Genomic DNA, 72089 nt, shown 5'->3' on the forward strand with positions numbered 1-72089 from the left:
CCACAGTAGCCATTTTATTGTTTGTTTTCATCTAGGGTTCCCATGATCAATTAAGTACTACTAAACAGTCATGTGGTTTGGATTATTCAGTTTACCAGATTGATTTTGCTGTCATTATGGTAACGGGCCATCTTAGCTTTTAATAGTTGGCACTATTAAATTAACTGTTAACTAAACTGCTTCTTGGCCTTTGCCATCCCCTAGGTATTCTCTTTCCGTCAAAATTATGGAGGCCATTTAAATCACAGTACTTCCTACCAGCATTCCCATAGTAGAGAGAGCAGCCACCACCATGCTTCGCAAAGATGCCAGTGATCTCCTCACCTATATACAGTTACTTATCAAGGCTTTGATGGAGAAAATGTTGCAAGGTCAGTCAGTATTGGGCAGGTGGTAAATTCACACCAGCAATTCTTTCTTCTGCAGTATACCAAAGTAGAAGAACAAAATTCTAGATGATGTTAGAAAACTAAACTATTAAAGTCATGTATCAATTTTATTTTCAAAAATAGAAGAATGCACTGTTAGTATGGATAGTACGGTTAATTATAACAAGTCAGGGAGGTCATTTTTAGTGGGTTAATTTTTACAAAGTTGGTGAGCAAATTTAATGTACCCTGAGAGAGAAGTGAAGAAACATAATACTTTACAACAGACATTTTAAGCCAATGTGGTTTTCTATGACAAATAGAAATTATTTATAAATTATTAAGTCAGGTCCTTAGAAAATAACTATTAAAACAAGTATACAAATATTATAGAAAAGTAATTTTGTTTTTCATAGCAAACAAGTATAGAAATTTTGCCTCATGATGACTAGTTAATAAGTGCAGATTAAACTTAGCTTTTATAATGACTGGTTTGTAAATAATCTCTCAATGCCCCCCTTACCTGGAGAAATAGCTTTACATTCATTCAAAAGCACTTGTGCCAGTAACTTTACTATTTTTTATTAAGTACTCTTGAAGTGTGTGGTCAAAGCTTTTAACTGGAATTTTAACCGTGGCTTAATAAAATTATCTGAGAATTTTAATATTTTACAAAAATTGATTTCTCATAACTTCCTTCCATGTGGGACACCATTAAACCCAGTGTTGTGTCAACCAGCAAAGCAAATGGCCCCTTGGAACTAGCTTTTGAATCAGAATTCTGCTATGTGTCTATCCACTGCTAAATTCAATCTGATCTAAAATGCTGTTTCTCTCTTCTTGGATTTCAGAATTCATTCTTACATATTCCTTAGATTTTTGTTTATGTACATTACCAAAATTGTGCAATTCTTTTGCTTTGGTAGTCTTTAACATCTCCCCAGATTTGATTTTACAATTGGCCCTGTGGGTCCTGTTGAGATCTGACTCTACCTATGTGTCTGGTTGTTTGGAAGGAAATAGGAATAAGGAGAACTGGACTCATTTTGCAAGGTAACTCCCATAGACTAGGGAGGTATAATACCTTCAAGCAAGAGAGAATACCCCTCAGCAAACAAGGGGAGAGGTGTGCTTAAGTGATCAATAAAGGCTCAGTGGGGGATAAGAGTCCTTCAATTACTCTAATTGATGCCCATCTAAATTGTTGAGGACTATTCTCACTTAATCAATACCTTGACATTCACGGAAGAGACATGATGAGGCTGTGGAGTCAAAGAACAATGTACTTCAGCAACATTCTGTATCACATTTTTAGGTTGATTTGGTTTAGAAACCTTAGCTGCATAAATACGATGTAAAATTCCTGTGGACAGAGTTCTGGAAATCTGTTTTCTGTGTACCCCTTGGTGACAGTATTTACGGATTGGAGTTTAATTATTTCCTCTTTTAAGTTGTGCAGCGTTATTCAGAGCTATTCTGCATTCCTTGAATTGTACTTGCCTTTTACAGTGTGATATGCCAACAGCAACATAGTCCCTTTAACCATTGTCTTCAATAAGCACTTTACTCAAGATGATTGTTGATAATAATTAAATTTTTTTGGCCACTACTAGCAGTAAACTTTCAGAGTATCATCACTGAATGTTAACGGGATTTTCATGACCTTTACCACATCAGGAGCAGATGAACAATTCCAGATTCTCCATATCCTCATTTTCCTGAAGGACTTTCACCTAAAGCCCCTTCCTTTGTGCCAAAATCTATTCAGCTAGTGTTCTTCATTGCATGAAGGAGAATAAACTCCAGCAAATTTAAATAGAAAATGAACTTGTTATAAGGACTAAGGGTAGGCTATGGGATCAATGGGATATCTGGAAAATACAGGCTTAGATGGCAGACAGTGCCTATGGAGGGCAAGATGGTAGAACACAAACAAAACAACATAACAGAATAATCATAACAATGTCTCTGGCAGAGCCACCACTTAACACACCATCACAGTTGCTGGAACTTTGTGCTTCCTTTAATGACTCCTCAATTTTCCTTGAGTATTTGAATCCCTTAAGAGTCAAAGTCTTAGATGGGAGCATCTAATTAAATAAGCTTATATCCAGGTCTCCCTCTAAAACTCAAAGTGATTATCCTTTAAGTGCAAAGATATATTTGAAAATTGACATGCCATGAAGAGCCAAATTTGGACTAACATTAGCAAAAAGCAGAAATAAAATATACAAAATTTTTATTATGTAGAGAATAAAAAATAAAGTGTTTTGAAATAAACACAACAAAAATATATAGTTTTTTAAAGAAAAACCACAAAATTTTACTGAAGGACATAAAATAAAATCTGAATAAATGAGATATACCATGTTCTTGGAAGAGAAAAAAAAATGGTATTAAAAGTACTTAAACTCATTAAATTTTATCTTTAAATTCAAATAAATCACAATAAAGTATTCACAGTTCTTTCTATTAGCATTAGTAAGTTGATTCTACAATCATACAAGGAAATGTGCAAGAATAGCCAGAATGATCCTGAAAAATAAAATAGTGGCAAGGTACTCACAATTACCAAATACTAAAAATAATTATAAAGCTATGGAAATTAAAGTGGTATGATATTAACCAAAAATATCCAGCCAATCATTATCAAGCAAATAAATGGAACAGAATACAGATTCTGAAATACTTAGGTATTGGAATTTTAGGATTTAATAAGAGTATCACTTCAAGTCAGTGAAAAAGAATAAATATTACATACATGATATTGGGGCAATCATTTAACAATTTGGAAAAATGTTAGATCCCTATTTCACACCACTTACAAAAAAAAATTCTACCTAGATGATACATTTTAAAAATTATATGGGAGAAGAAAATATATTTTTACATGTCTTCTTAAATAAAGAGCACATAGAAAAAATGAAAGGGAAAGACAGATACGTTTGATAACAATATTAAAACTTCAGGCCGGGTGTGGTGGCTCAGACCTATAATCCCAGCACTTTGGGAAGCCAAGACAGGCAGATCATTTGAGGTCAAGAGTTTGAGATCAGCCTGGTCAATATGGTGAAACCCCATCTCTATGAAAAATACAAAAATTAGCCAGGCATGGTGTTGCCCGCCTGTAATCCCAGCTACTTGGGAGGCTGAGGTACAAGAATCGCTTGAACCTGGGAGGTGGAGATTGCAGTGAGCTGAGATGGCCCCACTACATGCCAATCTGGGCAACACAGCAAGACTGTGTCTCAAAAAAAAAAAAAAAATTAAAACTTCAGTTTGATGTAAGACACCACCATTCAAGTTAAGAGAAGTACCAGTTGGCGAAAATATTTTTCATCAAAAATGTTGAAAATATATAATACATAAGAAAAAATTATCCCAATAGAAAAATAGGAAAAAATATATGAGCAGGCATTTCAGAGAAATGAAAAAATTCAAATGATTAATAAAGCATATTATAAAAGATGCTTAACCTTCTTAAAAACAAAATAAAATAGCACCAAGATATTGTTTTCATTTACTACTTTGCAAAAATTAAAATGTCAAAGATATGGGCATGGGGCCCCTCACATCATTCTCACAATAATATAAATAAATATGTTCCACATTTTGAAGGCCAGATCAATAGTGTCTATTAAAATTTAAAATAAGTGCACTTCCTGCAAATCTGCTTTATGGTATCAGCCCTAGTGAAACACTGATTCTTAAGCACAGGGGGATATAAACAAGAATATTAATTACAGAAATGTTTGGAATAGCAAAAACCTGAAAGCAATCTCAATGACTTTTTAAATAGCAAAATTACTAAGTGTATTATTGAACATATATTTGGTAGCATTAAACAACAGGAGATGTACTGTTGCAATAGAAAAAGCAAACTACAAAATACACATATAGTATTATAACATTTATGGTTAAAACATACAACACAAAACATATTTCTAGGCATTCATGTAAAAAGTTGAGAAAGCTATACAAACCTGATAAAATGATTGCTGCTAGAGAGAATAATTGAATTGTATACTGTAGTTAAGGGGTATTTTTAATTTGTCTTTAATGTTAATATTTTTGAAATGATGTATTTATCTATTACCTATATATTTTTAATTATTTAAAACTTATAAACAATTTACCTCTTGATTTAATGTTGAAGGATATAGCAAAATCTATTACTATAATCACACTATAGTCATCAAAAACATGATTTTAGACATATAAAGAAATAGGCCACATATATAAGACTGTTTTTCCCAATGAAGTTGAGTGAACTTTTCCTTGACAACTGAGGGAAAGGTTCTCACATTAATGTTTTAAATAAAGGATGTGATAACATTTATCACGTAACTGATAATGTCAGTAAAGATCATTTCCATTACGTCAAGCAGCTTAGACAAGTAGCACATCGCAATAATCTGTAAGTATCTTTCATGGGCTTAACCTACATTTAAGGGCTAAGAAAGGCATAAGTTTTAATAAGATAAGATGCCAGGATTTTTTTTTTTTAATCAAGACCAAACATGTCTGCAAATGGCTTTATCCCCAAGAGTTTGACTTCTCCCATTTGATTATTTTTTTCACTCACTGGAGAGAGAAATTCATGATGAATTTGGGGCCATATTTTAAACCCACATTCAAATAATGACATGGAGAGTAATGAAATACATCATGGAGTTGAATGCAACCAAAGCTGAGAGTAGGTGTCCACTCAGTGGATCTCCACAAAGAGATACTCAACTTTCCAACTCTTGCCTATGATCCTATGAGACCATCTGAGAGAGCTCCCGAGGTAGTTTCAGAAAGAACACATTCTCATCACTCCTGAGTCCGTGTTTGATCCAAATATTCATAACCATCTGCCATAACCATCGCACACTTGCTATCATCTCAATGGTCTATAAATTAAGGTTTTCTGATTTAGAAATTTAAAAATAAACTAAGCTAAATGTGGAATCTGACCTAAAGCTTATGTCCGCCATCAGTACGGCCCAATAGCCATACTCTGCTAAAAAGTTTAGAAGATATTATCATTCTAAATCAGGGATTGGAAAATTAAAAACCAACTGCTAATGTTTAAAATACAATTAGTTCCATTTATGACTTGTAATAATGATTTTTAATTAATCTAAAATTAGCGGTCCTTGTGTGGGCCAATTCACAAGTGGTTGGTGAAAAATAAAAACAAATGCTGCTTGGATTGTGTGGCCTTGAGTAAGCTTATTTGTAAAATTGGGATATTTTCTGTATTTTCTTCCAGAGATCTATGTGATGAATAATAACTAAGATAAAGCATGAAAAGCTTTTAGGACAGATGCCTGGTATATAATAAGAGTTTGATAAGCAATAGATTATGAATAGCTTTCAAGTCCCTGCTCCCATTGGCAAGCATACCTTTAATGTGAAAACAGACGCTGGTGGCTATAGCCAGCAAATTTCCAATATCCCCAACCCATTGGTCAGACTACCCCAATGGTGAGAAGGATGCAAGTAAACATTCAGTTCACCTAACTCCCCAGATTCTTGTTCTATTCTCATCAGGAAACACTCTAACAATGATTTGGCTGCTCATGTCATCTATTTTCAGATAATCTCAGGCTCAATACAGAGTACAATAATGTACTATTGTGTAATATTCATTTTTGCAACTGATTGTGAGTTCATGAAAGTGCATCCTCAAAGCTGAATCCTCTCGTGGTGTTCCAGAAACAGCTTCTGAAGCCAAAGGCTGAGGGTCAGACCCTGAAATTTGGTCCATTCACCAAGGTAATGAGAGATGCTCATGAAGGCCTCCTCAGAGAGCACCTGCAGCAACCTCCACACCATTACCTTGATATTGGCATTGTTACCTGGGTGCTAGCAAAGCCATTCTAGTTCAACAATTACACTCTGAGTTTTGGTGCTTAGTACATTTCAGATCCTCTGCTGGAGGCTAGAAATTTTTACTTAAGTATCAAAAAAGGGTTAGGTGATTGGGTGACGAGAGTCTTTTAGTAATCAAATCACATTACAAAGCAGCTAAAATAAAATTCTAACTGGAGAGAATGATTTTTTAATGGATTGGTAAAGAAGAAAATAAGTAGGGAGAAGGTGGCATTTTCCTCACATCAACATTATTAATCCTGCTTTTGTCAGAAATACTTATTAAAACATCAGTAAATCCCCTTCTATCTAAGACTTTTAAAAAATGCACATTGTGGCCGGGTACGGTGGCTCACGCCTGTAATCCCAGCACTTTGGGAGGCCGAGGTGGGTGGATCATGAGGTCAGGAGTTTGAGACCAGCCTGGCTAATGTGGTGAAACTCCATTTCTACTAAAAATACAAAAATTACCTGGGCGTGGGGGTGTGCGCCTGTAATCCCAGCTATTCAGGAGGCTGAGGCAGGAGAGTTGGTTGCATCCAGAAGGCGGAGGTTGCAGTGAGCCGAGATGGCACTACTGCACCCCAGCCTGGGTGTCAGAGCGAGACTCCGTCTCAAAAAAAAAAGCATTCTATGCAGACTCAAGCAAGCTGTTGGGCATTCTATGCAGACTCAAGCAAGCTGTTCCAGCATGTTATTGGTTGGTTGTTGTCAATAGGAACCTCAGCTGTCTTTGGGGGATCATTCTAGACTGTGGGAAACTGCATTGTACTGACTAATGAGCAATTTGTGGTAAAAGGTAGAAGACTCTTCCAGACTCAGAAATGTCCATTAATGCTTTAGTATTTCTCCTTCAACCTCATTGCATTTGTTAGCCTTCTACCTAATGTACTTCTGAGTGGGTGGTGGAGAATTTCAGTCAGGTTTACATTATAAATGTGTTTCTGATTTTTTTCTTTTATCACGTATATTTTTTCCTTTTATACACAAGACAAATGCTTTTAGCCTGCAAGTAGAGCTAAGCACTCCCAGAGTAACTGACTCATTTAGCAGTGTTTGGCTTCCTGTGCTTGTCAGCGGCAGGTGACATTTAGCACAGGCTTTATCTCAGTTGTGGTAATTACTGGGCTGACATGAGCTCTCATACACAGCACAGATTGTTTTCAGCAGATGTAACCAAGCAACTCTGCTTTCTCTGGAGCAGTTTATCTGGCTTTCAAATTGTGGCATTCCATATAGACACACACGCACGCACATACAAGCACACAAATAGTTTAATGTCATTTTTATGGAAATAGTCATTCTTTGTTGCTCTGACTATATTGATTTATGCCACGAGGTGATGGAATGAGATATCTTCATTGTATGCAACTTCTGCATTACACGCTGGTAGTGCATCCTATTAAACAGAAAGGTTATTGTTATTGTAATGTATCTTAGCGTGCCCAAATGCTACTTTAATGATGTAATTAATATGCTTGGATTTACCATTTGATGTTCTTAGGCACCAGTTGTGTGACTGATGGGATAGCAATGATCATTTTTTAAAAATTTTGTGAGAGCAGTATTTTTTCTTAGAAGTTGGAATAAGAAAGTGTTTTAATAAAAGAAGTTACTACACTAACAACACTTAATTGTCTGTGTAAGACATATCTTAGTGATGCAGCAACTTTCAAGATAATTTTTCAGTTCAAACAACTTTACATTATTTATACTTAATCAAATTATGTATCCTGATACCTAAATATGAAAATAAAGAAAAAAGAATACCTGTAATACCAGCACTTTGGGAGGCAAAGGCAGGTGGACTGCTTGAGCTCAGGAGTTCGAGACCAGACTGGGCAACATGGTAAAACTCCGTCTCTACCAAAAATACAAAAAAAACTAGCTGGGCATTGTGGCATGCACCTGTGGTCCTAGCTACTTGGGAGGCTGAGGTGGGAACATCACATGAGCCTGGGAGGCAGAGGTTGCAATGAACCAAGATCATGCCACTACACTCAAGCCTGAGCGACAGAGTGAAACACTGTCTCAAAAAAAAAAAAAAATAGCCTGGCACTTTGATATTTTCAGTTTTAATTGACATTCTCATATTTCCTGTGCCAAGATTACTCTAGTCAGTTAGCAATTACCCCACAAAAACACACAATTGTCTAGAGCTGTAATTCAAGACATATTAGTTATGTTATCTTTGCTTTAAACTATAACTAAATACATGTTCAAATTTTCATTTAACTGAATTATGTCACTAGACATGCTATCTAATGTACAGAGACAAGATGTAGCATAATAATAAATTGCTACACTGCGGATTGTGAAATAAATGCAGGCTTCAGCACTAGGGTACTGAGCAAAGCAATGGACTAATAGCAGTAAGTTTGAAAGAGGTTTAGGTCAGGTCAGGGGTGAAGTGAAATGATGAATTAAACCTAGCTAATCAGAGGAGAGCTTCCCGGTGCTCCTATGGCCAGAGAGAGAGAGAAAAACAGAGAATATGTGAACATATCACTTATGAACATTTTTCCATTTGTTAAAAGAAAAAATGAAAAACATTTTAGAGGTATTTCTAAGACCTTTAAATGTTATAAAAGGCCAGGCACGGTGGTTCACACCTATAATCCCAGCACTTTGGGAGGCTGAGGCAGGCAAATCACCTGAGGTCAGGAGTTCAAGACCAGCCTGGCCAACATGGTGAAACCCCGTCTCTACTAAAAATACAAAAATTAGCTGGGCATGGTGGCACGCACCTGTAATCCCAGCTACTCGGGAGGCTGAGGCAAGTGAATCACTTGGACCAGGGAAGTGGAGGTTGCAGTGAGCCAAGATTGTGCCATTGCACTCCAGCCTGGGTGACAGAGCAAGACTTCTTCTCAAAAAAAAAAGTTATAAAAAATGTTGGATGAATTGAGGCTGAGCCAGATTGTAATTATGCAAAATAAAGCTTTTTGTTAAGTAGAATTTCCATAAGAAATTTTAACCTCTGGCATTTACATAGGAAGGCAAGGGATGAGGTGCCACCATGAATAAATGTTAAACCTGAGCAAGATATGGACTTATAAAAAAAATTAAAAAGAACTTGCTAGCCTGCCCTCAAATTCCATCAAGGGAATAAATGTGTTATATGAAAGTCTCTGCCTTTTACTATGCTGAACGAGGATATGAAAGAAAAATACTGACAGTTAACCTCCAAAAGTACTTTTACTTCATTATGAGGGAAGCTGTCATTTGATGGAATTCACCTACATTACATGAGGCACTTTAAGTGGCAGCTATCTTTTAACTCTGCATTTACTCATAATGCCATTCTTTTAAACAACCTAATGTTCGTTGGAATTAAAATTCCATTCACTTGACACAACAGTATCTATGTAACGTAAAATGCCTCCAGTGCCAGGTTATTCAGAATTCTTGTGGCAACTGATAATTAACCTTATGGTTATAACTGATGCTCAGGTTTCTATCGCAATACACGTATTTACAAGCACTCATGCAAACAGAGAGATAACTTTTGTATTTCTTCATTTAGTGTTTCCTTTGTCCAGAGAAACGAAGGAAACCAGATGGTCTAGACAATGAAGGGAGAAAGATTTTGAGTAGTAAGAAAACCTAAATCTAAATGCGAGCTGGCATCTTCCCACCTTCCCAGTCTTGGGCTCCTTCATTATGGAAAGTCATTGATATTTGCCACTTACCTCCCCTGCAGAGTGGATAGCAAATAATCATGCTGATGTGTCTGAAATCTTTACAGGGAAATCTTGATATTACTTTAAAGGGTTATCCATTGAAGTTAAACCTCAGAAAATCTCCCAACAACCATTTTCCATATAAAACATACACCCTCTTTGAAAAGTGAATTTCAGGCTTAACAAAAATCACCATAATAACAGGGCTGAAAACTGAATCCTTCCACTTCTTCCTTATAGACCACAAGAGAGAAGCAAACCATGCTGTAAGTATCCTCCCAATGAGATTAAAGAGAACAGACTGCAACCAGCCCAGCACACAGTCTGCACCAGGCCACCAACAGGTGGGATCAATGCACAGCTGTGGGCTGGCTTTTGAGAGAGACCCTTACAGCCCATCACTTAGAGGTCATAATATTTTAGTGGCTCTTCTCTCTGAACAGAATAAAACCTGCAGATAGTTAAAGAGAATGAAAGTTCTTTTAAAGCAATGGGGTGGAAGTAAGGGTAAAAGGGAGTTGATGAGAACCAAATGTCTCCCATATGGTTCCACACAGAGCTGCTGGAAGGTTGTATAAAAAATTAATTCAACTCATATAATTCTGCTCAAAGCCAAATATGTGCACATAATAAAAATGCAACTCAATTATGACATATCTGGGTTTTTTATAACATTGTGGGATGCAGCATCAATCTGCCTTAATATCTAATTCTTAAACTTGCCATATATGTTTCTTTTCCTTACATTTTAGGACCTGACATGGTTAGGAATCGAAGAGATATCTCTTCCTATCTTAGAAAGTAAAAGGAGTATGAACATTTACCATCCCTCCAACTGGTACCACTTTCATATATATGCTTAGTGATTACTATTTTTCACATGTTAAAGGATAGCTCAATTATTTTAAGAGGTAACAAAGCTTCGTAATCTACTAATAGAACATTTTGTGAAGTTCAAGCTCTGTTTTCTGGCCTCTGTTTTCACCTAAATAGTTGGGATGGCAACATATTCAAGAGATGTTCTTGCAAATAATTTAAATAAAAGCAAATGGCAGAAAGAGTGAGCTTGAAAGAGGTCAGATGTGGAAGTAGGGCCATTCTTAAGTGCACACAGAGCCCAATTTCACTTGTCTTTCTCTAAAAAACATATGCAGAATGAAATGAATCAAGTTGAAGCATGAACCAAGTGATTAATTCAAGGTCTATAGGCCAAACTAGATACTGCATATAAGGCACACACAGACTGATTTATTTAACAGGGAGGTTTATGCCAATTAGTAAGGGGTTCTAAAGATTTATGATAAAATACTACCCTCTTTCAAAGAGGGATTGAGAGCTTTGCAGAGGGTTTAGCATGTAGACAAAAGGCCAAGATTCTATGTTAAATATTGGGCATTCAAGATTACAAGAATTTAAAGGTGTCCCTGGCCCCCTTAGGCAAAATTAATCATTCACTAGTATTTGCTCCCCTAGCCATTTAGTATATCTCTATTAAAGCACTTTCTCCTGTAATTATAACTGTTGACTTGTCTTGTTTCCTTATGAGACTATGGACATTTTTAGGTTACTTATTGTTTTATTCATCTTTATTTCCCCCAAATGCTACACAGTGTTTAAGACACACTGGTACTTAATGCATTAACCCTATATCTCTTGTGCCCACTGTTTTAAATATTGCTCTGGGTACTGGATATTCAGAATTGATGGAACCCAAACCCCACCTTTGGTGAGTTTGCACATCCAAAGGAGAGCATGACTGAGCTAATGGACAACACAAAACACGTGCTCGTCCACTTCTAATATTTGCATATAGTGTAATGAATTTCCAGGCCACAAGAGGCATTTGGGACATCTTCCATTTCCTAAACTCTCAATGGGCTAATTGTAGAGGATGCAATGACCAAGGTCAGTCAAAAATGAGCCTTTCATTTGGCTCTGTGTTTTGATGATGCTAGCTCAAAAGAGAAACAGGATCATAAGAACTCAGGAAACATTTAAACAGCTCTACCTAAGAAATAATTAATAAACAACAAATAAAATGTTTCAGCCTGGAAATGAAAAAAATTAAGAAGCAGTGTTGCCTAGTGATGAGGCCAAGGACACAGTCTCTAAAAGATCTAGGAAGAAAGGCCAGAAAGATACACAGACTTCATGACACAATGATATTATAGATAAGAAAACTGTAAGGCAGCCTCCTACTATAGCTCAAAAGCATGATTACTAGAAAAAGATTTTAAACATTTAAAATGTCTAAGAATAGCTCTAATCAGGCACAGGCTAAGTATTAAAGATGAGAGTAAGCAGTTTCATCCAGTAGCTTTTGAGTTTCCACAGACAGCACCCCATCCATATCTCTGTAGAGGGATGTCCTGCCTGCACCCAGACTTGTAGGCAAAGTTCAGCTGAATTCCATCATCTGTGGTTGGTGATCCCTGGGGGGCATTTATTTACATGTGCTGCAATATATGGGGACTTTTTAAAAAATATTCCATATTTACTTCCTTTTACTTCCTTTCTTTTACTTCCTTTTACTTTCTTTCCACAGCTCTTGACATCTTCATTTATTTTTGGCAGGTGGGTATGTTTCACTCTGGTGGATCTACATATTTTATATGCATTTTTTCAGACATCAACTCACTTTTTTCTTTATAAGACATTTTCATTTCTTGATGTTTTGGAAATTACGAAATGGTTTATTGTAGCAAGTCGAATAATATAAAAATATGTAAAATAATATAAAAGACATAAAAACCAATTCTAGTGACACAGCCCAGGGGGAAGGTTTCCCCCAGAGAAGCCCCACACTAGGGTGGAGACTTGGGAAGTTTGCGCCCTTTGTAGTGGGGCAGAGCCTGACTCCTCCTCTTCCTGTGTGAAACCCGGAATTCAATCTGTGAGGCAAGAAGCATATACTGGAAGGACTCTCACTCTGCTGAGTCCCTGTTTCCCCTTTTTTTCCTTTTTGCCAAATAAATTCCATTATTCTCACCCTTCAACTTATCTGTGAGCCTAACCTTTCATTGCCATCTGACAAGGACCCTATCTTTAGCTGAACTAAGGAAAAGTCCTCCAACGCTAGTCATCTTCCCTTTGCACAAGCTTCAAGCCTCTAATCCCCATTGGGGTGACCAACATTAACATCTGATGTATATTATTCGCCCTTTCCCCTTGCTCATATATAAATATATAACCATATGTAGGTAAATGTAGGTAATTTGTTTGTTCTATCAGAAAATAAAAATATATACATCTCTTGCAACTTGGCTATATCTATACATATATATATGTATATATATATGTGTGTGTATATATATATATATTTTTTTTTTTTTTTTTTTTTGAGATGGGGTGTTGCTCTGTTGCCCAGGCTGGAGTGCAGTGGGGCGATCTCGGCTCACTGCAACCTCCACCTCCCAGGTTCAAGCGATTCTCCCGCCTCAGCCTCCCAAGTAGCTGGAATAACAGGTGCCCGTCACCACTCCCGGCTAATTTTTTTGTATTTTTAGTAGAGATGGGGTTTCACCATATTGGCCAGGGTGGTCTCAAACTCCCGACCTCATGATTCGCCCACCTTGGCCTCCCAAAGTGCTGGGATTACAGGCATGAGCCACCACGCCGGCCTTTTTTTGAGATGAAGTCTCGCTCTTGTCACCCAGGCTGGAGTGCAGTGGTGCGATCTCGACTCACTGAAACTTCCACCTCCCGGGTTCAAGCGATTCTCCTGCCTCAGCCTTCTGCGTAGCTGGGATTACAGGCACCCACTACCTTGCCCAGCTAATTTTTGTATTTTTAGTAGAGACGGGGTTTCACCATGTTGACCATGCTGGTCTTGAACTCCTGACCTCAGGTGATCTGCCCAACTCAGCCTCCCAAAGTGCTGGAATTACAGGCATGTGCCACTGCACCCAGCCCCACTTAGCAATATAATTTGGATAGCCTTACAAACAAATATAGATCTACCTCTATTTTTAAATTTATTCATGCACAATACAGTGCATTTTATACAAATGGGTTTTCCACCATTCATGATAAATTTAGAACTATTCTATTGAATACATATTCAGAAAAGGGCTTACATCATAAATGTACTCAGCTTAATGTTTGTCCCACAGTCAACACATCTATTTAACTTCTACCCAGATTTTAAAGAATGGAAAACAAGCAGCATTCCAGAAGCTCTTTGCTCCCCCATGGTCCCCACCCTCCTTTGCTAATTTTTTACTATCCTGATTTCCAACATCATAAGTTAGTTATGTCTTTAAAAATATTTATATTAAAAAAACACCAGTATGTATGCTACTAGGTCTGCCTTCTTCCATTCAAAAGATGATTATGAGTTTTATCCATATGTTTGCATGTAATTTGTTCATTTTCCTTGCTGTATCATAGTCTAGTAAACAAATATAACATGATAGACTTATCCATTCTACTAAACAGCATTTGGGTTGTTAACAGTTTGAGAATTTACATGAATAATGCTGTTATTGCCTTCAAAATATGGAAGCCTCCCCAAAACTAGTCTCTGTATATTTAAAAGAAAAACAAACAAACCTTCTCTCTCATATATTTTGTTCTTACCACTGGCATCAAAAGTCTGTTTTGTAATTCAAAGTTGAGGCTTAATTTTTCTCTGCATTTCTAAAATACCAAGGACAGTATGGGTAGCTTGTTCTAAAATACCAAGGACAGTATGGGGAGATGTTCTAGCTCCCTGGACTGACAGGTAGAACCTCGTGTTTCAAGAAAGCACAAAGGTAGAGGATTGAAAGACATTGGAAGACACTGGAAAAAACTTCTAGCATTCTACAGCAGCAATATTTCAGCCATGAAGAATGGCAGTAATAACTATAGCTCTGCATATTAGCATCAAAACTAGAGGGCAGGAATCCAATAGAGGTAATAGCTAGGATAAACTAGAAAAAAAATATTAAGAATTTCAGTTTGCCCAATAAAAGATGAAAAAAGGGCAAAGAGAATATGGAATCGGCATGGAGGAGGGAGGCAAACTCTAGGAAGGAAAGTTGGATCAAGAAAGTTGGAAAGAGGAAAAGAAATGATTCATCAAGGAGTGCAGTAGGTAACAGACTTTTAAAATGGGAAAGCATAAATCTAATTATACATGGTTTTCACTGCTTTGATTCTGGCTATTTTCCACATCTCTGAATACAGTTGATCTTCAATATTCATGGATTCTATATTTGTGAAGTCACATAGTTGCTAAAATATATTTTCAACACCAAAATCAATATTAGAGGTATTTTCACAGTCATTTGTAGACATGCACAGAAAACAGTGAAAAAATTGAGTTGCCTGAAGTGCACACTCCCAGCTGAGGTTGCGCAAGGCTCCTGTCTGCCTTCTGGTTTCTGCTCTCATCCTGTAAATAAGTATTTTTTTGTGTGTTCTATTTACTGCTATGTTATTGCCTTTTTGTGCTTTTTGTGGTGATTCTGCAGTTTTAAATGGCCCCCAAGCATAGTGCTAAAGTTCTGTCTAGAGTTCCTAAGCACAAGAAAGCTGTGATGCGCCTTACAGAGAAAATACGTGTGTTACCTAAGCTTCATTTAGGCGTGAGTTATAGATGCTGTTGGCTGTGTGTTCAATGTTAACGAATTAAAGATAAATATTCAACAAGATACCTCTAAACAGAAACAGACACAAAACAAGGTTATGTATTGATCAGTTGGCAAAAATGTGACCAGAGGCTTGCAGGAACCTAACCCTATATTTCCCTTAGAAGCAATAATTCAGTATTTGCTAATTCAGTGTTCACAGTGACTTTATAGAACATAACTACCTTGAATAATAAGAATCCACTGCATTTAATAAAGTTTGCTGCATGCAAAAGTCTTATGCAAGGAACTTTATACATCTTTGAATGGAAGCAAGAGGATAAAATAGAAAAACACAGTTAAGATTACTCATTAGTGGTGTTGCAATGTTGGATAACATCAGTTCTGAATGAACATGAAAGCACCTAGCCCAGAACTTGGTACTGACAATCATTTAAAACACGTTTGTGTGTGCTCAAATAACCTCTTCAGTTGATAACATCTTTACCTGGAAGATGAACAGTGTGTCATCTATCAATTTTGAGGAAATGTTGTCAGCGTAAAAGTCCCTATGTCTTAAAAAGTATTAAGAACATTTGTAAGAAGAATTGTACTGTGATGGACTTCTTAATTATTGTGAAATAGAATACAATAAAAATAATGCTCAATTGAAATTAGTATATAAGATGTTATATGAATTTCATCTTTGAAACCAATTATGTGATTTCTTTTCCTAGGTATATAATTAAGAAATAAAAAGGTTTATCTTTATTCTAAAAATAGATAATTGAGATATACAAATAGTCAAGCACAATAGTAACATTATTTATATTAAGTTCTGCAGGAGCACAGTATCTAGTGATTATGTTGCTAGTTTTACTGCCTTGCCAAATATAAAACGAAGGTCAAAAACGAAATGAAAAGAATATAATGTGAAAATGAAACATCAGTATCTGACCAGTTCTATGCTGAGTATTCATTATGTTAGTATGTTCTTTTATCCCCTTAAATTTGCTTTAAAATCAGACTCTAAAAGAAACCAGCAAAATAATACGCTGTGATACTATTAAAGCAATGGCAATACCCATTGAATACCATTTAGTTTGAATCAGTGGTAGTACTATTAATTTCTCCCTTTTTAATGCACACTTTAGCTGGCACATGACCCATACCGTGGAACATCAGTTACACTCCAGGGACCAGAAGTTAACAACATGTGGTACGAGTGGTTTATTTTACAATTGCTGTGAAATAAAAGCTGATGAAAATGAGCCACTGGTGAATTACTTGCCAGCAAAAACAACAATATTGGTATCGCTACTGAAAACCTCCATCCCAAAAGCGGGGGGGTGTGGGTGGAGATTTACTTGTATTGTTTGCACAGAAACATAGAGACAGGGGAAGTTGGGGAAGTAAACAGTTAAAAGTCTGCAGTTATTTCTTGCAGTTTACTGCAGTTAAACAGAATACATTTTAGCAGCTGAGATCCTGTACCACAGCTAAATTAAAGCACAATTTGGACACACACACAATCACATAAAATAAAATAAAAATTATTTCCAAAGAAACTACAATTCATCGGGTCTTTCCTCTCATAAAAGAAACATTAATATGACTTCAATCTTTTGATGTAGGTGATCTTTCTAGAGCTATATGGATGAAGAAAATTAAAATTTCAGCAGGTTCTTCACAGAACCAATTTATCCCTATTGTTTTTTGTTGTCATTTGTTTAATTTGAGAGCATTGATTCTTCTTGCATATCACTTTTCTACTAAACTCAGTCAATATCAGAAATTTTATGTTCTTATAGAAGACATGCAAATAGATCCAGATATTTTGCTATATTTATAAAAACATATAATTCTAACTCAATATAATCTATACACAAAGACCTTGCCTTCATTAAAAAGATGCACTTGATTTAAATATAATGCTCAAATATGAATTACTTCTAGCTTCTCGTTCTAAACTGGATTTAATAACCTCTCACCTTCTTTGAGAGAGAGTAGGAGTGAGCAATACACATGAAAGAACATTGGGTTTGTAAGAATAAAATGGCACGATGGCGTTCACTGAAAGTGAGTAGACCCATTAATTATCCTGCTTACAGGTTTATACACACACACAATTTTGTCTATGATTAACTGGATTGTACAGCTGTTGTTCCTTTTGCTGAAAGGTTTGACCTTTTGCTTAAGTCTAATCTAACACAAGGAAATCATTATTCATTTCTCTCCTACTCAAAGTCTAGATGCAGATTTGAAAATGTTATTTATTGTCTGGCTGTTAGTCTTTAACGTACAGCAGTTATTACTAAAGGAGACAGCTGGCTGCATCGACCTATCCTTTACTGCCCCCAAGGCCACGCATACCTAATTCAAGGATATCAGATAATGGTACGTGGCATGATTTACATGTAGAGAATTCAGAATTCATTGTGAGCCTATTTATAACTACAGCACCGTCGATAGAGAAGATGATTTAATAGAGGTTGTAAGGGTTTTCTGACAAGAGGCATTAATATTAGAACCTTTTCCCAAGTGCTGCAAACAGTGGTGCGGAGATGTAGCTTGCCTGAGTTATTTTTCACTGGCGACCCTTTTTCTGTTCATTAGCACTTACATTCCTGGGGTTGGGAAGCCACTGTTTTAATGCTAATTTGTTTGTAATGAGCATATTCAGTGCAAGGAGACTCTCCTTGATTAAGGAAGCTGAAAAAAGGCTGGAAACTGATGAAAAAAGGCATCTAATCTCATGGAAATTTAACAAGTCCAGTTTTTGCAGATGGTATTTGGAAAATGAAGAGTCTGCTCTCTAGATGGTCAAGGTGGATGCTAAAGATTCTGTAATGCCTTTTCAAAAGAGTTAGAAACAGACCGATGTCTTAACCAATAAATCTCCCTTCAATAAAACTAACTTTAATGGATGAGGCTGCCTCTGGGTATTACTAAGAACACACAGGCAGGTCTATTTGCTTACACAGACACTGCACTGCCAATTACTTCAGAAGGCGTTTCAGGATGGTTTGGGTTTTTTTAAATGATATATGATACTGTTTATCTAACAGTTATGAGAATTAACCACACATCTGAAAATGCAGTTTAATGGAGCATGGTACCAAAGAAGTCTTCTTGGTTAATAACACTTCTGGTTTACGATAGATGAAACAAATCAGCACCTTTGGTGGTGCATTATGTTTTTAATTTGAAATTGAAAACCAGTGTTCTACTTCAAACAGCAATTTTCATATAAAATACATCTCTAAAGACTGGCACTTGTTGGTATTTATTTTGAAAAGTGTGTATATAATAGCTTTGGGGAGAAGTTTCGTTTGGGGTCGAAACATTTCCTCTAGATTACTATGAGTTCAAGTTTAAGCTTCACAAATCTCTAGATGCCATAGCAAATGGCTAATATGTACCAGGTTGGATTTTGTTATTAGATTTCAAAAAAAAAAAAAAGATTCTGAAGCCTAAGTTTGAACCAACACCTTATTTCTAGTTTGTCAAGTTAATTATTCTTACCTATCTGCAGTTTTATTAAAAATTAATTCAATATTTATATCAAAAAATATCTTAGAAAAATAAGACCAGTCAGTGGAAAATAATGTCCCTAGTACACCCATTATCCCAAATCTAAGAACATCTAGGACTATCTCTATCTACTGTGCTGTTTCCTGTTGCGACTGCACTTACGCATATTTGAGTGTCTGCATTTAATTGCCTGGTTATGGCAGTGAAGAAAAAGCACACAATTTAAGCTATGCAAACTCTATCTTGTATGAACCAAAGGGAACAAGACATTCCTATTTCATTAGGCTCATAACAATTGGTGACAATATGCCTTCTTGAAAACTCAGTGTTGGATCTATTTCATATTGTTTATACATTGTAATTTCAATTGTCTTTTTTAAGAGGCTAAAAGGCAAACATAACAAAGACTATCAAAACTAAGACAGATGGTATGAATCTGTGTGCTTGGACTTTTATCAAAACAAATGAAATCAGAATTAACTTGTTTTGAAGACTACAAATCCTATGGTGCAGATGACCGAATGGTTCCTGTTTCCTCTTATTAACTGGCCATTAATCAATTTAAACTCAATATGTAGGACAGTGCCTTCTCTCTTCAGGTTTTTCCTTGGGGGTGGGGTGAAGAGGAGGAAATAGAGGTTGGCAGTTGACAGCATTCTCAGTGAAATTAAAAGAAAAGTGTTGAAATGCGTGATAAATTTGTGATGACCATGTCACTGAAATGGCTCCATTGTCTGGGGTATATACACTGGTTCTTTGTCATCGTCAAGAAAGAATTCAGGACACAGACACACACGAGGAGTGGGTTTAGGAGCACAAGGCTTAATAGAAAAAGAGAGACCAGGCGTGGTGGCTCATGCCTGTAATCCCAACATTTTGGGAGGCTGAGGCAGGCGAATCACCTGAGGTCAGGAGTTCGAGACCAGCCTAGCCAACACTACTACTAAAAATAACAAAAATTAGCCGGGTGTGGTGGCACACGCCTGTGCTCCCAGCTACTAGGGAGGCTGAGGCAGGAGAATAGCTCAAACTCCGAGACAGCACCACTGCACTCCAGCCTGGGCGACAGAGCAACACTCTGTCTCAAAAAAGAGAAAAGAAAAAGAGAAAAAGTTTCCGCATGCTGAGAAAGTGGGTCACCCAAAAGAGGGTCTCCGGTTTGCAGCTGAATGCATTTATTTTGTACAGAGGCTTGAGGAAGTAGTGAGTGATTTACATCATAGGGTCCAGGGGATTGGTTTGACCAGGTGCCACTTACATATCCCGGGAAAAGACTGGCCCTCCCACCCTAGTCTTTTATTATGCAAATGTGGCCTCCACCTGGCAGTTGCCTGTACAGGTGGGTTTACCTGAAGGCTGCTGTGACAAGGAAAAGAGGGCGGGAGATGCCACATTGAATGTTCCTGACTTCCAGGTACAGCTGCCGTCATTTACATATGAAAGCTCCTAGTTTGCATATCTATCAGGCTGTTCTCTGTTGGAGAAAAGATGGTTTGGGGCTGCTTTTTTTTTAAAAGGAAAATTCCACCCAGAACTTTTACCCTTTCTAGCTGCCTAAAAGTAATTTCTTAACAACTCCTGCATTATCACAAAATTGAAAATAACAACCGATAACAAAAACAAAGATTAGATTACAATTGATAGTTCATGTTCATTAAAGTGGAGAAACTTCTGGTGTTTTCCTTGATGATTTAAATAAGGTAACCTGGATAATTAATGCTTACTGATCAACTATGTTCCACGTACTTCCTAAAATCATTTCAAATTAGTCAGTATATATAAAATCACTTAGAAAGCCACATAATGCTTTGGAAATATAAGATGCTATTATCTATTATGCTATATCCTTTTCCAGAAGTATAGCAATAAACTATAAACAAAGAAATAATTATTAAATTTCTTCCAAACTTAACCAAAAAAAATGTGCACTTACAAATAACTAAACTTGGGGAAATGAAATATGTACATTCTTAGACTTAATTAAGAGTACAAGGAACAACCTTATTAAGAGTCTTAGAAGGTACATGTTTCCAAAGTAAAACAAGAATATGTGTGTTGTACTCTGTGTGAAGCTGTAAAAATAAATTAATTTTTTGATGTTTAGAAAAATGTTTTGGTCTTCATGTTATAAGAGCCATATTTTCAGTTATCCAAGGAGATGACAACTGGCTTTGCTCTTCTCAAAGCCTGACACGCTAGTCTGATATACTCTGTCAATTAAATTGTTTTTAACAACATAGTAGTAAATTTACCCTTAGAAAATTTTATTATTTTTCATTTAAGATATCAAATACCTATTCATCTGTGGACCATCTAGGAAAGTGGCTATTTCTATGAAAAGATAAGCAAAACTCCACTAAGAGTGAAGCTGAGAGGTGAAGCCAGCTGGACTTCCTGGGTCTAGTGGGGACTTGGAGAACTTTTCTGTCTAGCTAAAGGATTGTAAATGCACCAATCAGCACTCTGTAAAAACACACCAATCAGCACTCCGTGTCTAGCTAAAGGGTTGTAAACGCACCAATCAGCACTCTGTAAAATGGACCAATCAGCACTATGTAAAATGGACCAATCAGCGCTCTGTAAAACGGACCAATCAGCAGGACATGGGTGAGGCCAAATAAGGGAGTAAAAGCTGGCCACTGCAGCCAGGAGCCCCAGCCCGCTTCGGTCCCCTTCCACCCTGTGGAAGCTATGTTCTTTTGCTTTTCACAATAAATCTTGCTGCTGCTCACTCTTTGGATCTGCACCACCTTTAAGAGGTGTTAACACTCACCACAAAGGTCCACGGCTTCATTCTTGAAGTCAGCGAGACCACGAACCCACCAGAAGGAAGAAACTCTGGACACATCTGAGGAACAAACTCCGGACACACCATCTTTAAGAGCTGTAACACTCACTGCAAAGGTCTGCGGCTTCATTCTTGAAGTCAGCGAGACCAAGAACCCACTGGAAGGAACCAATTCTGGACAAAAAGCCACCTTACAATGTTTACTGAGGCATAAAAAAAAAAAAAAAACTATGTAGAAACACACAAAGAAAAGCAAGACTTCACATCCGCTAGCTTAGGGCTTTGCATATCTGAGGACCACATAAATGCTGATTGACTATAATTCAGTAGTTCTCAACTGATGGGAGAGGGAGAGGTACAGGGCAGGGAGTTTTGCACCTCAGGCACATTTTCTAGCATCTAGAGGCACTTTGGGTAGTCACAGCTTGGGGGTGGCAAGTTTCAACTAGAACCTAGTGGGTACAGTCTGGGAATTTTGCTAAACATCTTATAAGCACAGGACAGGCTTATAAGCCTTATAACTCTCCAGCCCAAAATCCCAATAGTGCCAAGATTGAAACACTCTCCTGCAATTGTGTGCTATACAGTAATAATTAAAGTTATAACCTTACATTTTTAATTAATTTTTTTTTTTTTTTTTTTTTTTTGAGACGGTGTCTCGCTCTGTCGCCTAGGCTGGAGTGCAGTGGCGCGATCTTGGCTCACTGCAAGCTCCACCTCCTGGATTCACGCCATTCTGCCTCAGCCTCCTGAGTAGCTGGGACTGCAGGACCCGCCACCGTGCCAGGCTGATTTTTTGTATTTTTAATAGAGACGGGGTTTCACCATGTTAGCCAGGATGGTCTTGATCTCCTGATCTCATGATCCACTGGCCTCGGCAATTAATTCTTGTAACATCTGAAAGTATATTCCTTGGTATTCTCTCTTCTTTGGGGAAAAAAAAAAACAGTAAAACAAAAAATATTTACAAGAATACTTAACACTCATATCTTGAGATGTTCCGCTCCTTCAGGAAATTATTAATAGAAGAAAAGCTGGCTAGTGTGTAATAGTACTACAGTTGCTACAATTAGAGAGAGATGCTTGATAAGCTTGAGGCTTAAATAGCAAAGATCCTGGCCATTATTCACATATTTACATTTGAGATTATAATCATTTTTAGAATAGTTCATACATAAAGGATGAAGTTCAAAAATACATGTGGCTATCCAGTAAAAAGGAATTCTCTCTCCCACCCCTGTCCCACTGCCACCATTTATGTCCCCAGAAACAAATTTCTAAGACATCCTCCTGGAGATACTCTGTGATTTGGGTGGGGGGTTTACTTCCAGAGGAATAACTCTTTGCATATAGCTAATGAATATATGTATCTATAAGTAACAGACTATGCACACTGTACTAAATCTTAATCTTCCCTTCTAATAATATGTCTTGAAGATACAGTATATTACAGTACACTCATTATTTTACATTGCTACGTAGTATTTTACAATATGAAAATAACCACTTTTAACAAATTTATTGAATGTAATTGTTTTCAATCATTTGTTATTAACAATGTTACTACAATTATCTTTGTAGGTCATCTCTTGTCTTTATGATTATAACTATATTTCTACACAGAAGTGGCAGTGCTCTGTAAAAGGACATGGGTATTACATATTTTGAAATATATTATCAAATTTCTGACCAGATATATGTGATCCTACATATATAGGCTCTACACCCATGTCAGTACTGTGTGTTGATTAGCTCTTTGCAAATCTGTTGTGTAGAAAATTTGTAGTCTTGACATTTCTCTTACATAAAAGTTGCATATATTTACATAAATTTTAGACACATTTATAATACTATTCCTGATCATAATCTTTGCCCATTTTTGTATTAGTCTATTCATTTTTTCTTTTGGATTTTAAGAGACCTGTCAACATTAACAAAATTCACCCTTGTCTGTAATACAAGTTGTAAATCCCTTTTTTCTCCTTTGACAATGTTTTTGTTTGTTTGCTTTTGATGGAAGATGGTCCTGCAAAAGTCTTTGCAGTTGAACTTACATCAGTCTTTTTTTCTGGCTTCCAGATTTTATATCAAATTTAAAATTATATTTTTAAATTGTGACATATTTTATTATCTTTGTGACTTTTCTTTTTTTTTTTTTTTTTTTTTTTTTTTTGAGATGGAGTTTCGCTGTTGTTGCCCAGGCTGGAGTGGAATGGCACAATCTCGGCGCACTGCAACCTCCACCTCCCAGGTTCAAGTGATTCTCCTGCCTCAACCTTCCAAGTAGCTGGAATTACAGGCATGTGCCACTACACCCAGGTAATTTTGTATTTTTAGTAGAGACAGGGTTTCTCCATGTTGCTCAGGCTAGTCTCGAACTCCTGACCTCAAGTGATGCACCCATCTCGGCCTCCCAAAGTGTGATTTTTTTCTTATTAAACATTGATCAATCTGGAATTTATCTTGGCTTAAGAGTTCACTTTCATTTTTCTTCAGATGGCTACCAAGTTATGCTGATATCATACAAATCTTTCCCCATTGGTTTGAAATTCTGATTATTTTATTACTTGGGTCTTTTGCTGGGTTTTCTATCCTTTTTGATACCTCTTTGTCTATACTTAGGTCAGCAATACAATGTTCAAATTATTGTAGCATAGTTTTAATATCCACTAGGAAGCAAACACATTCCTTGAGTATATTTTTGTCTCTAGATAATGCAAGTAGGAAAGTTAGGCTAATAAATGTATGTGAGCAATGAGTATGACTGCAAACAGCCTTTCTCTCTTAGGTTAATAGATTAGATTATATTTCCTCTGGGACTTCTCACTGAAAAGTGGGCCACAAGCATATTAAATTTATGGTTTTTCACTCTGATGGAATGCCTTTTTTTTTTTTTTTTTTTTTTGAGACAGAATCTTACTCACTCTGTTGCCCAGGATGGAGTACAGTAGCACAATTTCGGCTCTGTAAACTCCACCTCCTGGGTTAAAGCAATTCTCCTGCTTTAGCCTCCCGAGTAGCTGGATCGCCATTGTGCACCACTAGGCCTGGCTAATTTTTGTATTTTTAGTAGAGATGGGTTTCACCATTTTGGCCAGGCTGGTCTCGAACTCCTGACCTCAAGTGATCCACCCACCTTGGCCTCCCAAAGGGCTGGGATTACAGGCATGAGCCACCATGCCCAGCCTCACTTTCTACTCTTTACCTCTTAAGCCAACCTAAAGAATGCATGTGGGTAAAAGAAGTGATGAGAAAACACTTGGCAAAGAATAGAAACCTATTTCCCTGTCCCTTCATGTGAATGGGCTGATTTTTCAAGATCACTCAAAGGATTCATCTGTTTTTCAGGATGGAGGGATTTGCAAGTTGATGGCAGATGGAAGGCATTATTGAGGCAGAAATGGATGAAAATCAAACCTGCTCTTGATATACACAGCTGATCTGGGCACTGAGTGAAGTCTTATTTCCTGTCTATGAAAGCAGACACTTGAACCAATCACTCCTTTCTTCATACAATGTGTGTGCACAGAATCAAATTTGCTGAAATCTGGAATTTGGGACTTAAGTTTTGATTCTTTTTTAATGTAAATGGAATGAAAGCATTTGAAGATTGATGCAAGAATATAGATGTAGGAATAATTGCCTAAGTGGCCACATTTGATTTAACATAGACAAAACCTTCTGCTTTGTATTATATTAAAACATTTACCACACATTGCCTCAAGGATTAAAAATAATATAACTCCTGCCAAGACATTACTTCTCTATGGTCATCATACTATTATCTTTTCAAACACAACTCATAATGTCTGCAAATGTCCCTAATGACCAGACTGCTTAAATTTAATTAAATTTAGGCTCTAACCTGGCTTAGGACCCCCTTTCTACAATTATTCCTTGGAGTTCCACACACAAAGTTATTTCACACATGCTCAAGAGCACCCCCTCCCACTGCTAGTCATACTAGTCTGATAGGCAGAGCAGGGGGCATGCTAGTAGCCACAGCTAGTCCATTGGCTGTGGAAGGCAGTTTTCCAGTTCCATTGTTATTTCCCAGGTCCTTGACTTTATTCTCTATTGCTGCAGTGGGGTTAGAACAGCCTCTGCTCCTGTCTCAGCAATTGCTGTTTTTCCCACAGTTCCTCTGGCCACAGTGTTCTTGCCTGATGATCAGTTTGGGCTGTCCAAATTGCAGAGCTAGGGGAAAGTTTGAGATGACAGTTTTGACATTTTACCATATTAGTAGGTACTCAGAGCAGAGCTGAGCCCTCAATATATATTTCAGAGTTCAGTAAGACACTCTTTACTTTTTACTCTTAGCCTTTTCTCTGCCAAGTACCCGAACATATTTCCATGGAGTAGGGCAGAAGAAAGATTAATGTCAAAGCAACAGTGCTGTGCTTGTGGCCTGTGCTTGCCTTTAATAAAGAAAGGATAAGTTACTGGGCCAAGTTACTGTAGCCAGATTCTTCCCTTAGGATGCTTTCTCACCTGGAAGTCTCTTTAGCTCTAACTTTCAAACAGACTTTTGTGAAATGAGGTCACCCAATAGCTCACCAGGTTTGCCCAGACGGTTCTGAACTCCAGCATTAAGCAAAATATATTATCTTTCCCAGGCAGAAAGAAACTCTCGGATTGTCACAACAATGTCCAAACAAGACCAGATATGCCTGAACCCCCAGATAAAAATAGAAAGCTGTTGAGTTTTCAGTTATAAAGCCTAGAACAAATAAGTGAGAAGTTTAAGGAAACAGGAAAATTTTCCAAAAATGCTGTGAGATTTTTCTGTTTGCAATGGGATTTTGTGTGCAGAGATTGGCATTAGTCCTTGTCAACCAGATATGACAGTTTCAAAGGGGAAAAATGGGAAAGAATAGAGAGATGAGGTGTGTGTTTTTTTTGAGAGCAAATATTAGTGGTACTGTGTCCAGAAATAATAATCTGCCCCAAACAGGTATAAAGACAAATACTTTCTTCAAACAAATAAGCAAAACACTGACAGAAGATGATGAGAGGTACTTGCACAGAAAAAAACTGTAACTATTAATGCAAACCCCCTATGAACATGGCGAGACTGCTCAAGTGGCACAACAGCCAAAGCAGCCAGGAGCATGCAGCAGGATTGGCATGTCAAATGTGACTCTTGAAGCTGTATGGACCCCATGGTTATGTGTTTACAGAAATTGACTAGGGAACATAGTGACACTCTAGAAATGTGGTCAGGGTGAAAGTGGTTCTTTAAAGAAACAGGAAACGTAAATTTGTTAATAAAGTGGTGACCCGCTAAAGCAAACAGAACATGTTACACACAAAAAAATGTGCACAGGGAAAAGAGAGCAAGTACAATATAATGCATTGTACTATGAGCTTCATTTCTCAGCTGAAGTTGCCTTTGTTACTACCACATGGTATTCCTCTTGAAGATGGTCTCCATCAATTAAAAAGCATACTGGTCTATGCTATGGCAACATTCTTGTTGACATTGATCACTGTATTGGAGCTCCTTGCTTAGAGACTCCCAACTTTATAGCTATTCATACTAACATGTTCATTCATTTTTTTTTTTTTTTACCATGTCAAGTCAGATAAACTGAGGGAACTCCCTGCCCCTGCTAAATATCGGGACAGAGTCACCCTTCCTTTCTTATTAATATAGACACTGGCATTAATCCAGAATCATAAACCCAGACAATGCTGGCCCCATAGCACTAGCAAAGAGAGTAACTCTTGAAGAAGGCATAAGTTTAGCAAGTAAAAATGAGGAAAGATAATTAGAGACAGTGAGAAATGCATCCTAAAATCCCTGGAGTAAGAAACCCCATGATCTAACTCTAGTGGCAATACAGAGAAGGACTTGAAGAGGAAGACTTTGGAAAATGGAACACATTTCTAAGAGAGATTATGAGAATCAGGAAATGAATAACAATGAATATGGACAGGAGAGGCTATGTCTCAGAGATGCTTCTATAGCACAAATAACTTGCTGACTAATGAGAAGTGATATGAGAGACAGGACGCAGTTGAGGATAATTCTGTTTTCAACTTAGGTTCCGAGGTGGCTGGTAAGGACATAGCTGAGACCGAGAATTCAGAAATAGACGTAAGTGTGAAAGTAGAAGTAATAAGCTCAATGCAGTAGTCTTAGAAATCTGTGTGACATCCATGTAAAAAGATTTTCTTTCTCCTGAGACACAGAAGTAGGATTGCCAGGTAAAATATAAGATGCCCAGCTAAAACTGAATTTCAGATAAACAACAAATAATTGTTTAGGATAAGTATCCCTCATTTAATACTTAGGACATATGAAACTAAATAAATAATTTCCCAGTTATCTGAAATTCAAACTTAATTCAGCATTCTATATTTGTAAAATCTAGCCACTCCACTCAAAAGCAAAAGTAGGATTAAAAATGTGTTAGTCAGGGGTGGAGCAAGATGGCAGAATAGAATCCTACACTGTTCATTCCCCCAACAGGAACACCAAATTTTAACAACTATAGTCATGCAGAAAAGCACCATCACAAGAACCAAAAATCAGATGAGCAATCACAGTACCTGGTTTTAACTTCATATCATGGCAAGAGGTATTGAGGAGGGCAGGAGAGATAGTCTTGAATTACTGATGCCACCCTTCCTCCATCCCCCCAAAGCAGCCATGCAGCATGGAGCTAAGTCTGTGCAGTTGTGGAAGGGAGAGCACAGTGACTTGAGAGACTTTACATTGAACTTAGTGCTACACTGTCACAACGTAGAGCAAAGTCATACTGGACTCAGCTAGCACCAGCACACAGAAGGAACATTTGGACCAGATCTAGACAGAGGGGAATTGCCCATCCCAGTGTTTGGAACTTGAGTTTCTTAGCAAACCTTGCCCCATGGGCCAATAGTGCTCTGGGGTACTAGGTAAACTTGAAAGGGCAACTAGGACACAAGGACTGCAACTCCTAGGCAACTCCTAGGGCTGGACTGAGCTTGGAGCCAGTGGGCTTTAGGGGCATGTGACCTGGAGAGACACCAATCATGGCAGCTAAAGGAGTACTGATGCCATTCCTCCCCTAACCCCAGACAGCACAACTCTAACCAAAAATGTGACTCTCCTTCTGCTTAAGGAGAGGAGAGCAAAGAATAAAGAGGACTATGTCTTATATGTTGGATACCAGCTCAGCCACAGTAGGACAGAGCACTGGGCAGAGTTGTGAGGACCTCATTCCAGACCCTAGCTCCTGGATGACGTTTCTAGACACACTCTAGGCCAAAAAGGAATTCGCTGACTTCAAGGGAAGAACTCAGTCCTGGCAGGATTTACTACTTGCTAACTATAGCATCCTTAGGCCCTGAATAACCAGCAGCAATACCCAGGTAGTTCACCATGAGCCTTGGCCTCTGAAACATGCTGACTTCAAATGTAACCCAGCACATTCCTAGCTGTGGATGCTGCAGTAAAAGACTCCCTCAGTTTGGGAAAAGTAAAGGGGATGTTGTCTTGCACCTTAGGTACCAGCTTGGCCACAGTGGGGTGGAGCAACAAGCAGGCTCTTATAGTCCCTCAGTCCAAGACTAGGCTCTTGGACAGCATTTCTGGACCTGCCCTGGGCCAAAGAGAAGCCCATTGCCCTGAAGGGTGAATCCCAGACCTGGCAGCATTCACCATAAGCTGACCGAAGAGCCCTTAGGCTTTATGTGAACATTAGCAGTGGTCTGGCAGAACCCTCTGTGGGCTGGTGGTGGCCACAGGGAGAGGCTCCTCTGCCTGTGGAAAGAGGAAGGAAGAGCAGGAAGAACTTCGTATTGTGGTTTGAGTGTCAACTTTGCCGTGGTAGAATAGAACATCTGGCAAATTTCTAAGGTTTTTGACTCCAATCCCTGGCTCCTCGCCAGTATCTCTGGATACACCCAGGGTCTGGGAGAACTCTGAAGAGAAGGACACAAATCTGGCTTTACCATCTGCTGATTGTAGAGCCCTAGGGCCTTGAGTGAATATAGGTGGTAGCTTGGTAGTGGTTACAGTGGGCCTTGGGTGAGACCCAGTTCTGTGCAGGCTTTAGGTCTGACCCAGCACAGTACCAGTGGTGGTAGCCACAGGGGTGCTTATACCACCACACCCCAGTTCCAGGCAGCTCAGCACAGAGAGAGGCACTCTATTTGTGTGGGAGAAAGTAAGGGAAAAGAGCAAGAGTCTCTGCCTGGTAATCCAGAGAATTCTTCTGGATCTTATTCAAAACCACCAAGGTGGTCCCTCTATAAGTCTGCAAAAACTATAGCATTATTGGGCTTGTGGCCCAAGTGCCTTCAAATAAATAGAAAGCTTTCCCAGGAAGGATGGACACAAACAAGCCCAGAATGCAAAGACTGCAATAAATACCTAACTGCTTAATGCCCAGACACAAACAAACATCTACAAGCATCAAGACCACCCAGGAAAATATGACCTCAACAAATGAACTAAATAAGCTACCAGGGACAAATCCTGGAAAAGCAGAGATATGTGACCTTTCAGACAGAGAATTCAAAATAGGTGTTTTGAGGAAACTCAAACAATTTGAAGATAACACGAAGAAGGAATTCAGAATTCTATCAGATAAATTTAACAAAGAGATTAAAATAATTTTTAAAAATGAAGCAAAAATTCTAGAGTTTAAAAATGCAGCCAGGCGCGGTGGCTCATGCCTGTAATCCCAGCACTTTGGGAGGCCGAGGCAGGTAGATCACGAGGTCAGGAGTTCAAGACCAGCCTGGCTAACGTGGTGAAACGCCATCTCTACTAAAAAAAAAAATACAAAAATTAGTCAGACATGGTAGCACGTGCCTGTAATCCCAGCTACTTGGGAGGCTGAGGCAGGAGAATCACTTGAACCCAGGAGGCGGAGGTTGCAGTGAGCCGAGACCGCACCACTGCCCTCCAGCCTGGTAACAAAGTGAGACTCTGTCTCAAAAGAAAAAAAAAAAAATGCAATTGACATACTGAAGAATGCATCAGAGTCTCTTAATGGCAGAACTGATCAAGCAGAAGAAAGAATGAGTGAGCTTGAAGACAGGCTATTTGAAAACATACAGTGAAGGAGACAAAAGAAAAAAGAATAAAAAGCAATGAAGTACATGTACAAGATTTAGAATAGCCTCAAAAGGACAAATCTAAGAGTTACTGGACTTAAACAGGAGGTAGAGAAAGAGATAGGGGTAGAAAGTTTATGCAAAGGGATAATATCAGAGAACTGCCCAAACCTAGAGAAAAAATCACTATCCAAGTACAAGAAGATTACAGAACACCAAGCAGATTTAATCTAAAGAAGACTACCTCAAGGTATTTAATAATCAAATTCTCCAAGATTAAGGATAAAGAAAGAATCCTAAAAGCAGCAAGAGAAAAAAACAAACAATATATAACGGAGCTTAAATACACCTGGCAGCAGACTTTACAAGCCAAGAGAGAGTGGCATGACATATTAAAAGTGCTGAAAAACAAAACAAAACAAAACAAAAACCTTTACCTTAGAATACCGTATCAGGCAAAAATATTCTTCAAGCATGAAGAAGAAATAAAGACCTTCTCAGACAAACGAAAGCTGAGGGATTTCATCAATACCAAATGTGTCTTACAAGAAATGCTAAAGGGAGTTCTTCAACCTTTAAGAAAAGGATATAAATGAGCAGAAGAAATCATCAGAAGGTACAAAACTTACTGGTAGTAGTAAAACACAGAATATTATAACACTATAATTGTGATGTATAAACTACTTTTAAGCGGAAAGACTAAAATCAAAATAAAAAATAACTACAACAACTTTTCAAGACATAGTACAATAAAACATAAAGAGAAACAACAAAAAATTAAAAAGCAGGGGGTACAAAGTTAAATTTATAGTTTTTATTAATTTTCTTTTTGTATGTTTGTGAAATTAGTGTTAAGTTGTTATCAGTTTAAAATAATGGGTTATAAAATACTATTGGAAAGCTTCATGGTAACCACAAATCAAAAAACATAAAACATATAGCCCAAGAATAAAAAGTAAGAAATTAAATCATACTACCAGAGAAAACTGCATTCACTAAAAGGCAGACAGGAAGGAAGGAAAGGAGGAAGAGAGGGCTACAAAACAACCAGTAAAAAATACTAAAATGGCAGGAGTGAGACCATGAAAAGAGGCTCATAAAAATAAGCCATTAACTAGAGAAAATACTTTAAAACCACAAATATTATCTGAAAAATTTGTCTGACAAAGGGTTCATGCCCAGAATTTATTTAAAAAACTGTCTAACAATGACAGTAGTAAAACAAGCAATTCAAATAGAAAATACGTAAATGACTTGAACTGACACTTCTCTAAAGAAGATATATGGATGGCAAATAAATACATCAAACGATGTTAAATTTTGCTAGCCATTAGGAAAACACAAGTTAAAAACTCAAGATACCACTGCACACCTGTTAAAATGGTAATAAAAACACTGATAACGCTGATAATACTATCATGCTAATAAATGCTAGTGAAGATAGGTGGAAAGTGAGTAACTCACACATTGATGGTAGGACTTACCAGTGGGTATTTATCCTAGAGGAGAGAAAACTTAAGTACACATAAAAACCTGTACATGAATGTTCATAGCAGCTTTATTTGTAACAGCTAAAAACTAGAAACAATATGTATATCTTTCCATAGGTTCATGATTAAACTGTCTGTGACATATCCATAAAATGGAATATTCCTCAGCAATGTAACAGTATAAAATACTATTAATACATGCAGCAACTTGGATGAATCTTAAGGATATTATGCTGAGTGAAGAAAAGCCAATCTAAAGTAGTTGCATATTTTAGGATTCATTTAGATAGAATTATAAAATGACAAAATTATAGCAATGGAGAGTAGATACATCTTATAGTTATACCCTCCATTCGTTATAGTTATACCCTCCTTTTAGTTATACCCTCCATAACTTTTGGAAGTTACGGAAGAGGATGGAGGGTATAACCATAAGGAGTTAGCACTATGATGTTCCATTGTGGTGAAGGAATAGTTCTGTATCATGGATTTAATGGTGGTTTTACAAATCCATATATACAATAAAATATCATAGAATTACACATAAATATGTGGAAAAAAGTGATGCAAAAAGTAGTGAAAGGTCTGTAGTCTAATTCGGTCTGTAGTTTATTTAATTGTATTGTGTCAATCAATTCTCCGTTTCTGATAATTCACTATAATTACATAAGATGTCACCATTGTGGAAGTTGCCTGATGGGTGCATGGGGACTCTATTTTTGCAATGCTCTGAGTGTCTACAATTATTTCAATCTAAAAGGTTTTCTTAATGTTTTCTTAAAGTCTCATTTGGATAGCAGTGGTAGTCCTAAAAGTGGATGAGTCTAGTCCAGGAGAATGGCATTTACTGAAGAGATCTGGCCACGGAACATAAGATAGCCAATGCACAAAGCCAGCAAAAATGTCACAGAAGAAGAAATCACATCAGAGAGCCAGGCAAGTGTGACGCATGGCCTGAGAGTAAAAGGAAAATAGATTTTCATTTAAAAAGCAGTGGTAGGCTGGGCACGGTGGCTCAAGCCTGTAATCACAGCACTTTGGGAGGCCAAGGCAGGCAGATCACCTGAGGTCAGGAGTTCAAGACCAGCCTGGCCAACATGGTGAAATCCCCTCTCTACTAAAAATACCAAAAAAAAAAAAAAAAAAATTAGCCAGATGCGGTGGCACACACCTGTAGTCACAGTTACTTGGGAGGCTGAGGCTGGAGAATCTCTTGAACCTGAGATGCACAGCTTGTCGTGAGCCCAGATTGTGCCACTGCACTCCAGCCTGGGTGACAGGGTGAAACTCCATCTCAAAAAAAAAAAAAAAAAAAAAAAGCAGTGGAGGGGCTTTTCTTTTTCTTGTAAATTTGTTTAAGTTCTTTGTAGGTTCTGGATATTAGCCCTTTGTCAGATGGATAGATTGCAAAGATTTTCTCCCATTCTGTAGGTTGCCTGTTCATTCTGATGATAGTTTCTTTTGCTATGCAGAAGCCCTTTAGTTTAATTAAATCCCATTTGTCAATTTTGGTTTCTGTTGCCATTGCTTGTGGTGGTTTTGTCATGAAGTCTTTGCCCATGCCTATGTCCTGAATGGTATTGCCTAGTTTTTTTTTTTTTTTTTCCCTAAGGTTTTTATGGTTTTAGGTCTTATGTTTAAGTGTTTAATCTATCTTGAGTTAATTTTTGTATAAGGTGTGAGGAACGGGTCCAGTTTCAGTTTTCTGTATATGGCTAGCCAGTTTTCCCAGCACCATTTATTAAATAGGGGATCCTTTCCCCATCACTTTTGTCAGGTTTGTCAAATATCAGATGGTTGTAGATATGTGGCGTTATTTCTGAGGCCTCTGTTCTGTTCCACTGGTCTATATCTCTGTTTTGGTACCAGTACCATGGTGTTTTGGTTACTGTAGCCTTGTAGCACAGTTTGAAGTCAGGTAATATGATGCCTCCAGCATTCTTCTTTTTGCTTAGGATTGTCTTGGCTATATGGGCTTTTTGGTTCCATAGGAAATTTAGTTTTTCCAATTCTGTGAAGAAAGTGAATAGTAGCTTGATGGGGATAGCATTGAATCTATAAATTACTTTGGACAGTATGGCCATTTTCATGATACTGATTCTTCCTACCCATGAGCATGGAGTGTTTTTCCATTTGTTTGTCTCCTCTCTTATTTCCTTGAGCAGTGGTTTGTAGCTCTCCTATAAGAGGTCCTTCACCTCCCTTGTAAGTTGTATTCCTAGTTATTTTATTCTCTTTGTAGCACTTGTGAATGGGAGTTCACTCATGATTTGGCTCTCTGACTATTATTGGTGTATAGGAATGCTTGTGATTTTTGCGTAGTGATGGGACACTTCTCAAAAGAAGACATTTATGTGGCCAAAAAACATAGGAAGAAAAGCTTATCATCACTGATCATTAGAGAAATGGAAACAGAAACCACAATGAGATACCATCTCATGCCAGTTAGAATGGTGATCATTAAAAAGTCAGGAAACAACAGGTGCTGGAGAGGATGTGGAGAAATAAAAACACTTTTACACTGTTGGTGGGAGTGTAAATTAGTTCAACCATTGTGGAAGAGTGTGGTGATTCCTCAAGATCTAGAACCAGAAATACCATTTGACCCAACAATCCCATTACTGGGTATATACCCAAAGGATTATAAATCAATCTACTATAAATACATATACACATGTATGTTGCAGGAAGTCAGGGACCCCGAATGGAGGGACCAGCTGGAGTTGCAGCGGAGGAACATAAATTGTGATGATTTCATTTTAATATGGACATATATCAGCTCCCAGATAATACTTTTATAATCTCTTATGCCTGTCTTTACTTCAATCTCTGAACATAAATTGTGAAGATTTCATTTTAATATGGACATTTATCAGTTCCCAAAATTAATACTTTTATAATTTCTTATGCCTGTCTTTACTTTAATCTCTTAATCCTGTTATCTTTGTAAGCTGAAGATGTACGTCACCTCAGAACCACTATGATATTTGTGTTAACTGTACAAATTGATTGTAAAACGTGTGTTTGAACAATATGAAATCAGTGCACCTTGAAAAAGAACAGAATAACAGCGATTTTCAGGGAACAAGGGAAGATAACCGTAAGGTCTGACTGCCTGCGGGGTCGGGCAAAATAGAGCCATATTTTTCTTCTTGCAGAGCACATATAAATGGACGCACAAGTAGGGAAGATATCACTAAATTCTTTTCCTAGCAAGGAATATTAATAATTAATACCCTGGGCAAGGAATGCACTCCTGGGGAGAGGTCTATAAATGGCTGCTCTGGGAGTGTCTGTCTTATGTAGTTGAGATAAGAACTGAAATACACCCTGATCTCCTGCAGTACCCTCAGGCTTACTAGGATTGGGAAACTCCACCCTGGTAAATTTGTGGTCAGACGGGTTCTCTGCTCTCGAACCCTGTTTTCTTTTGTTTAAGATGTTTATCAAGACAATACGTGCACAGCTGAACATAGACCCGTATCAGTAGTTCTGATTTTGCCCTTGTCCTCTTTCCTCAAAAACATGTGATCTTTGTTCTGCCTTTTGCCCTTTGAAGCATGTGATCTTTGTGACCTACTCCCTGTTCATATACCCCCTCCCCTTTTGAAATCCTTAATAAAAACTTGTTGGTTTTGCAGCTCAGGTGGGCATCACTGTCCTACCGATATGTGATGTCACCCCTGGTGGCCCAACTGTAAAATTCCTCTTGTTGTACTCTTTCTCTTTATTTCTCAGCCAGCTGACACTTATGGAAAATAGAAAGAACCTACATTGAAATATTGGAGGTGGGTTCCCCCAATACATATATGTTTATTGCAGCACTGTTCACAATAGCAAAGACTTGGAACCAATCCAAATGCCCATCAATGATAGACTGGATAAAGAAAATGTGGCACATATACACCATGGAATACTAAGCAGCCATAAAAGAAGATAATTTCATGTCCTTTGCAGGGACATGGATGAAGCTGGAAACCATCATTCTCAGCAAACTAACACAAGAAGAGAAAACCAAACACAGCATGTTCTCACTTATAAGTGAGAGTTGAACAGTGAGAACACATGGACACAGGGAGGGGAACATCACACACTGGGGCCTGTTAGGGGCTGGCGGGGCTATGGGAGGCATAGCATTAGGAGAAATACCTAATGTAGATGATGGTTTGATGGGTGCAGCAAACTACCATGGCACATGTATACCTATGCAACAAATCTGCACGTTCTGCACATGTATTCCAGAACTTAAAGTATAATAAAACATAAAAAAAAATAAGAAAATCAGAGAAAGAGGGAATGTTTACTCCAAAAGGATGACCCCCTAAGGGTGAACTCTCAGGTATTTGAGGGCTAAGGGAGGCATCAAGGTGCAAATAGTACTCTATGGAAACTTCTCTGCTCCAGAGCCCCCAGTCTTTGAAATTTGTGTGATTGGGACAAATTTTGTAAGAAACACCCAAATATATTCTGGTTTAGTGAAAATTGTGGCCTGTTGCCCTGGTTTTTACCAACCCTGCTTAATCTCTTACCTAAGGGGGGCATCTACAATAAAGAATCTATTTTCATTCTAAAAAAAAAAAAAAAGCAGTGGTGACAAACAGCATCAACTGTGAAAAGGGGTGGTGGTCCAGCAGCCTGGTGCTGAAAATGAACACTGATCTAGGAGCAGAGGGACAAAAGAAAATAGAAACATCCAGTGAACTCTTTCAATAAATTTAACAGAAAGAAAAGGCCACATCAATAGATTAAGCAGAGATGAAGGGAAAAGATGAAACTTGTCTTAGGATGGAGAAATCCTGAACACTTAAAGATGAGGAGTCCTGTAGGAAGAGAGAAAGCTTGCATATTGAAAACAGGAGATTATAAATGACAGAGAAGATACCCCCAAAAAGAGCAAAGGAGGTAGGATCATGTGTTCAGACAGAAGGTTATGCATTATAGACACAAAGTACATTTCTAGTTCACATGAACATGGAACTAAATGTGACCAAATCAGAGATACAAATATTTGAATTTTGAAAGCATTAAAGTATGAATGACTGCTATTGATAATAATTGATTCCTTAAATTTAGGCTTGTATAGTTTTTTAAAAATATGTTATTTTAAGGAATCAAAACTAAAACTGGCCATCACAATTATGCTTCACCTAAAGACATATAATTCTTATTTAGGAGCCTGGTGAAGGTAATTCTCTGCTGGGCATGATGATAAGATTGTTGAACTTGTGCTGACTTATGACCCTAAAACTAAATGATGCTATGAATAACTTTGCTTTCTTCTGCATTTTTATTAGTTTGAAATGTTTAAATATTTATATACATAAGAATTTTAAAGTAAAACTCATGTTATATGGAAGTCACATTAAAAAATATATAGGTTATTTATTTAAGTCTTATAAAGCTAGGAATCTGTTTTTTCCTAAGGGAGATATTTAATGATCAGACTTGTATAATAATTAAGTGATAATAAATCGCACTTATGTGTGAAGCCAAGCTAGCTGACATTAACCTTGTTTGAAATACGTTGGTCACCTACATTTTTGACATGGATTACAGACCTATGATTGATAATAAAAGAAAACAATCTCCAGGAAATGAAAACTATGACTTTGCTTGAAGCATTGAAAAGTCATCAAAGTACTGGGAAATGGCTAACAATATTTTACTGACAAGAGGAAAGACAAGAACCTTGAATAATTGGGAGCAGGTTAGGCTTTCTTATTTTCATTTGTGTGGGACCATAGCTTTGAGCCATACTTTCTGCATGAATGCATCGTGTCCATGTCTAGCACCAAAAATGTCAGGGCCAAGTGTGATTGGTAACAAATATACAAGTATGAAAATTCAAATGAAAGTTCTGGAAAGATACACATTAGATTGTTAACTGGAGTTATCTCAGAAAAGATAAATTGAGGGAGGGATTTTAGAGGAAATTTTGTTTTTACTCTATATACTTCTGTATCATTTTAGCTTTTTCTCTATCAAGTACGTGTTCATGTTTTACATGTGTAATTAAATAAATTGCTATATAAAAGTAAATAAGACATTAAATAAAATATTTGATATATTCATAGGTACTCCCTCATAGTGTTATAAAGATTAAATGAAATCATATACAATGTGGGAGTACTCAATGAAAGTTAGCTGTTGTTATTATTCTACGATTTTGCCAAGATACTGAGACTAATTCTCTGAATGGAACAAGACAGACTAAAGATGGTTGCAAATTGATACTCTTCCTATAGAGAGATGGACTCTACTTCCTTCTTGTTGAATCTGGGCTGGCCTATGACTGGTTTGACCAATAAAGTATGAAGGAAATCATGCCATTCTGGTTCTGAGGCCAGGCTTTAAAACAACTGCCAGCCTTTTTCTTAGTTGCATGGAGCTCTGAGTCACTATATAAGAAGGTCAGCTACCCTTAGGCTGCCATGCTGTAAGAAGTTGAGGCCACGTGAAGAGGTCTCACCAAAGTGACAAATATGTGAATAAGGATGACATCTTGAAAATGAAGTCTTTTGGAAACAACATAGGTAAATCATATGAATTATCCAGACAAACATTACCAGACCCACAAAGTGGGTAACAATAAAATGATTTTTAAACCTCTGAGATATAAGGTAGTTTGATATACAGTTATTTTGTAGCAAACAATACACAAAACAGTCTGTTTTACATCCTATAAAGGAATACCTGAGGCTAGGTAATTTATAAAGAAAAGAAGTTTATTTGGTTCACAGCTTCATGGGCTGTACAAGCATGACACCAGCATCTACTCTGCTTTGATGGGAACCTCAGGAAGCTTACAATCATGACAGAAGGTGAAGGGGAAGCAGGCATGTCACATGGTAAAAGAGGGAGCAAGACGGAGGGACAGGAAGTCCTAGAATCTTTTTTTAACAATCAGATCTTGTAGTAACTCATGGCCACAGGGAAGGCACCAAGCCATTCATAAAGGATATTCTCTCATGACTCAAACACTTCCCATTAGGTCCATCTCCAGCACTGGAGGTCACATTTCTACATGAGATTTGGAGGGAACAAAACATGCAAACTATATTAGTTATAGATTACCAAAACAGTGTATTTAAAGAAGAATTTACCTTTCTTCTTTTCATATCATCATTTTCTAATTTTTCTGCAATAATAATGTAATTCTTTAATATACAAATAAATTATAAACTAGAGAAACTATTTTGGTCTAAGTGAAAAACTTGAGAAATGATGGATTAATTTCCAGTAGAAAAGCACTCTACAAAAACAATCAATAAAGTTGGATATGTCTGTATATCTATATGTGCGTATCTATTAAATGACCCATTGATGGCTGCAGAAGCAATGAGAATTTAAGGACTAAATTTTTACACATCAGAAATTATAGGTATTGAGTTAATGGACTGCAACTATCTGCTCTTTGGGGATGTTTGTTGACATTTAACTTATGCTAGAGGCTGAAAATCTGGGATTGGCCCAGGGACAAGGTTTCTGCTTGGGGAGGGTAAAACCAGGAGCGCTTTTGGCATTACTATGGGAATGAAGTGATACATCTGGAAACTTTGAAGGACCTCAACACACAATTGGTTTTTTCTTCAAGCTATTTGCCAAATGTTGAAGTATAGTGAGGTGACAAAGCTCAGGGACACACCATTGAAAACACTGGTGAGAATAGTGAACAGATTACCTGCAGCTGTATTTTCCCTGGGGGATTTCTCCATTTCTGAACACAGAACAGAATTCTAGTCAGCAAAAACAAAAAGCCAGCAGAAAGGGCATTCTCAATAGAGCTAACGCAAAAAAAATTAGAATAGATATTCCAAGTAGAAAGCTAACTTTATCACAGTGGATAAAAATCAAAAAACAAACAATATGTTGCCTATAAGAGACATGCCTTCAGTATGAGAACAACGAAATAGTTAACCTAAAATTGAAAAACATACCATGCATACACTAACCAAGGAAAGCTGGATTAGCTATGCTAATATCACACAAGGCAGACTTGAATAACTAGGGAAACAGAATATCTCATCATGATAAAGTGGTAAACACAACAAGAAGCTATAACAATTCTAAATCCAGACATTTGTAATAAAATATCTTCAAAAATATTCAAAGTAAAAACTGACGGAACATTAGAAAGAGAAATAGACACATTCACAGAATGAAGCCATTAGCACAGTTTCTGTAGTACTTGATAGAATAGGCAAACACAAAACATTTCATAAGGACATGTGAATTAGCATTAACTACAATTAACAAAACTGATCTATTTGACATATATGTAGAACAGCCCTCAACAGTAACAGAATTTATATTATTTTCAGAATTATATCGTGATGAAACTTTAGCCAAATTTGATACCACACTCTGGGTTATAAAACAGATTTTACCAAATTTTATTAAAATTAAAATTTTTCTTATTTTGTTTTGTGAACAGAGTAAAATTAATTTAGACTTCAGTAATAACTCAATACAACCTTTAAAAAACTAGAAAATACCTACTGAAATAAAAGTATAAACATAAATAAATTAGAAATAATAAGCCTCTCATACATGAAATAGTAAACTTCTAACTCACCCATGGGTCAAAGAACAAAACACAACAGAAATATAAAAATAATATGAACAAAATGATAATCAACTAGTGAGATGTAGCAGGACGAAACTAGTGGGGTGCAGCAAAATTAGTGCTTAAAAGGAAGTTTGTAGCCTTAGTGCATATACTAGAAGAGAAACAAGCCTAAAAATAAATTAATTCAGCTTTTGTCTCAAGAAGCTAGAAATAAACAATCAAACCAGAAAATGTATAAAGAAGGAAATAATAAAGACAAAAACAAATCAGTGAAATAAAAAACAAATATTCAATTAAAAAAATACAAAGCCAAAGGCTGATAGTTTGAAAAGATCAGTAACACTGGGAAACCCCTAGCAAAGCAGAACAAGAAAACAGAACAAAAAAGAAAAATTAAAAAGGAGAACACTAAAAAATATGAACATAAATAATTAAAGATATCAATAATATGAAGATACTGAAAATCTTTATAGTAATAAATTTGACTGTTTAAATTAAATGGACAAATAATGTTTAAAAACACTGCTCCTAAATCATATAAGAAAAAATGAAATGAGTAGTGACATCAACAAGATGGCAGATAGAAGCTCCTAGCATTCTTTCTCTCACAAGAAAAAAATAAATGAATTCATTAAATGACTAACAACTATATTTCAACCAAAATAACTAAAGGAGGGTTCCAGAAAATAGCAAAGAAGCAGTGGAAATATTGTCAAGCAAAGAAATTCAGAATGGCCTCAAAGGAAAGCGAAAGAAACACCTGGCCTCAGCCACCCCATTGGCAGTGAGCATCAACTCAGAACTAGGGGAGACTCTTCCATGCAGGGAAATGGTAAGCAAGAGGACATGAGCAGCTCCCATCACCACTGCAGCCACCTTAGTCTTTACTACTGGAGACTCCTGCAGTCTCACAGGCTTTGAGTCCAGCTGATAGAGCTTCCCAGAGTCCATACCCTGAGCTACCTCCAGAGAAAGAGCCTGTATTGTGCCCTCTTCCATGCCCCATGCTGCTACTGCACTGCATCATCTTGGAACCAGAGTCACTGTATGTGGGCATCCTGCTCCCAGGGCAATAGCCATTGCATCCCTCCATCCCTGAGGCTTTGCTGCCACTGCAACATGCCCACTCAATAGTGTACAGCCCTGAGCCAAGCTGCTGCTATGACCTATCTGCTCAGAATAAGCTACTACAGAGTGATTTTATCCTCCTCATCCAGTTGCTGGTACAATTTCCCCTTAGGGCCAAACTGAAGTGGTAGCTCACCCCCAGGAGACTTCAGGCCTCCAGCAGAGTGGAGCAGTTGATCCCCCTACTCAGTGTCACAGGTGAGGAAGCACCTAATCCCCAGGGACCCTAAGCCTGTGGCACACCACAGCAGCTGCATCTCCCACTACCATAGCCTTCACCCCTAAGGATGTGGAGGTTTCACTGACCCATGTAGCCATGCTTTCTGGAGCTAAGCAGACACAGCACATTATATCCCAGGAATCAGAGCCTTGGCTGAACCGTGCCACCTCACCTTCCATGCTGAACTGCCACAATGCCCCACATACCTGGAACTGAACAGGCTCCCTGCAATGTGAGCTGCTGTGGCAACTTGCATCTCCAGAAAGTGGAGGCATTGCTATGCTACTCTCCACTCCCCATGGCCCAAGCCTCAGCAGCGTCTTGCCATTTCTGAGTCCCTGTTGCTGGAGCCTTATTGCTGTTGTACCTGGCCTCACAAAGCCTAGTCTAGCGCCATGTCCCACTATCTCAAGGTCTGGAGTCACCATTGTGTGCTAACTCATCAGCCAGATCCCAAGTTCCTGCTATGCTCCGTTAGTTCTGGGCCACAATTGCATCTGTGCCCTGCTCCTCAGGAGCCGAGTCTCCAGAGCACCTCTTCTTCCCTAGAGCCTTGCCAGTGCTGCACCTTGCCCTCCAGGGTCACAACAATAGCAACATTCCTGCTCCAAGGCAAAATATTCTAGGGTATGTCTCAGAGCAACAAATACTGGATTAGTGAAAGGACTGCATCCTGTGTTTTGGAAAATGAACCTGCGCCTCAAGTCCCAGGCACTACAGCAGTTTTGCAAGATCCTGAGCCCAGGAATCTAGCTCCACAGCCTCTCTAGGCACCTGTGCCCTGACTTTTCATGGTGCCATGGCTGCCTGTGGATTGTGTCAAACATGATTCCTTCAGCTAAACACAATAGAGAGATTCCCTCTGCTAAACACAATAATTCTCCAGTAAGTGATGCCCAAAAAATGAAAACTTACAAATTTACAAATTGCATCTAGATCAAACAGAAGAAAGAATCTGTGAACTAGAAGATAACTCTTTTAAAGCAATTCAATCAGAGGGTAAAAGAATAAAAAGAATGAAGATAGCCTATGGGATTTATGGGGCACCATTAACAAATTTTCATATTACGGCAGTTTTAAAAGAGGAAAAGACAGAGAAAGAGGCAGAAAGTTTCTTTAACAAAATAATTGCTGAAAACTTCTCAAGTCTTGAAAGAAATATGAGCAACCAGATCCATGAGGATCAAAAGTCCAAAAACAGATACAACTAAAGAGGTTCTCTCTGAGGCATATTATAATAAAACTGTCAAAATCAAAAGACAAAGAGATAATTTAAAAGGAAAAAGAAAAGCATCAAGTCACATGTAACGGAATCACAGTAATATTATCATTGAATTTCTCAGCGGAAATCTTATAGGCCAGAAAAAATGGGATGGTATATTCAAAGTTATGAAAGAAAATAATTGGCAGCCAAGAATACTATATCCAGCAGGACTGTCCTTCAGAAATGGAGGAGAATAAAGTCTTTCCCAAATAAGCAAAAGCTAAAGAAATTTGTTACCATTAGACCGGTCTTATAAGAAATGCTTCAAGGAGCTCTTCAAAGGAAACTAAAGGATGATAATTACTATCATGAATACATATGAAAGTATAAAAGTCACTGGTACATACAGAGAGTTTATATTTAACTCAGAAATAAATAGTCAAATCCAGAATATTCAGTACTGAAATGATGGTATATAAATTATACATATCCCTAGTATGACAGCTAAAAGTCAAAACAGTTAAAAATAACAAAAGTTATAACAAGTTGTTAAGGATTAAACATATAAAAATACACAAATTGTAACATCAAAAACATAAGTTGTGTGTGAGGGAGTGGAAGTCTAGAGTTTTTGTACGTGAAGAAGTCAAGTTGTTATCAGCTTTAAATAGTTGATAACAAAATATTTTATGTAAGCCTCAGGGTAATCACAAAAAAAAACTATAGAAGATATACAAACAATAATGAGAAAGTAATGAAATCTTAACAATTCAGAATGTTTTCAAATCACAAAGGCAGACAACAAGAGAGAAAGAAAAGAGCAGAAGAGATACGAAACAACCAAAAACAAATAACCAAATGGCAATAGGGAGTCCTTATCTATCACTAATGACCTTGAATGTAAATGGATTAAATTCTCCAATCAAAAAACAGAGTGGCTGAATTAATGTTTTTTAAAAATAAGAGCCAACTACATGTTGACTAAAAGAGACCCACTTGAGCTCTAAGAACACACATAGGCTGAAAGCGAAGGGATGAAAGAAGATATTCAATGCAATTGGTAACCAAAAGACAGCAGGCTAACTATGCTTATAAATGAGAAAACAGACTTCAAGTCACAAAGTGTTAAAAGAGACAAAGAAGGTCATTATTTCAATGAGTGAATCCAAGAGAACATAACCATCATAAATATCTATGGCACAACATCGGAGCATCTAAATACACAAAGCAAATATTAATGGATATGAAGGGAGAAATAAACTGCAATGCGACAGTAGGGAACTTCAATATTCCATTCAACAATGGACAGATCAACTAGAGAGAAGGTCCATAAGTAAATACTGAAATTTTTTTTTTTTTCTTTTTGAGAAGGAGTCTCACTCTGTCGCCCAGGCTGGAGTGCAGTGGCGCGATCTCGGCTCACTGCAAGCTCTGCCTCCCAGGTTCATGCCATTCTCCTGCCTCAGCCTCCCAAGTCGCTGGAACGACAGGTGCCTGCCACCACACCTGGCTAATTTTTTGTATTTTTAGTAGAGACAGGTTTCACCATGTTAGCCAGGATAGTCTCGATCTCCTGACCTCGTGATCTGCCTGCCTCAGCCTCCCAAAGTGCTGGCATTACAGGCATGAGCCACCGCTCTCAGCCAAGTAAATACTGAACTTTAATTGTACTTTTGAACAAATGGACCTAACACAAATACAAGACTTCCCATTTAACAACAGTAGAATACATATTTTTTTCCAGCACATGTAGAATATTTTTTAGGCTAGATCGTATGTTAAATTTGCTAAACCAAGTCTTAACACATTTAAGAAGATTGAAATTACATACATCATTATTTCAGGCCACTTTGGTAGAAAACTAGCAATCAACAGAAGGAATTTTGGAAAATTCATAAATATGTGGAAATTGAACAGTATGCATCTGAACAACAAATGGATCAAATAAGAAATTAAAAGGGAAATTTTAACATATCTTGAGACAAACAGCAATGGAAACACAACATAACAAAACTTATGGAATGCAGCAAAAGATTTCTAAGAAGGAAGTTTATAGCAATAAGTGCTTACATTAAAAAAAGATATTAAATGAATAGTCTAACATTATGTCTCAAGGAAATAGAAAAAACAACAAACTAAACCTAAAATTAGCAGAAGGAAGGAAATAATAAAAACGAAAACAAAAATAAGTCAAATAGAGAACAGAAAAAACACAGAAAAAATAAAACTGAGTTAGTTTTCTGAAAAATTAAATGGGCAAATCTTCAATTAGTCTAAGAAAAAGAGAAGGAAAAATGGCAGATAGGTAACAGGAATAAGGTGCACCTCCTGCTAAGATAGACAGAACAGCATCTGGAGACTCACATTGTGAACTTTTGCTCTATGAACCACCATAGGAACATACCAGGAAAACCAAAAGAATTCACAGATCCTTTGAAAGCAGTGGCTTGCCGCTGCAAACACTCCAAGACAGTCAAAAACCTGTGAGCTCCCAAAGTGTGAGGGGGAAAAGTAGTCCTCTGAACACAAATCCCCACTGGGAAACCTGAAAATCCAGATCATGGAAGGATTTAACCTTACCTAGAGCTAAAATGGATTTACAGAGCAAAGCTAAATATAAAAGTAGAAGCAGCAGCAGGAAGAGCCCTCTAGGCACTCCTGGTCCTCAGCTCAAGCACAGGGAGGCCATACCTGGTCTTATCTCACAGAGGTCCTTGGGGAAAAGAAGGCAACCAGCAGAATTGGGGAGGGTCCACAGAGTGAAGGAAGCTCCTAGCTGAACTTCGTAATAAGTTCGACTGAATATATATATATCTCATGCCAATGGAAGGAAATTAGTCCTAATTATATATACACACACACACACACACACACACACACACACACACACCATGGAACACTACTCACCCATACAAAGGAATGAAATAATGGCATTTGTGGCAATCTAGATGTAGTTGGAGACCATTATTCTAAGTGAAGTAGCTGAGCAATGCGAAATCAAATGTTGTATGTTCTCACTTGTAAGTGAGAGTTAAGCTATGAGGACACAAAGGCATAAGAATGATAAACAAACTTTGGGAACTTGGGGTGGGGGAGGGATGGGAAGGGGATGAGGGATAAAAGACTATACACTAGATACAGAATATGTTGCTTGAGTGATGGGTGCACCAAAATCTCAGAAATTACCCACTGAAGAAATTTTCCATGCAACTAAACACCACCTTTTCCCCCAAAACTATTTAAATAAAAATAAAAATTAAAAAAGAATATACATCATGACAAAGTGGGATTTATCCCTGACATGTAAGGCTGGTTTAACATATGGAAATCAACGTGATACATCACATTTACAGAACAAAAGATACAAAAAAAAAAACACATAACTTTCTCAATTGACACTGAAAAAGCATTTGGCAAAGTCCAAAATCCTTTCTTGATAAAAATTATTTTTTTTTTCTTTTTTTTTTGGAGACAGAGTCTCACTCTGTAGCCAGGCTGAGTGCAGCGACGCAATCTCGGCTCACTACAAGCTCCACCTCCTGGGTCCACGACATTCTCCTGCCTCAGCCTCCCGAGTAGCTGGGACTACAGGGACTCGCTGCCATGCCTGGCCAATTTTTTGTATTTTTAGTAGAGATGGGGTTTCACCATGTTAGCCAGGATGGTCTCAATCTCCTGACCTCGTGATCTGCCCGCCTTGGCCTCCCAAAGTGCTAGGATTAAAGGAGTGAACCACCACACCCAGCCAATAAAAACTGTTAACAGTTTAGGTAAACGAAGAAATTTCTTCAACATAATAAAGGCCATTTATGAAAACTCTACAACTAACATTATAATCAATGAGAAAAAACTAAAAGCTTTTCCACGAAGACCTGGTACAAGGCAAGGATGTCTACTCTTGCCACTTGTGTTCAACATACTACTGGAAGTCCCAGAAAGAGCAATCACATTAGAAAAAAAAGACAAAAGGGCATTCAAATCAAAAAGAAGGAATTAAAACTATCTGTATTTGTAGATGACATGATTCTATATGTATAAAACTGCAAGGATTTCACACAAAAAAACTGCTAGAACTAGTAAGTGAATTAACTAAAGTTGCAGAATACAAAACTAACACAAAAAAATCAGCAGCATTTTAATACACAAATAATGACCTAGTTGAAAAAGAAATCAATCAAACAATCCCACTTACAATAGCAACCAAAAATTTTTTTAGAAATACATTTAACCAAGGAGGAGAAAGACCTGTACACTGAAAACTGTAAAGCACTGTTAAAAGAAATTAAAGATGACATAAATAAATGTACAGGAAAGGTATCTTGTTCTCATGGATTGGAAGAATATTGTTAAAATATTCATACTACCCAAAGCAATAAACAGATTCAAAGCAATTCCTATCAAAATCTCAATGACATTCTCCACAGAAATAGAAAAGCAATCCTAAAGTTTACATGGAAGCATAAAATGTTTGGCCAAATGGCCAAAACAATTCTGAGAAAGAAAAACAAAGTTGTAGGCATAGCACTGATTTAAAACTATATTACAAAGCTATAGTAATCAAAACAGTATCATACTGGCATAAAAAAAGACACAAAGATGAGTAGAATAGGACAGAGACCCAGAAATAAAACCAAACATATATGGTCAACTTTTTTTTTTTTTTTTTTACCAGAACACCAAGAGGATACATGGAGGATTATCTTTTCAACAAATGGTGCTGGGAAAACTGGATTTCCACATGCAAAAGAATGAAATTGGACCCTTACCTTATATCATACAAAAAAATAAACTCAAAATGGAATGCAGATTTAAATATAAGATCAGAAACTATGAAACTCCTACAAGAGAACACAGGGGAAAATCATCTGAACACTGGCCTCAGCAATGATTTTTTTATACCATACTAAAAACTCAGGCAACAATAACAAAAATAAAAATATGGAACTACAACAAACTAAAAAGCATCTGTACAAGAAAGGAAACAACAAAATGAAACAGTCTACAGATTAGGAAAAAATATTTGCAAATTCTGTATCTGATGAAAGGTTAATATCCACAATTCATAAATAACACATACAATTCAATAATAAAAAAAAATTTAAATGGGCAAAAGACCTGAATAGACATTTCTCCAAAGAAGACAAAAAAAAAAAATGGCCAACAGTTACATAAAAGGTGTTCCATATCATTAATCAAGGAAATGCAAACCAAACCACTGTGAGCTGTCACCTCACACTTGTTAGGGGGACTACTATCAAAAAGTCAAGAGATTCGTTCCAAGATGGCTGAATAGGAGCAGCTCTGGTCTGCAGCTCCCAGCACGATTGATGCAGAAGACGGGTGATTTCTGCATTTCCATCTGGGCTCTGAAGAGAGCAGTGGTTCTCCCAACATGGTGTTTGAGCTCTGAGAACGAACAGACTGCCTCCTCAAGTGGGTCCCTGACCCCCATGTAGCCTAACTGGGAGACACTTCTCAGTAGGGGCCAACAGAAACCTCACATAGGTGGGTGCCCCTCTGGGACGAAGCTTCCAGAGGAAGGATCAGGCAGCAATATCTGCTGTTCTGCAGCCTCTGCTGGTAATACCCAGGCAAAAAGGGTCTGGAGTGGACCTCCAGCAAACTCCAGCAGATCAGCAGCTGAGGGTCCTGACTGTTAGAAGGAAAACAACAAACAGAAAGGAATAGCATCATCATCAACAAAAAGGACATCTACACCAAAACCCCATCTGTAGGTCACCAACATCAAAGACCAAAGGTAGATAAAAACCACAAAGATGGGGAGAAACCACAGCAGAAAAGCAGAAAATTCTAAAAATCAGAGCGCCTCTTCTCCTCCAAAGGATTGCAGCTCCTTGCCAGCAATGGAACAAAGCTGGATGGAGAATGACTTTGGAGTTAACAGAAGTAGGCTTCAGAAGGTAGGTAATAACAGACTTCTCCAAGCTAAAGGAGCATATTCAAACCCATCACAAGGAAGCTAAAATCCTTGAAAAAAGGTTAGATGAATGGCTAACTGGAACAAACAGTGTAGACAAGAACTTAAATGACCTCATGGAGCTGAAAACTATGGCATGAGAACTTTGTGATGCATGCACAAGCTTCAATAGCTGACTCGATCAAGTGGAAGAAAGGATATCGGTGATTGAAGATCAAATTAATGAAATAAAACAAGAAAACAAGGTTAGAGAAAAAAGAGTAAAAAAAAACAAAGCCTCCAAGAAATATGGGACTATGTGAAAAGACCAAATCCACATCTGATGGGTGTACCAGAAAGTGATGGGAAGAATGGAACAAAGTTGGAAAACACTCTTCAGGATATTATCCAGGAGAACATCCCCGACCTAGCAAGGCAGGTCAACATTCAAATTCAGGAAATACAGAGAACACCACAAAGATATTCCTCCAGAAGAGCAACCCCAAGACACATAATTGTCAGAAAAACCAAGGTTGAAATGAAGGAAAAAATGTTAAGGGCAGCCAGAGAGAAAAAGTCGGGTTACCCACAAAGGGAAACCCATCAGACTAACAGTGGATCTCTCGGCAGAAACCCTACATGCCAGAAGAGAGTGGGGGCCAATATTCAACATTCTTAAAGAAAAGAATTTTCAAACCAGAATTTCATATCCAGCCAAACTAAGCTTCATAAGTGAAGGAGAAATAAAATCCTTTATAGGCAAGGAAATGCTGAGAGATTTTGTCACCACCAGGCCTGCCTTACAAGAGCTCCTGAAGGAAGCACGAAACATGGAATGAAACCACCAGTACCAGCCACTGCAAAAACATGTCAAATTATAGAGACCATCGATGCTATGAAGAAACTGCATCAATTAATGGGCAAAATAATCAGCTAACATCATAATGGCAGGATCAAATTCACACATAACAATATTAACCTTAAATATAAATGGGCTAAATGCTCCAATTAAAAGACACAGACTGGCAAATTGGATAAAGAGTCAAGTCCCATCAGTGTGCTGTATTCAGGAGACTCATCTCACATGCACAGACACACATAGGCTCAAAATAAAGGGATGGAGGAAGATCTACCAAGCAAATGGAAAGCAAAAAAGGCAGGGGTTGCAATCCTAGTCTCTGATAAAACAGACTTTAAACCAACAAAGATCAAAAGAGACAAAGAAGGCCATTACATAGTGGTAAAGGGATCAATTCAACAAGAAGAGCTAACTATCTTAAATATATATGCTCCCAATACAGGAGCACCCAGATTCATAAAGCAAGTCCTTAGAGACCTACAAAGAGACTTAGACTCCCACACAATAATAATGGGAGACTTTAACAACCTACTGTCAATATTAGACAGATCAACAAGACAGAACGTTAACTAGGATATCCAGGACTTGAACTCAGCTCTGAACCAGACCTAGTAGACATCTACAGAACTCTCTACACCAAATTAACAGAATATACATTCTTTTCAACACCACATCACACTTATTCTAAAATTGACCACATAATTGGAAGTAAAGCACTCCTCAGCAAATATAAAAGAACAGGAAACACAACAAACTGTCTCTCAGACAGCAGTGCATCAAATTAGAACTCAGAATTAAGAAACTCACTCAAAACCACACAACTACCTGGAAACTGAATAACCTGGTCCTGAATGACTACTGGGTACATAACGAAATCAAGGCAGAAATAAAGATGTTCTTTGAAACCAATGAGAACAAAGACACAATGTACCAGAATCTCTGAGACACATTTAAAGCAGTGTGTAGGGGGAAATTCATAGCACTGAATGCCCACAAGAGAAAGCAGAAAAGATCGAAAATTGACACCCTATCATCACAATGAAAAGAACTACAGAAGCAAGAGCAAACACATTCAAAAGCTAGCAGAAGGCAAGAAATAACTAAGATCAGAGCAGAACTGAAAGAGATAGAGACACAAAAAACCCTTTAAAAAGTCAATGAATCCAGGAGCTGGTCTTTTGAAAAGATCAACAAAATTAATAGACTGCTAGCAAGACTAATAAAGAAGAAAAGAGAGAAGAATCAAATAGATGCAATAAAAAATGATAAAGGGGATATCACCACCGATCCCACAGAAATACAAACTACCATCAGAGAATACTATAAACACCTCTATGTAAATAAACTAGAAAATCTAGAAGAAATGGATAAATTCCTGGACACATACACCCTCCCAAGACTCAACCAGGAAAAAGTTGAATCTCTGAATAGACCAATAACAGGCTCTGAAATTGAGGCAATAATTAATAGCCTACCAATCAAAAAAGGTCCAGGACCAGACAGATTCACAGCCAAATTCTACTAGGGGTACAAAGAGGAACATGTACCATTCCTTCTGAAACTCTTCCAATCAATAGAAAAAGAGGGAATCCTCCCTAACTCATTTTATGAGGCCAGCATCATCCTGATACCAAAGCCTGGCGGAGAAACAAAAAAAAAAAAAAAAAAAAAAAAGAATTTTAGACCTGATGAACATCGATATGAAAAACTTCAATGAAATACTGGCAAACCAAATCCAGCAGCTCATCAAAAAGCTTATCCACCACAATCAAGTCAGCTTCATCCCTGGGATGCAAGGCTCGCTCAACATACACAAATCAATAAACGTAATCCATTACATAAACAGAACCAATGACAAAAACCACATGATTATCTCAACAGATGCAGAAAAGGCCTTCGAAAAAATTCAACAGTCCTTCATGCTAAAAACTCTCAATAACCTAGGTATTGATGAAACGCATCTCAAAATAATAAGAGCTACTTATGACAAACCCACAGCCAATATCATACTGAATCGGCAAAAACTGGAAGCATTCCCTTTGAAAACTGGCAGAAGATAAGGATGTTGTTTCTCACCACTCCTATTCAACAGTGTTGGAAGTGCTGGCCAGGGCAATCAGGCAAGAGAAAGAAATAAAGGGTATTCAATTAGGAAAAGAGGAAGTCAAATTGTCCCTGTTTACAGATAACATGATTGTATATTTAGAAAACGCCATTGTCACAACCCAAAATCTCCTTAAGCTGATAAGCATCTTCAGAAAAGTCTCAGGATACAAAATTAATGTTCAAAAGTGACAAGCATTCCTATACACTGATAACAGACAAACAGAGAGCCAAATCATGAGTGAACTCCCATTCATAATTGCTACAAAGAGAGTAAGATACCTAGGAATGCAACTTACAAGGGACGTGAAAGACCTCTTGAAGGAGAACTACAAACCACTGCTCAATGAAATAAAAGAAGACACAAACAAATGGAAGAACATTCCATGCCCATGGATAGGAAGAATCAATATCATGGAAATGGCCATACTGCCCAAGGTAATTTATAGATTCAATGCCACCCACATCAAGCTACAAATGACTTTCTTCACAGAATTGGAAAAAACTACTTTAAAGTTCATATGGAACCTAAAAAGAGCCCTCATTGCCAAGACAATCCTAAGTAAAAAGAACAAAGCTAGAGGCACCATGCTACCTGACTTCAAACTATACTACAAGACTACAGTAACCAAAACAGCATGGTACTGGTACCAAAACAGAGATATAGACCAATGGAACAGAACAGAGCCCTCAGAAATAACGCCACACATCTACAACCATCTGATCTTTGACAAACCTGAGAAAAACAAGCAATGGGGAAAGGATTCCCTATTTAATAAATGGTGCTGGGAAAACTGGCTAGCCATATGTAGAAAGCTGAAACTGGATCCCTTCCTTACACCTTATACAAAAATTAATTCAAGATGGATTAAAGACTTAAATGTTAGACCTAAAACCATAAAAACCCTAGAAGAAAACCTAGGCAATACTATTCAGGACATAGGCATGGGCAAGGACTTCATGACTAAAACACCAAAAGAATGTCAACAAAAGCCAAAATAGACAAATGGGATTTAATTAAACTAAAGAGCTTCTGCACACCAAAAGAAAGTACCATTGGCGGGAACAGGCAACTTACAGAATGGGAGAAATTTTTTGCAATCTACCCATCTGACAAAGGGCTGATATCCAGAATCTACAAAGAACTCAAACAAATTTACATGCAAAAACAACCCCATCAAAAATTGAGCAAAGGATATGAACAGACACTTCTCAAAAGAAGACATCTATGCAGCCAACAGACATATGAAAAAATGCTCATCATCACCGGTCATCAGAGAAATGCAAATCAAAACCACAATGAGATACCATCTCACACTGGTTAGAATGTCGATCATTAAAAAGTAAGGAAACAACAGATGCTGGAGAGGATGTGGAGAAATAGGAACACTTTTACACTGTTGGTGGGAATGTAAATTAGTTCAACAATTGTGGAAGACAGTGTGGCGATTCCTCAAGGATCTAGAACTAGAAATACCATTTTACCCAGCAATCCCATTACTGGGTATATACACAAAGGATTATAAATCATGCTACTATAAAGACACACACACATGTATGTTTATTGCAGCACTATTCACAATACCAAAGACTTGGAACCAACGCAAATGTCCATCAATGACAGACTGGATTGAGAAAATGTGGCACATATACACCATGGAATACTATGCAGCCATAAAAAAAAGAGTTCATGTCCTTTGCAGGGACACTAATGAAGCTGGAAACCATCATTCTGAGCAAACTATCACAAGGACAGAAAACCAAACACCTCATATTCTCACTCACAGGTGGGAACTGAACAATGAGATCACTTGGACACAGAGTGGGGAACATCACACACCAGGGCCTGTCAGCGGGTGAGGGCCGGGGGGAAAGATAGCATTAGAGAAATACCTAATGTAAATGACGAGTTGATGGGTACAGCTAACCAACATGGCACATGTATACTTATGTATCAAACCTGCACGTTGTGCACATGTACCCTAGAACTTAAAGTATAATAATAAAAAAAATTTTTAAAAACTTTTTTTAAAAAGCCAAAAGATAACAAATGGTTAAAGTGCGGAGAAAAGAGAACTCTCATACTGCATTGGTAGAAATGTAGATTGTTACAGCCATTATGGAAAACAGTATGGAAATTTTTTTAAAAAAACTAAAAATAGAACTACCACATGACCAAGCATTCCTTCATTTGGTCATATACCCAACGGAAATAAAATCATCACCTTGTAATCTTGTAAATGTATCTGCACTCTCATGTTCATTGTGGCATTATTCACAATAGCCAAGAAGACCTTAGTGGTTGTGGAGAAACGGAGAAAGAGACTGTGGGGTGTGTGTTTGTGTGTGTGTGTGGTGTGATATGTGTGTGTTTGTGTGTGTGTGTGTGTGTAATGGAATATTATTCAGTCCTAAAAAACAATAAGATCTTGCCATTTGCCACAATGTGGATAAGACTGGAAGACATTATACTAAGAGAAATAAATCTGACACAGAAAGAAAAAATATTATACGATCTCACTTATATGTAGATTCTTACAAAAAAGTTAAACAGAGATGGAGAACAATAGTGGTTACAGGGAGGCAAGGAGGAAATGAGATAATAACCTATATCCTAGGTGTGTGGTAGGCTATACCATCTAGGTTTGTGAAAGTACACTCTCTGTGGGAGCTCCGAACCAAAGTCATCCTCTGTGTGAATTGCTTGATATGCCATTACTATTTAGCTTCTTTTCCTTTCCATTTCCTTTATTATCCTACTAGGGTCATAGGATAGTAACACTTTTCATGGAAATACTACCTGATAAATTACTTTCAAGTGAATTTTCCTCCATTGTTTGAGCCAACTTGAAAATACATTATACAAAAGAAAATATCTAAGTGTTTAATAAAAATTTTTCTTTAAAAAAATTCAGCTTTATTAACCATTTAGGAAATACAAACCAAAAGCTTAATGCAGTATCTATATATACATATATATATATACCAGAAAGTTAGAAATGGAAAAGATGAGACAATGCCAATTGTTGGCAAGGAAGAATGTGGAACAACTCACATGTACTTTGAAAAACTGCTTGGCATTATCCTCTGAAATTGAATGTATGTATACATATTAGTCATTAATTCTATTCCTGTGTATACATGCCTAACTACCAACCACCAACATTCAGTCACCAAAAGAAACACATGCAAATGTTCACCATCAAAAATATGTACTGTATAACTGTCATAGAAGCACCATTTGTAATAGCCACAAACCAGAAAATACCTCATTATTCATCAATAATATAATGGATACATAATTGGTAGTATATTCAAACAGAATACTATGTAACAAAAAGAATGAACAACAGCTACACACAGCAACATGGATAAATCTCATAAGCATGATGTTGAGCAAAAAGATCAAACAAAAGAGTAAATACTGTGTGTTTCTATTTTTATAATTTGATAGACACAGAGATACACCACTCAGATACTCTTAAGGAAGGATATGCTGTCTTCACTGCTGAGAAAGCTGTGAGTAGGCTACTTTCAGCTGTCAAATTCTTCAGAAAGCCCTTCAGTGGCAGAGAGCTGCCTCACTCATAGCCAATGATTGATGGAGAAAAGGGAATATACCTGGCCATTTGGGCCCAACATGGGATAACTCTGACCACACGTTAATTTCAGAGCTCCTCATGGGATGAGCTGAGGCTGAAAAGTCTGCATCACAGCTCCTCTTCCCCTTCTATTGCATAAAATGTCAAAGCTAGTCTATGGCATTAGTAGTCAAGTATAGTTATCCTTGGATTGAAGGTAGAGAGGATTACATCTAGAAAGAGGCAGGGTAGTCTGTGGCGGCGGGGGCGCAGAGGAGAGCAGGGCTTCTGCGGTGCTGGTGATGTTCTATTTATGAGATCTGTTTCACTTTGTGAAATTCCATCCAGTTGTATAATTATGGTATATGCATTTTTCTATATATATTACACTTTAACAAAATGTTCACCAACAAATGTTTATAACTCCAAAATAAATGAATTAATTAAAATTTTAAATAAAAAATACTGAATTAGAGATAGAAAAGTTAATCATTCACTCATTCGCCAACTCACTGTGTGACTAGGGCAAATCTTTTAAACTGTCTGAGCCCACAACTCCTCAACTATGAGGCTGAAAACACAGCAAACTTATCCTTGCCTAAGCATCATTTTTACATCCATTTGTTCATTTTCCAGTCTCACAACTGCTATGAGTATGGGTAATTGAGTTTTGGTATCCTCATCTTTTCAGTGGTGGAGCAATGTCTGTAAAGGTTAGGCAATTTGCTGAAAGTCACAAAGTCAATGAGCTGCAGAGTCAGGTCTAGAATGCAAGTTTTCTGGAGCTGGTGTCTTCAACATCGAAGCAAGTCAATGTGTTCAAGAGAAACACGCAGATAATATGCTAATGACAATACCATCTAAGAAGATGTAGCACAGAGAAAGATGTTTAGAAGTTAGGAAAGAGACTGATTCTAAATAATAGTTAAGAGATAATTCAGACCGCTTGGTACAAAAGCAAAACTAAAATCACCCAATGTAAGCAGCCCAGTGGAATAAAACAAAAGCCAATGGTTAAGAGAAAAACAGCCAAAATGCCTACACTAGTCATGGGACCTATAGTATCTACGATAGGAATTTTATGATTCAGTGGTCTAGCCTCTTTCAAATCGTTTTAATTACAAGATATTATCCCACCAGAGAGAGAGAGAGAAAGAGAGAGAGAGAGAGAAACAAGGAGTATCTCTTAGTAAACTAAATGTCTTTCTATTGGTCTGAGAATTCAAAGCTTCCTCCAAAGATGTGGCTCCACTACTCCATTTTTCTGGATTAAAGCCATTAAACTGGTGTTCAAATTTCCCTATCAAAACCACACAAACTCAAAAAAATCATACCTTCTCTTTTATTGGAAGAGAGGCCCGATACTAAACATAAATTTAAGAAAGAATAAATTATACACCAACTTCCATCTAACGTCTACCATTGCAATAAACTGACTTCTTCACTTTGACTTACGGGCATGTTTGATTTTCTTAGGCATCTTTAAGGGACAGATAGTTGGCTCAAATTCAACTCAGCCACGCTGCTTGCCAAAGAAGAACACTCTCTAGTGGGTCATCTCATGTTTTGATGCATATCTTCTGTTGAATACCTTATAAAGCTTACAGTCCTCAAGTCCTGGAATAATGCCCACCCCTGGCTCCACTGTCCAGTTACCCTTCACCTCTAAAAGATCCCTGCTTTGCCAATTAAATCAGTTAATTTGTAAGCCAATTAAATTATATCTGTCAGTTTTCTTAATTAAATTGGTTGTTTGGTATCTTGTAGGACCAACATAGAACAGGGTAAATGCAAAATCTTATGCCCATTGCTAGGAAGTAGCTGAAGAAATGAATCATTAAAATACATATTCTTACAAAACAGTGAGATGCTGTAAAAAAGAGGATCAAATTGTAGGTACCTGATCCTTTTTCCTCAATTTCTGGTGCTTCTGACCACTCTATAAAGGGATAATATTTAGGTATAAACAATTCCTCAAAACTGGGCATGGTGGCTCATGCCTGTAATCTCAGCATTTTGGGAGACCAAGGCGGGCAGATCCTTTGAGGTCAGGAGTTTGAAACCAGCGTGGCTGACATGATGAAACGCCATCTCTACTAAAAATACAAAAATTAGCCAGGCATGATGGCAGACACCTGCAATCCCAGCTACTTGGGAGGCTAAGGCAGGAGAATCACTTGAACTCAGGAGGCGGAAGGCAGAGGTTTCAGTGAGCCAAGATCTTGCCACTGCACTTCAGCCTGGGCTACAGAGCGAGACTCCATCTCAAAAATGATAATAATAATAAGTCCTCAAGAAACAATTAAATCAAAGTGACATGATCTCTTCTATAGTTTTTCCATATAAAAATATTAAACTGCCTCTAAATTGAACTGAGAAACATGTCAATCATAAAGCTGTAGTCATTCACCAATATTTTTAAAGGATTTATAGCAGCATGTAGTTCTCACACCCAAAAGGCACTAACATTTGTTATGAGAAACATTTTAGGATGCTCTTTGCAATAACTTTTAATGATATGCAGAGGCTAGTTGAAGTACCTGAAACTAAACATTAACTTTCATTCGAAATGTGTTTCTGTCCCATATAATTAGTCCATTTGTACAGCAAAAAAGAGAAGGTAGAAAGCAATACAAAGTTTCTCTGAATGAGATCCATATTAATATTTCAAATACACTATCACTTTAAGTCTGACATTTTCTTTCCGCTTTTTTCATATCATGGTCAAATTTTTAAAACCGTAAGAGTTTTATTTACTCATTACTACACAGTGATTACTTGTGTAATCAAATAATAAAAAGAAACTAGAAAATAAAAACAAAAACGTTTTTGACCCACAGACACCACTATATTACGATATTGTTTAATCAGAATTTTTCTCTTCTTTCCTCCCCCAACCTTTCTGCAGACTCTGCTAGCTCAACAAAACAAGTGGATAAAAAAAGCCTTTTCTGTCAAAATGTCATAATTTAGGACTCGCAGTGATTGGTGATAATATATTGCCTTGAATGTTAAAGGTGGCAGGTGACAGAGATGAAGCAAACAGTGTATTTCATACAGCTACAGAGACGTGAAGTTAGACTTTACATAATAGGGACTATAAAAAGTAATCTTGCAGGTCTGCAGTGTAAATGCTATGGTGCTTATGAAATGCACTGTAATATCCAGCAGAATAGTGACAGATGATGCAATGCACAACCCTATGCTAGGCAGCATACACTACTCCTTACTACAGTGAGATAAAGGCATGTTCCTAATACATTCATTAAATTAGTTTGATAAAGTATGGTCTACGACATTGTACCTGCTGGGGTGGTCTAGGAAGCATGGGGTGACACTGTTCATGGGGTGACTGAACTGTTATTGATCTAGGATACAGGTTTTCTCATTGCTGTGTACCTGTGTTTGTAGAAAAGTTAAAACCTTTTGTTCAATTCTGGGCATTATTTTCTCAAACTTTAACTCATTACTCTAAACTTCTCCTGCTGCAGAAGGAAGGAGAGCTTGCATGTTGGCTACTCCAATGCAATGCCAAGGTTTTCAAGGTTCTCTTCCCATGTTGCCTGCCATGGTTTTGATGTTTGTCCCTCCAAATCTCACGTTGAAATGTGATTCCCAGTGTTTGAGGTGGGGCATGGTGGGAGGTGATTTGGTCACAGGGCCGGATCCCTTATGAACAGTTTAGCACCATCCCCTTGGTTATAAGTGAGTTCTCACTCAGTTGATGCAAGATCAGGTTCTTTAAAAGAGCCTAGGACCTCCCTCTTCTCTCTCATGTCACATGGCCAGAGAAGGAGCACGAGAGAAAAGAAGGAGGTCCTAGACTCTGGGCTGGGCTCATATGCTGGAATCCCCCTTCGCCTTCCACCGTGATTGATTGAAAGCTCCCTGAAGCCTCACCAGAAGCCTAGCAGATGCTGATGCCATGCTTACTGTACAGACTGCAGAACTGTGAGCCAATTAAACCTATTTTCTTTATAAATTACCCAGCCTTAAGTATTTCTTTATAGCAACACAAGAATAGACTAATAAACTGCCAGAAGGAGAGATGCATGGATTGCCTCATCTCTGGCAAACTATTATTTGTGCAGATTCAGGCTCATGAGTGTCGTAGATTATGGGAATTCACAAGATATACCTTCTCCTTTATACACCCTGGCTGCATATGACATTGGCAAGTACCAGACATCAGACTTCTTTGTAGAGATGCTTTTCAGAAAAAATAAAAATAAAAACAACACAAAACAAAGACATGTGTGTGCTTGCACACAGCTATAAAAACACTATACTCTTATAGAATATTTGTAACAACCATTTCATGAAGAAAATTCTTTTATAATCAGAACTCTGAACTATGTCTAACTCACCACTAAGTTTCCATCTGTATTTTTTATCCACGGAGTGCTCATTTTCTATTGGTCTGGTCTCATGAACAGATGAGTCCTAACAATGTTGTGGTTTCAGGAACATAGAAGAAAGTGTATGCCTCACCCCTTCCAAAATTCCTCCAGCCAGCTGATTCCTGAAATGCACAATTAATAGTTAATGGCTTTCTTTAATGTTTATTCTCTACTAATATGTAAATTTCAAAACAAGTAACAATTAAACATTGTCAGCTTAAGATAAACAAGTTAATAAAAAAAATCTATCCTTGAGCACAGGTGAAAAAGTAGAGCATAGAAAGGCTATATATATACACACTATGTAGGGTACACTAACTTAGGGGAGGAGAGGAAAAGTTTAAGTAGGAAGTACTTATATCATATTGGTAGAAGTAAATGTAAAGGATTGTGCATCTCATGGATTCTGAATGCAGTTTCCTCTATGATCCCAAATTCCCTTTTGCAGACTCAGTATCTTAGTTCTCTGTTTGGAATGCTGTGTGTCACAGCATCCCTGGAGATCCTGGCAGGCTTTACATGAGACTAAAAGAACTGACTTCAGGAATAGGTTTGCTGGATTGTTTTCTCTTTCAACAAGACTGAACCAAAAGCTAAAGCTCAACAGGAGAAAATGTCTATTCCTACCCAATAACACAAATGAATTGTGGGTGATACAGGAGAAACCTACAAAATACAGGTCTACAATCCCTCATTCAAAATCCTCAAAGACAGAAATATTTCAGCATTCAGAATTGTTTGGGGATTCTCCAAACATAATATACTACAGATTTCAAATATAGATACCACCACCAGTAGGGTCTGGGCTGGCTGTTCATTATCAAACAGAATAATTTTTACAGCGAAACATATGGATTTCATCAAAAAATGCTTTAAAAATGAAAAAAGATGGTAAATAGCCTTATAAGGGTTCAGATCAGATTTTTCCACCAAGTAAATTTGCCATAATTGTACAGGAAAAAAAAATGCTTTTCAGGCCCTTTTTGGTTTAAGAATCAAGAATAAGGGACTGTCATTTTTACCATAAATGTTGGCTCATCACTTTTGGAATGGAATGATCAATAATTGCTTCTGTAGCATTTCTCCAGCACAAGAACATCCTATGTCAAAAGATCTATTGGAGGAAGTGATGTGAACGGTTGATGTGCAAGTAAGTACTGTAACGCCTCATTCAGAGTCTCCTAGCCAAGCACTCCCAAAGCCAGAGAGAATGAGGCTGGGCAGACAGCTTTTCTCCTGATCTATGATCAATATCTCAGGCAGAGAGCAGCACTGCCCCTAAGTTAAGATACCGTCATCACTCAAGTGTGTTTGAGCGAAGCTCATTGGAAAGAAATGAGGGATGGCAGCAGCTTGCTGCCTTCTGCTTCCACACTAATTGCCTCAGGATCCTGCTGCTTTTACTCCTCGATGTAATTTTCTTCTCCTGGACTGTGCACAGGCATTGCCATCTTTTAAGTTCCTGTCCCTGGGCACAGGAACTTATGAAGAGAATTAAGAGAGTTGTCCACACTCCTGCTAGTCGAGGCTTCCATTCAGAAAAACTATTTGCATTTTATCTAATGATGGAGTTACTGTTTTTAAGCATTTTACCCATCTTCTTAATTTCCTTCTTGATGTTTTATCTTGGGTAATGCACCCTCACTTCACATTGAGGCTGAGCTCATGATATTCTTCTTAAAACTGGCTGCCCTCCTGTCATCTCCTTCCCACAGCCAATAACTTATGGAAAAGTTAAAAAATAAATTTAAAAAGATCTTTGAAATATTTTTGAGGCTGGGATATTATTTGTAAATGCACTTACGTAAAACAGTTTATTCTCCAAGATAATGAAGAAATAGAGTATGATTGTGTTATTAAATAATGAACTGTGATAGACCTGGATGTGTATGGGAGGGACTGCATTGCACATAACTGTATACAAAAGTTGTGATCCCTCTTCACACTGGGTGAAGAAGATATATGTAAGTGAGAAGGTAACTAAAATTCTAAGGTATCTATAGGAACAAACACATGAGTGATACAGATAATAAATGATATAAGGTTGCTTATAATATAGAGGTGGATGCTTTAATGAAGTCTAAAACAACAATAGTTTATAAAAGAAAGAATTTATTTCTCTTATGTAAGTTCCTATGGCAATCCCATTCTGCAAAGTAATCAGATGTCTAGACATCTCTTATTCTTGCTCTGGCATTCTCATGGTAGAGCATTAGAATGATGCTCTGTTTTTCTTTCATCCACATGGTCCAAAATGGTATGCCCCTTCACTAAAGCATGTGACTCAGAAGGTAAACACATCATTTTCATTCATACCTTGCTGGTCACACCCACCTGCAAGGGGGGTTGGAAAATTCAGTCTTTCACCTGAGTGTTTATGTGCCATCTAAAAACTGAAATTCTATTGTGTTAAAGGAAAAACTTTAGACAAATTAAACATAGCTTATTTGGACAGAGAACAATTCTTAAATTGGGAAGCACCCAAAAAGTCTGTTAAATTAAATAGCCAGGAAACCATTGGCTTGATGAGTTTGAAATGGGAGAGTTCCCTGACCCCCTCCCAGGATATGCAACAGGGGTATGGCTTGTCTGTTTGGCCACTCTGCACTCAAACCCCTTACGGGAGGGGGAGCATGCAGATGGACAGGCGCAGGAGCCAGGGCGAGTGCCCCTGGACTCCGGCCCCATGGCAGTGTCCAGAGGTGGGAGACTGTGACTCCCAAAGCCCAAGTGGGCATGTGTTACAGTGCACTCTTTTAGCCTTGCCATCCACAGACAATTTAAGTGTTAAATAGCTCAGTGGGCCCTCTGCCTTTTTGCATGGGCAGATGGCCAGTGTGATAGCTTTCTGCATCCCAAGTTCTTGTCCAGCATCCAGGAAAAATCAGGTCACACACGGACTTGAAGAATGAATGCAGGGATTTTATTGAGTGGTGGAGGTGGCTCTCAGTGGGAAGGAATGGGAAGATGATCTTCCCTTGGAGTTTGGCCGCCTAGTGGCCAATCTCTCCAATCATCTGCAGCCAAAATCCCCTTGCCGTTCAGACGCTCTTTCTCTTCTCTCTGCCATGCCATTCTGACATTCGTCTGCTCTTCTGTTTATCTCCTTGTGGAGCCGGGGTTTGGGGTTTATATGGATACAGGACAGGAGGGTGTGGTGGACCAAAATGCAACTTTGGGGCAGGGAAACAGGAATGCCTCTTCTCATTTAGGGCTGCAGGTTTCCAGACTTGAAGATGGGGCCTTTGCAGGGGTACCACTCTCTTCTACCCAGCATTTTCTTGTCTCCTATCCATATCAATTTCTTCATAATTTGAGTTTCTACCACAACATAACTTAATATACAAACAAACTTTATTTAGGAGTATATTTTCTGATAAACAGCCAAGTTTCAGTCAAACACAAGTAGCCAAGCTTCAGCCAATCACAGGTAGATAACTGATGAGATCATGCCCAAATAAAGTAAATGTCTCATCACACCATGCCTAAATAAGATAAGTAGCCAATCAGGTGATTTATATACTTTGTTTCGGTGTTGAGTCTAAAAAACTCACTGCCCATGCCTTTGAATGGAGCTCTCTGAACCTCTTCTGGTTTTGAATGCTTCCCAATTTAAGAATTATTCTCTGTTCAAATAAGCTATGTTAAATTTGTCTAAAGTTTTTCGTTTAACATAATTTCAGCTTGTAGATTGCACATAAACACTCCGGTGAAAAACTGAATTTTCCAACCTCTCTTGCAGGTGGGTGTGACCAGCAAGATATGAATAAAAACGATGTGTTTACCTTCTGAGTCACATGCTTTAGTGAAGGGGCATACGACTTTGGACCATGTGGATGAAAGATTTACAGGTGCAGGAGCCAGAACGAGTGCCCTGGGCTCCGGGCCCATGGCAGTGTCCAGGGGTGGGAGCCTGTGACTTCTGAAGCCCAAGTGGGCTTGTGTTACAGTGCACTCTTTTAGCCTTGCTCTCCACAGATGGCTTAAGTGTTAAACAGCTCAGTGGACCCTCTGCCTTTTTGCAAAGGCAGAGGGCCAGTGTGACAGCTTTCTGCATCCTGAGCTCTTGCCCAGCATCCAGGAAAAATCAGGTCACTCGGACTCAAAATGATGAATTTGGGGGTTTTCCTGAGTGATGGAGGTGATTTTTGTAAATGGTATGAGATAAAGGTCCAGTTTTCCCAGTACCCTTTATTAAAGAGACTACTGTCTCCAGTGTGTTTTCTTAGCACCTTTGTTGAAGATCAGTTAGCTGTTAAGTGCATGGATTTATGTCAGTGCAATCTCTTCTCTTCCATTGGTCTATCTGTCCATTTTTTATGCCAGTACCATGCTGTTTGAATTAGCATAGTTTAAAACTACAAAAAAAGACAATTACTGGCCAATATTCCTGATAAATATAGATGCAAAAACCTTCAACAAAATACTAGCAAATTAAATGCAACTACACTTTAAAAGGATTATACACCATGATGAAGTAAGATTTATTCTTGGGCCACAAGGATGGTTCAACATACACAAGTCAATAAATGTGATACACCACATTAACAAAATAAAACATAAAATCATGTAATCATCTCGATATATACAGAAAATTATTTGACAAAAGTCAACATCCTTTCATGATTAAAAATCTCAACAAATTATGTATAGAAGGAATGTACTTCAACATAATAAATACAATATTAACTGTGGGCTTGCCCATAGATGACAAGCCCACAGTTAATATTATACTTGATGGTAAAAAGCTGAAAGCTTTTCCTCTAAGATCAGGAACAAAACAGTGAGCCTATTCTCACCACTTGTATTCAATATAGTACCAGAAGCCCTAGTCAGAGCAATTAGGCAAGAAGAAATAAAAGGCATCCAAATCAGGAAGGAGGAAGTAAAACAGACTGCATTTGAAGACGGTATGATGTTATATATAGAAAATCCTAAAGACTCTACTTTAAAAAAAACTGTTAGAATAGATTAATTTAGTAAAGTATAAGTTCAAAAGCAATGTACAAAAATCAGTAGTGTTTCTTTATATTAACAACCAACTAGCTGAAAAAGAAATTGAGAAAACAATTCCATTTACAATAACATGAAAAAAAATAAAATAAACTACTTAGGAATAAATTTAACCAAGGAGATGAAATATCTGAACACTGAAAACTACAAAGCATTAATGAAAGAAATGGAAGAATACACAGATAAATGGAAAGATATTCCATGTTCATGGATTAGAAAATTGTTAAAATTTCCATACTATCCAAAGTGATCTGCATATTTAATGCAATCTTATCAAAATTCCAATGGCATTTTTCACAGAAATAGAAAAAGCAATCCTAAAATCAAGTGAAACCACAAAAAATCTCCTAATAGCCAAAGCAACCTTGCACAAAAAGAACAAAACTAAAGGCATTATACTACCTGATTCCAGGTAGTATAATGATTTCAGAATATCCCATAACACTTTTTTATGAATGTAAAGGTAATACCTATTCATGTCAGAGCATTTAGAATACATAGAGAGTCTATAGATAACATTCTGAATTCTTATATTAGCAATATTTTTCTTGTCTTTTGCTACTACATATCAGTTTTTTCTATTTTCTTCATGCCAACAGTGTGTTGCTTCCAGCAGGCCTTCACTTCTTCTGATTTTCCACTTTTAATATCCTTCTTTGAACAGGAATATCAGATAGTCAAGATTTCTAGAATTATGTAAAGATTTCAAAGCAAGTAGGTGTGAGGAAAAATTAAACTTCTCTGCTATAAACAAAAAGACCAAGTTTAAGTTTTAAGGTTTGAACTCATTTCTCCTCCTCTGACTTTGGGTTGGGAGATACTAAGCCAGTCTTAGAATACTTCCTGAAGAGAATGCTGTGAAATAAAAGAGTTGGGGATCTTGAGATTGCTGAATTCTGGGTTCCTTCACACCCTTTAAGTACTAAGGCTTCTAAACCAGCAAAGCAAAGGGTTATAAAGACAGAAACGAAAATTCTGTGAGTCATCTGATGTGATAGTGAGACCTGCCACTTATATACGTCTATCACTTGGGTCATGTTTCTGTGTATTCTAGATATGGAGAAGAAAAACATACATTGGTCAATGGTGCAATGTAATGAATTGACTACCCAGGTCACCTGCCCACCTCCTGAAACTCCAGGTTAGCCTTTCTACTGACATAGGGATATATATTAGCCAGGTCAAGCTAGAAAGCCCAAGTGTTAAAACCCATGCAGGTACACTATGAAAAAAAGCTTGAAAAATTACAATGGATTATTGTTTAAACTTAATTTGCTGAAAATAAAGATGAGAACTCTTTATTGGAACAAATTAGCACATAAATTAGAGGATGGTATGCAGCTATTAATCAAGAAGGGGAAAATTTTTGAAAGGACAACCATACACAAAAGACTTATCAATTCTGTCTTTATGTCACAATTCAGTTTGCAAAACCTTCAATCATCTTAACTGTCTCATGGATTATATTCCTCTAGTATGGTGATGTCATCACATTACTAGGATTTAGAGAGTGAGTGATAGCAGGTACTCTAGATATCTCAGACTGACATTTATGTGCCAGAATTCAGAGTAAATTCAAGGAAAAGTCAAGGCCTGCAATCCTATGGCTGTTCCTATGTGTCCAGAAGTGACATATTTTACTGTACATTTTCTACTTCTACATGGTACAGAAGTATGTGGGACCCTGGGTTTTAGAAACAACATATGCCATATTCAAATATGCTGTTCAAAACTATTTTTCTGAATAGCCCGAAAGGCTGTTAACAAGGAGAATACCCTAGAGCAAGAGAAAGCTGTCTGGCATAAATAACTTTGCTAGTTGTTCTTTATGACCCCGAAGGTTCAATTGCACTTAGTCTCTGAGGCAGATTGGAATACTAGGGAGCATACTGCAAAACTGAATAGGGAATCACAACAGTGACACCTGGGTTCTGAAACAAAGCTATGCTCTTTTCAGTGAGCCTTTTATAATAAAAAATAACTGCTTGCTGCTGATAGTCCTCTAGAGATCAGAAACATGAGCACAGGACATGAGTAAACAGTAGCCTCTGATCTGTACTGCTCATCATGACCTTGGTGTTATGTGATGCATCAACTCATAAAACTTGGAATGCCCAACAGTTTCTCTTTACCAAGTAGAAGTAATATATGCAAGATTGGGCTTGAGAAGGTCATAAAAACACAAGGATTTTACACGAGCAGATGGATCCATTTCCCAATGTGCCTGCCACATAAGCCATATTTCCTAAATCCACACATAGGGCCTTAGAGAAAATTCTCTATGGCTGGGGAGAAAATCATTCAAGCCTTGTTTGCAGATGGCACTTTATTAAATGTTGGTATGAGTGGCAAGTGTATTGCTATAGTCCTTATAGCCCCACTTGTGAGTAGCCTTGGATGATATTGAAAAACGGAGAAATTCCATTGAACAGAACTTATTTTTAAATCAACTTTATTAAGTATAATTCACATACAGTAAATTCCACAATTTAATTAAGTGTACAGTTTGATGAGTTCTGGTTACTGCACGTCTGCGTAGACCAGTACTTCTTTGCAGTCCCTGCCCCCACACCCACTCCCACTATAGAGAACCACTGATGTGATTTTTAGCACTTTAGTTTTGCCTGTTCTAGTAGTTTAAATAAATGAAATCATACAGTATATATTTTTTGCCTGGTTTATTCCGTTCAACACAAAATCTGTGTAGTTTGTTCATGTTGACACATAAATCAGCAGTTTATTTGTGATGCTTGGTAGCATTTGATGGTTTATTTACATCATAACTTATCTATTCACATATTAATTGTTTCCATTTTGGGGTTATTAAGAATAAAACCACCCAGAATGCATATGTACAAATCCTTTATCAATATGTGCTTTTATATGCCTTCAGCAAATACTTAGAAGTAAATTGTCAGGCCATACTTTAAGCATATGTTTAATGTAGTGAGAAATGAGCGGGCTGATCTTGAGTGTAGACTTTTTGGCCGACTTTGCCTGAAAAGAGATGTGACCTGAGGCAGAGATCTATAACAATACACGGATGTGGCTAATACTTTGCCTACAAATAGCCAAGCATTTGTGAAAAACAGAAAAGAAATTGATTAAAGGAGAGTTGGAGAAGTATGTGAAATAGCCTAAGGTGCAAGAATATTGTTCTCACTGGTTGATGACTCACCACAAGGCTCTCACTAAAGAGGACACTCCCAGTGAACAGGCAGCTATAAGATTGGCTCTTCATACAGCTATACCGGAGCTTGATAAATACATTCAAAACAAAGTAGCCATGTTGGCAAGCCAGAGGTTATGCAGAAATTGAGCCCTCAAGCCTTCCTTCAATAAACTTCATCTGGCTAAAGTATGTCTCATATGCCAGGAACAGAGAACAATGCTGAGCCTTGGGATACTGTCCAGTGTTTCAGGTAACCAGTCAACTACTGGACCCTTTCCATTATAAAGGAGTAGCAGTTTTTCCCATTGGAGACTCTCCTTATTGTGATTAGCAATCATGATTTGATTAGGTGGTATTTTTAAAATATTATGATTTTAACAAAAAACTCAGCCGTTTTATTCTGAAAGAAATAAGGCAATCAGGTGGAACTTATGATATTTAATGATCCTTGCATGCAGAACATCATTCAGAAGCTGGAAGGAAATATCTCACAGATTTGGGGTATAGTCCTACACAGTGCTAAATATGCTCTGAACCAATGACCAATGTATGCGTCTTATCCCACATCCAGAATACAAAGAATGCTGATTTTTATAGACTGAATTTTTTTCTTCCCATCCCCATAAAATTTATATGTTGATGTCCTAACACTCAATGCCTTGGAATCTGACTGTATTTGGAGACAGGGCCTTTAAATCAGTAAATTAAAATGAAATCATTAAGAATGGGCCCTGCTATGATTTGAATATTTTTGTCCTCCAAAATTTATATTCTGAAATCCTAAACTCCAAAGTGATGGTATTAGGAAGTGGTGCTTTGGGGAGATGATTAGGTCATAAGAGTGAAACCCACACAAGTGCCCTTCTAAAAAGAGATCCCAAAAAGCTGTCTTGCCCTTTCCACCATGTAAGAACACAACTAGAAGATGCCATCTGTGATCCAGAAAGCAGGTCCTCACCAGACATCAAGCTTGCTGGTGCCTTGGTCTTAGACATCCCAGCCTCCACAACTGTGAAAAATAAATTTCTGTTTTATAAAAGCTACCTAGTCTACGGTATTTTATTGTAGCAGCCTGAAGGGACTAAGGCCCTAATTCAATATGACTGGTGTCCTTAGAAGAGATTAGGACACAGATGCACACAGAGGGAAGACCATGTGCATCACTAAGAAGGAGGCATCTGCAAGCCAAGGAGTCAGGCCTCAGAAGAAACCAACCCTGCCAACACCTGATCTCACTTGAGATCAGTCTTGAGAATTGTGAGAAAATAAGTTTCTGTTGTTTGAACCACCTAATGTGTGGTACTTTGTTATGTCAGCTCTAACAAACTAATACAATGACTCAAGTAGTAAAAGTCACACATCTCACAATTTCATTTAATGACTAACAGATTTTTTCTTTCTGTCTCCGTGACTCTTGGCTCTGCTGGTTTATAAGCTTTGCTACCCAAGGGTTACTAAGGAAACCAGGGTGCAACCATCTCAGGCTCTTGTTCTTCTACAATATGGCATAAATTCTCCCTTCCTTAAGGGTCATCTCTCAGAAGAGTTTGGAGGAGGACAAAAGAACTGAGAAATCTAAGAAAATGGGCATTTTTAAAAGAATGGAATTACCAAAGGTATTAAATTATTAGATCTAAGGTTTTAACAGACTCAACATTAAGTTACATTTATTTTCCTGTTCAGCAGGTGGAAGCTAATGAGGAAAATCAACCATCAATACATAAAATAGAAATTTATATTTTCTCTGCACACATAACTTGTAATCTGAATATTTTGCATCCCTTATTACAATAGTATTCATAGGAGTACATTTAGGAAATGCTGACTTCTCTTCAACTGAGACCATTGTTAACAAAGCAAGCAGAGGAACCCCTGCAAAGATACATAAATTTTTAACCCACAGTAATCAATTATCAAATACAATAAAACATATGTTCAACGACCATTTACCCAAACTTAAAAACCAATCATACCACTAGAAAAAATTAGAAACTAAACAAAAACACTCATATTTTTTCTATCACACCATATTATACCATATATAAAATAATTTTATTTTCTGGGTGTTTCATAACTAATTTGATCAATTCTCTATTATTCAAATGTTAGCTTATTTCCAGTTTTCAAAGTTATAAACAATGTTACCTTATGTTCTAGGGCATGATTATTTTGTATATATCTGATTTTTTCCTTAGGCAAAATTCTAGAATATGTTAGGTTTCTTAAAGAATTTGAATATTCTTAAGACTTTTGGCCTGTCTTCAAAAATATTATAATACTGTATAATTCTCAGACAGCCAAATGCCTAAGCAGTTAAAAAGGGGTCCATGGAGAATCTCCAACCCGCCCACCAGTGTATACATCGGATGCTTTCGTACATGCTCCCCTCCCTGCCCAGGGCCTTGTCTGAGCATGCCCACATACACACTGAAAGAATGGGGTGGAACCACGGGCAGGGAGGGGAGAAGCCTGCCTCTTCAATTCCCGTGTGGTAGCACAGGATTCCATCTGTGAGGTGGGGGGCCTGCTAGCAGGACTCCATCTCACTTTGCTACGTTTTTTTCTTTTTTTCCCTTTTCTCCAAGTAAAATCCTGCTCTACTCACCTTCAATGTGGCCACGTGCCTACATTTTCCTGGTCTTGTGACAGGAACCCAGTTTTAGCTGAACTAAGGAGCAAAATTCTGCAAAAATTCCACCTGGCATATATAACAGTGGTCATTTGTTCACTCCCTCATGAATATTATATTTTATTTTTCATTTTTATAATTTGCTGGAAGAAAAGCTACATTGTTATTTCACTTTGTATTTCCTTTGTTATTACATACATTACATTTTCACATGTGTAAGCTCACCATTGTTATCTCTTTAGCAGTTTGAAACACTAGACTTTAATTGAACTGGCCTAGGTCTAGTTACAATGACAAAGTCACCAGAGAATGCGTAATAATGACAAATATCATCCCTTTCAAATAATTGAGCATGTAATGTGAGATTTGCCATATAATTAGTGTACTAACATGTGTGGGCTAAGAACAGGTTATCTACATGATGACAACAAAAATATACTGAAGTGTTAGTCTGATGCTTAAAGATAACCGAGCTTTCTTGTTTTTTTTTAACTGCTAAGCCTGACCTCTTTAAAATGGAAAATCAAATGTGGCATTCTTAATTGGGATATTTTTCTTTGTTAATGTTAGTTAACCATAATATTCAAATCAATATCAATTTTGTATATGAAAAGCAAATGCACAACTTAAAAAGAAAGTTCCATTTTAATTTCTCAGAAAAAAAGTTTAAAAAAATTCTTTATTCTAAGACTTTAAATTTTCAGTAGTTAATCTGAGATGCAGACAGAATTTGATTCCCATGTCAAAAACAATTAAAATAGAAAACAAATCTTTCCATTTTTTTCATAATACAGGTGGTCATTTTAATCATTTATGTATTTTCCTGACATTGGTTCAGTCTTTGGTCACATAATTCAAGTCTACAAAACCTTTGGTTAGCTTGAATTGCATTTAAATATCGCAAAGCTGGTTGCTAAGCTCTTCATTCTAGGGTAGAAACCCTCACATATATTCATAGCTTTTTATATA

At 37.5% G+C, this 72089-nt stretch overlaps 1 long non-coding RNA gene across 1 annotated transcript; it reads right to left on the reverse strand.

Annotated features, from left to right (window-relative positions):
* Positions 1–7483: 7483 nt before the first annotated feature.
* Positions 7484–60422, reverse strand: LOC112209201 (uncharacterized). Its single transcript, XR_002943844.2, has 3 exons — positions 60274–60422; positions 7998–8090; positions 7484–7626 (listed from the first exon to the last, which is right to left on the reverse strand). It is a non-coding gene; the product is annotated as an uncharacterized LOC112209201 (long non-coding RNA).
* Positions 60423–72089: the final 11667 nt, after the last annotated feature.

The sequence above is a fragment of the Pan troglodytes genome, chromosome 4 (genome assembly GCF_028858775.2).
Source record: "Pan troglodytes isolate AG18354 chromosome 4, NHGRI_mPanTro3-v2.0_pri, whole genome shotgun sequence".
Classification (NCBI taxonomy): domain Eukaryota; kingdom Metazoa; phylum Chordata; class Mammalia; order Primates; family Hominidae; genus Pan; species Pan troglodytes.